Source organism: Lycium ferocissimum, unplaced genomic scaffold (assembly GCF_029784015.1).
Source record: "Lycium ferocissimum isolate CSIRO_LF1 unplaced genomic scaffold, AGI_CSIRO_Lferr_CH_V1 ctg2736, whole genome shotgun sequence".
NCBI lineage: Eukaryota > Viridiplantae > Streptophyta > Magnoliopsida > Solanales > Solanaceae > Lycium > Lycium ferocissimum.
In genome coordinates this window covers 24,704-88,092 of record NW_026723527.1, presented here as the reverse complement: position 1 = coordinate 88,092, position 63,389 = coordinate 24,704, and the positions used below count along the sequence as shown (strand labels likewise).

At 37.0% G+C, this 63,389-nt stretch overlaps 3 protein-coding genes across 8 annotated transcripts in view; all 3 read right to left on the bottom strand.

The window, feature by feature from the left end:
- Positions 1-17,750: 17,750 nt before the first annotated feature.
- Positions 17,751-54,569, bottom strand: LOC132043701 (probable plastid-lipid-associated protein 13, chloroplastic). 2 transcript variants are annotated; one of them, XM_059434166.1, is made up of 7 exons: positions 54,202-54,569; positions 42,535-42,656; positions 42,373-42,456; positions 36,918-37,014; positions 19,187-19,403; positions 18,482-18,575; positions 17,751-18,079 (listed from the first exon to the last, which is right to left on the bottom strand). In XM_059434166.1, the coding sequence occupies exons 1-6, from the start codon at positions 54,427-54,429 to the stop codon at positions 18,508-18,510; spliced, it is 816 nt and encodes a 271-aa protein (XP_059290149.1). In that variant the 5' UTR covers positions 54,430-54,569; the 3' UTR covers positions 17,751-18,079; positions 18,482-18,507. The 2 variants fall into 2 exon arrangements, with proteins under 2 accessions (XP_059290149.1, XP_059290148.1); XM_059434165.1 differs by having other exon boundaries at positions 18,482-18,534; positions 54,202-54,565.
- Positions 28,880-32,399, bottom strand: LOC132043702 (uncharacterized). Of its 2 annotated transcripts, XR_009411912.1 has the most exons (3): positions 31,482-32,399; positions 30,680-31,382; positions 28,880-30,592 (listed from the first exon to the last, which is right to left on the bottom strand). XR_009411912.1 is itself a non-coding variant. In XM_059434167.1 (2 exons), exons 1-2 carry the CDS (start codon positions 31,921-31,923, stop codon positions 31,216-31,218), a joined length of 609 nt encoding a protein of 202 aa, XP_059290150.1. In that variant the 5' UTR covers positions 31,924-32,399; the 3' UTR covers positions 28,880-31,215. The 2 variants fall into 2 exon arrangements, 1 of the variants encoding a protein (XP_059290150.1); XM_059434167.1 differs by having other exon boundaries at positions 28,880-31,382.
- An 8,809-nt stretch (positions 54,570-63,378) lies between the features above and the next one.
- Positions 63,379-63,389, bottom strand: part of LOC132043700 (nudix hydrolase 23, chloroplastic) — a 19,645-nt gene continuing 19,634 nt past the window's right edge. For all 4 annotated transcript variants that reach the window (XM_059434160.1, XM_059434161.1, XM_059434163.1 and 1 more), the window contains exon 7: positions 63,379-63,389. This exon is cut by the window's right edge and continues 242 nt beyond it. The gene's annotated coding sequence lies outside the window, so the exon portion shown is untranslated.

Genomic DNA, 63,389 nt, shown 5'->3' with positions numbered 1-63,389 from the left:
CGTTACTTATGATTTTACGGTGTGCATTTTGATTCTGTGTATCTTATGCTTCCTCCGCACATTCTCGTTCGATTTTGATTTTATTTATTACGTTCTCTTGCTTTACATATTCGGTACATTTTCCGCATCGACCCCCGCTTTCTTCGGGAGCTGCGTTTCGTGTCACGCGCGGTACGAGACCGGCCCGTGTGTGATCCGTTGCTTAGGTTATCGTCACGTTGAAGTGCTCCTTTGTCCGGAGCCCGTATTTTAGTATGACATTTTCTGCTACATATGTATGTGTTTATTCTGGGTACGGCGGGGCCCTGTCCCGTCATATGATTATGTTTTTGGCTCTGTAGAGGTCTGTAGACATGTGGTGTGGGTTCTGTATATGTTTCGTGAGATGTGAGTACGTTTAGAGTTTATCTATGTTTGTGGAGCCTTATCGGCCTTCGTGCGGCACGCCCACTTGTCCTTGTTAAATTATTATTTCTGCTTATTTGTAATATTTTGTTAATTTAGGTTAAGGTACGTACGAGTGCCCAACTAGGGCACGTGTCGCTGCCTACGGAGTTGGGTCGTGACATTTTCTACTAATTTCATCCATAGATTTATTATCATTAGTACCTACTTCGGACCCACAAGGAGTGGCCCAGGCATATCTCGACTATGATTTAAGATAAGATTGCCTCTTCAAAAAAGGTAAGGCAAGAGTCTAAAAGCAGAAAAAGTGGCCGACAAACTTTACAAAAGCGTAGTCCAACTTTTCAAAAAAGAAGATGACAAGTGGCGAGACAACTTTACAAAAGTATCCGCCCCAACTTTTCAAAAAAGCAAATGGCATCTTTAAAGATAGCTAGTCACATGTAAACATCCTAGAATGTTGATCATTTCACAGAGGCCTATAAAAGGTTCTCAAGTTGTAATTAGCAGGGCATCAGAAAATCACCCCACTTCGGAAATAGCCTTTTCTCTCCTCTCTCTCTCCCAATGTAAATTTCCACTTTAAGCTTTCAATGTTTGAATAAAAAGCTTCAAGCTTTTTGTAAGTATTTCTTTATTCCGCATTTATTTTAAGTTATTATTTTAGCCTACAAAAGATCCTTGAAATGGTATCAGAGCCAAGTATGAGTGGCTAAAGTCTCATACTATCCTAGGGTTCGGTAAAATCCTATTATAATCTTATCATGTTCTTATGAGCGTTTGTAATCTAGAACTACTGTTCATCTTCCTCAGTCTTTAATGTCTTTATTCTCCAGTGTCAAATAGTGTCAACCTTCTTCGAGTTTTAGTGTGAAGCAACCGGATAAGTACCGGCTAAGACGTTAAGTAAGCTTTCGATAGGCCGTCGTCTCTTGAGTGACGGGGAGGGCTAGAGATAAGCAGGACACGGTTTGGTGTTTCCGTCCCCAAGACCACATAGAAAGAAGAAATAGACACTAAGCACCCTAGAGGAACAGTACATTAAGAATTAAGAAAGATAAACAGTGGAGCTTAGACTCTTACCAAAGAAGAACATAAAAGATAGATAACAGTGATAAGAAGACGTTCCCAAATAGGATAGTATCCACCCAACAACTCTTTTCTGAAAAAGAATTTGTTAAAATGAAAAATCTTCCCTTTTTTCAAAGGTTATCTTTTTACAATGAAAGTCTCCGAGACTTTAGAAATCGATTCTTTAAAAAGTGATTTATATTTTAGACATAGTCTAGAGAACCCTAGAGTTCTTTACTTCTATAACAGAGGTGATGAAAGTAGAAACATCACATTAGAAGATGTGTCTGAATCAATCAAGACACTTAAGTCATTAATAGAACTAAGCAAAGAACATTTGCTAATAACGAAGATTTGCTAATAACAAAGAATAGTATTAAGTGGGTTGACAACCAACTTAGAAAATACGTGATACCTCTTATTAAGCATGAGTTTATCCTCAGATAAATTAGAGGTAATAAATAGTAATAATTTATCAGCCGTAGCTACCAAGATAGCTAAAGTAGAAAATGATTTACAGAATTGAAATATTCCTAAGGAACCATTCCGATCAATTTATAATACAGGAAAGTTTGATTTTGTAAAAAGTTACAATATCAAAACTTGTGAATCAACCATAGCAATCAATAGTTATTTAGAAACTATTAAACTATTACAAGTTCAAGATATTAAAAGATATCAAAGAAATTATAATTTCTTGCATATAGGACTTGTCCAAGTTGCGGTCAAACCTCTTTACAGATTAGGTTTAGATACGCCTTTATGTAATTACTAAGAGATGATAGATTATTAAACTTTGGAGATTCATTATTAGGAGTATTACAAAGTAACCTAGCTAATGGCCCGGTATACTTTAATTGCTATCCTAATTATTCAGTTGATATTAATGATCAAAACGTACTAGATACGTTGACTCTTACTATTAAAACAAGAAACATGAATAGCAAAGTTAATACTAAAGAAATAGCTGTAATATACAGAATATATTACAGACTAATGAAAACAACCTTAGCTCCAAAAGCTAAAATTGTAAGCCCCAAAGGAGTTACTATGCTCATGGAATCAAGCCAAGAACATAGTAGTACCTTTGTCCCTAAATTAATAAAATGGGCTGACATTTTATCAAAATATGAATGGCGATTTAACGCCATAACTCAGCCAAAAGCTGAACCAGAGAGTTTAACTATTGAGCAAGTTATTCAATACCCAGATGGATCTATAGACTTAAAGTTCCTTAGATCTAACTCGGTTGATGAATCATCTTCAGGTAGCCGAATGACTTATTCAAGACCTTCGTCAAACTAAAGAATGTCTTTTTCAAGACCTTCTTCTTCTAAACCCCCGGAGGAAGTAGGTACTAATGATAATAAATCTATGGATGAAATTAGTAGAAAACTTAAAGGAGTAGATTTTCAACAAACTATTCCTAAAGTCTATTATCATTCACAACAATCAGAAGTTAATTCTACTAGTCCAACCGCTAGTGATATGAATTTACAAGAAGAGGTAAAAGATACCTTAGATGTAATTAAAGAAGATAACTTTATACCAGATTACAAAGCTTTAGATGACGAAATGAAAAGTCATAAAAAGAAGTTTGAATGGTATAAAAGTACCCATAGTTTTGAATCCAAACTTAACCATAAGATAGAATGGTTAGATGATATAAGAAGAACCAAGAAGAATATAAAATTCTTTAGATGGTTTGAGAAAACTGGAAAAGCTTCTAATAGAAAAGAATCTTTATCCATGATAGTTAATAGATGGTATACAAGGAATAGAGGAATCATAGAATCCCCAGTTCTACCATTAGAAGAAATAATTATACCAGTAGGCAAAGAAACTGTAACAGCCTCTCCCTTTAAGAGAGAAGGAATGGATTCAAATGCCGATATCAAAACTAAGGATACCAACAAGATAATCCAACAAAATAATTATACGAATCAATTACTACATACTGTATCTAACCAAATGATAAAAGATACTAGTAAACAAGCTAACCCTATAAAAAATACAGAATCAAAATTGGAGAAACATCCAATTATCAAATTACCAGAATTTTCAAAATTCCCAACGTTAAATAAAGAATTTAATCTAGATGAAGATATTCTAGAGAAAATTAATAAACAGTTAAAAATAACCGAAACCAAATTAGCTGGTAAAGCTACTTCTAGTAATCCAAACATAGGTAATAAAACACCTAGTATGAAGAAACTAGAAGAAGAATTAAAAAGGTTAAAAGATTTAAACAAAGCTCAAGGTAAAACAACTGGAAATGTAACAACAATATCCCAAACTCCTAAAGAAGTTCAGAGGATAACCACTACTAGACACCCTGTAAAAAAGAATTATTACAAAAGACCGTCATTCCCAGACGTTCAATTTGAAAAAGATATCTATCTAAGCGGAGTATCTCACATGGATCGGTATATAAGTGAATGGAATATAGATGGTTTAGTAAAAGCCAAATCTATAAAAAAAATACATGAAATGGGTATGGCGATTACAAAGATACAAAGCTAGAAGTGCTGGTGATAGACACGCAGCAACCATGATTGTTTCTGGTTTCACGGGAACATTAAAAAATTGGTGGGATAATTATCTTACTGAAGTTAATAGAGCCCAAATCTTAGGAGCTGTGTCAGTAGAAACCACATTAAAAATGGAAGGTAATATGCAAACAGCTGTTGACGAAGCTAGAGAAGACGCTTCAGCAACGTTAATTTACAGTATTGCTAAACACTTTATTGGAGAACCAAAACTTTTCCAAGATAGGAGTTTAGAATTATTAAACAATCTTAGGTGCCCCAAATTAGATGATTTTAGGTGGTACAAAGATATGTTTTTAGAGAAAGTTATGATAAGAGAAGACTGCAATAATGATTTCTGGAAAGAAAGATTTATTAGCGGTTTACCATCCTTGTTCGCTGAAAAAGTTAGAACAAAAATCAAAGATAGATTTAATGGAAGAATTCCTTACGAGAATTTGACTTATGGAGATATAATTAGTTTTATTAATGTGACAGGATTAGATCTTTGCACAGATTTAAAACTAAAACAATCTCTTAAAAAAGATCAATATCAATCTCGAAAGGATTTAGGAAGTTTTTGTCAAGACTTCGGTTTTGAGAAGATTTCCGCCCCTTCCAAAAAATCGAGTAAAATGATAAAAGGGTCTAGTTCTTCAAAACATAGGAGAAAGAAAGATCCAGAAAAATCTTATAAAAAGAAAAGATTTAAAAGAACCCCTAAAAAGAATTTAGGTGATACATGCTGGACATGTGGCAAGAAAGGCCATAAATCTAGTGAGTGCAGAGTCAACATTAAAAAGAAAAATAAAATTAATCTTTTAGATGTTGATGATAAAGTTAAGAATGAATTATATTCAATTCTTAAAGAAAATGATAACTCTTCATCTTCTCCAGAAGAAGATAGTGATATTGAATTTGCAACAGACGATAGTTCTGCAGATAATTCTTCAGACGAAGAATGTGAATGCACAGGAACTATATGTACTTGTGGTCAAAATTCAATAAAAGTTATCACTAAAGAATCAAAAGAATTCTTATTTGATTTAATTAATCATATTAATGATGAAGACATTAAGAAAGAATATCTAATCAAATTAAAAGATATCGTTCTTAATAGTCCTAGGGATAAACCCTCAATTGAACCTTTCAACATGCAAAATGTTATGAATAGGTTTGTTTCAAAAGAACAACAACCTACAGTTCAAGATTTACAAATAGAATTAATTTCGGTAAAAAACGAAATTAAAAATATTAAATCAAGACTTAATAAAGTTGAAATGGATTACATCACGGATCAAATCATATCTCAGACAAGAAAAGAATCTCTTGCAGAAGATAATGAAAATGATGTATTCGATGAATCATCACAAGATTCCAAAAATAATGACGTCGTGAATGATGTCACGAATCACAATGATATTATCCAAACAGATAATGATAAAGCTGGTGAAGTAACAATGATTAAAGCCCAAAGCTGGCATATCTTTGTCACTTTAAGGGTAGGAAACATTGTACTCAATAAATTAGCATTAGTAGATTCGTGATTTATAAAAACTGCATCATTGAAGGACTAATACCTACTAGGTACTTAGACAAAAATACTGCTAAATTATACTCAGCTACAGGTGAAAAGCTAAAAATAAATTACAAGCTTTCCAAAGGCCACATCTGTAATGATGGAATTTGTTTATAAATGAATTCATAGTTACTAGGGATATTAATGAAGCAATAATCCTAGGAACTCCTTTTATAACTCAAATTAAGCCTTATTATGCTGGTCTAGATGCAATCTATACCACCATTTTAGGAAAGGAAATAAAATTTCCTTATTTAACAATCATTTCCCAAGAGGAAAGTGATTCAGTTAAAAATCAAACGATTTTTAAAATTAATTGTTTATCTAATCAAGTTTCATTCTTAAAAAATGAAATTAAGATTAAAAAGATAGAACAAACTTTAAAAACCCCGGGAATAACAGGGATAATTACTGAGTTTCAAGAACAACTTGAAAAAGAAGTTTGTTCTGATCTACCAAATGCTTTTTGGGAAATAAAGCGACACATAGTAGAACTCCCATATATTGATCGATTCAATGAACAGGCTATTCCTACAAAAGCAAGGCCTATTCAAATGAACCATGAGCTAATGGAAGTTTATAAAACAGAAATAAATGATCTTCTACAAAAGAAGATAATTAGACCTTCTAGATCCCCTTGGAGTTGTTCAGCCTTTTATGTAAACAAAAATCTTTGAAAAAGAAAGAGGATCCCCCAGGTTAGTTATTAATTATAAACCTCTAAACAAGGTTTTACAATGGATTAGGTACCTGATACCTAATAAAAGAGACTTATTAAAAAGAACTTACAAAGCAAATGTTTATAGTAAGTTTGATATGAAATCAGGATTTTGGCAAATTCAAATTGCTGAAAAGGATAAATATAAAACAGCATTCAATGTTCCTTTTGGACAATATGAATGGAATGTTATGCCTTTTGGGTTAAAAAATGCCCCGTCAGAATTTCAGAATATAATGAATAATATATTCAATCCTTATAGTCATATGTCTATAGTTTATATAGATGATGTTTTAATATTTTCTGAGGACATTGATTCTCATTTTAAACATTTAAATATTTTCTTTAAAATTGTTAAACACAATGGTTTAGTGGTGAGTGCTAAGAAGATTAAGTTGTTCCAAACAACAATTAGGTTCTTAGGACATGACCTCTACCAAGGTACGTATAAATCCATTTGCAGAGCCATTGAGTTCTCTTCCAAGTTTCCAGATGAGATTCCAGATAAAACGCAATTACAAAGGTTTCTAGGAAGTCTTAATTATGTTGCAGATTTTATTCCAAATGTCAGAAAAATCTGTGAGCCTCTTTATAAACGTCTCAAAAAGAATCCAGTCCCATGGAGTCAAGATCAAACAGATACAGTCAGAAAAATTAAGACCATTGTCAAAAAACTTCCATGTCTAGGTATTCCAAACCCAGATGCTTTCATGATTGTTGAAACCGATGCTTCTAATGAAGGATACGGTGAAATTCTTAAACAAAGAGTCTCTTTGAAGTCTCAAGAACAATTGGTCCGTTATACCTCAGGAATCTGGAATTCCGCACAAAAGAATTATAGTACTGTTAAAAAAGAGATTTTATCTATAGTACTATGTATTACAAAGTTTCAGGATGACTTGATAAATAAAACATTTTTATTACGAGTTGATTGTAAATCGACTAAAGAGATTTTACAAAAAGATGTTAAAAATCTTGTTTCAAACGATTTTTGCCCGGATGGCAAGCACTGTTATCCAGCTTTGATTTTGAAATCGAATTTATTAAAGGAGATTTAAATTCTTTACCAGATTTTCTTACAAGGGAATTTCTACAGGGTAATCATGAGGCCAGGAGCCCCCACATCCCCTTTCCAGAAAAAACCCTGTTACACCTCGCATTTTGCACTTTCGGATATTTCGAGACAATGGTGGAAAGTTTAGGGCAAGGTCATTTTTCGGTTTCGTTGTAATGCGTAAGTCGTTGAAAAAAAATATTATTAGTGTGGAAATGTTGAGAAAGACTGAGGGCAAAAAGGGAAATTTGCAAAAATGGTATTATGGTAATTTTATGAAAAGGTTAGGGGCAAGAAGGTAATTTCACACCAATTCTAGAAAAAAAAAAGTCATGAAGGGAGAAATGAAGAAAACTCTAGAAATGAAAAGAGAGAAAGAAAAGGAAAATTCTAGAGAGGGGCATGTGCCCCTCACATGCTTATACATATATATATATATATATATATAAGTTGTCATCTTTTTAATTAAGAGAAGGGAAAGAAAGAAAGAAAGCAAGAGAAAAAAAAAAAAAGGAAGGAGAAGCACGGCCATGGGGTCGATTTGGCGAAACCAAAATTTCCTCCAATTTGATCCCGAAAAATTTGTTTCTTTATGTTTTCATGCTAATCGGAAGGCCCTCGTCGACATGGAATGGTTGTTGGAATAAGAAGTTCCTCCGTTGTTGCTATGGACATCCTTAGCCGTGGAAGAAGTGAAAGAAGAAGGTATGAATTCAATTCTCTTTCATGTGTTATGGATGATTGTGAGTATTGTAGAGCGTAGAAAGGGATGAAATATGTGAAAATATGTGTGTATGTGAGGTGTAGCCGTGGTGTATGTAGTATGTAAAGATGGTAAATTAATCGTATTTAGTATGTTTTGTGTTGTTGTAATGTGTTGAAACTAATGAAATTCATGGAAATATTGGTGTGGTGTTGGCCGTGCATGTTGGTGTTGTAGCCGTGAGCGTGTTGTATGAAATAGGAGTAAGGAATTAAGTCTATGTAGTAATTTGATTGTTATGTTATGGATTATGTAATGTTAAAATAGATGAAATGTGTGAAGTTGTGTGAATTGTGGTGTGGCCGAATGGTGGCTGGTTGGTATGGAAAGAATGGATGAATTTATGTAGTGTGTTGTTTGTTGTTGTAATGTCAAGAAATGGATGAGAATTCATCAAAGTGTACGTGTTATGGTTGTGGTCGAAAATGATCATATTTGGTAAGTTGTGGTAAAATGGTGTGGTAAATGAAGTGTTTGAATATTGTGTGGATTGCTTGGAATGTTCTTAAATCGTGTGTGAATGGTTGCGGATTAGTAATGAATATGTGAGCATTGGAATTAAATTGAATGTAAGTAGTGTGTCATGGAATTGTAAGAAAACAATTGGGAATGTTAGAATGTATTTTGGGTTGAATATTGGCATTGTTGATGATAGTTTGGCCGGGTTGAATTCCGGATGGTTGTTGATTAAAGTTAGCCGAGTGAGAGTCTCGGGGATGTCGTATTCTGAGAGGAAATCTTTCGAAATTTCGGTAGCCTATAAGTGAACTTGTATGAAGAATTAAGGCAAACACAAGTCGATGAATCTAATGATCATATGGATCCTTTTGAATGTAGATAAGCAAGTTGGGATGAACAAGTGTAGCTAGCAAGGCGGCGTGGTATGCGAGGCTTACTTTTCTTTTATGGCATGTCCTAGAGCTAATAAGTTGTGATACAATGCGTACTTGGGGTAATTCCGCTCCCCCGATCTCTCGAGTCGTTTATGATTCGATTTATGTTATACATAAGCATGTTAGTATCACTAATTTGTGTATGTTTGGTCGATAGTAAGTACGAGGAGGTTACGTAACTAAAAGAGTTCGTAAGTACGAACACCCCTAACTTCGGTATGTTATCTTGATTTTGGTTCGAAGTGGGCCCACGATTTCCGACCCTCACTATACGTGCGTACGTATGGCACCGGTATGTTCATCGCTTGTTCCCCGAAAGTTCTGTATGACTAAACGTTCCTTGCTTCTGTAAAGGATCTCGGATTTTGCGTTTGAAAGTCAGTTTGATATGATATGCCTTGACCACCTGATATGATACGTCCTGGCGTTCGATATGATAATTGTCACGTCGGTAAGGATTGATCGAAATTTGCTTCGAGCCTCGGATATCGGTAAGAATATTCGTTTGTCGAGTCTTGATTTATATGCATATGTTTCTCGCACTACTTACTGCCGTGCAAGGCTCAATGTCTCTTCACCGCGTCCGGGCCGGGTTCGATATGTTATCGTGCGCATTACGCCGCACCGTCTGTTATGTACGCTCACCGCGTCCGGGCCGGTGCTCGTTATCGTGCACTTCTGCATTGTTCACCGCGTCCCTCGTAGGCGGGCCTGCATTTTATAATATTATATTATGATGTGATGTTATGGGGTGGTGGCAGGATGGCATTTGATCTGTCTGTTCACCGCGTCCCGTCTTAGAGGGCCGGGTTCTGTTACCGCGCCACTCACTGGAGGGCCGGGTTCTGATATATGTACGCTACGGCGTTCTGATTATATGCATTTCTGATATATGACGATCCTGCTACCGCGCCCCTCAAAGAGGGCCGGGATCTGTTATTTGCATATGGGTATGATCTGTTTCGATACTCTGTACGTCTGTATGTGTCGGTATGTGCGATACGATCTCGTCTTACGCGTATGCTCGTACGCATACGTGCCGGTCCGTACGATCCGTCTCCGCATTACCGTATTACTGCATTTCCATCCGTACGAATACGTACGAGTTGCCTCGGACATTTTGTACGTTCTGCATAATTTGTATCGGTACATAGGATCTGCGTCTGACATTACGCTCACTCTGCATTCCGCGTTCGATTCGGTTACATTTATATACCTACGTACGTACGTTCGTTTACAATCCGTCCGATATACTTCCGTACGTTTGCTCCGATTACGGGTATGCCCTGGTACGTCCGCATGCCTTCTCGTACTTCCGATTTCCTACAATTTTGTTCGTTATGCTTCGTACTTACGATGCAGACTAAGGTCTTCTCTGCTTCTGATGCCGTATTGCCGAGCGTCCGATTATGGTTCTGTCAAATCTGTTTCGTACTCTAATTTTGATTTATCTTATGTTTATAGTTTTTCCGGCTTTTTTACATACTAAAGACATTTTCCGTCACCGACCCCCCTCGTTCTTCTTGGCTGCGTTTCATGCCGCGCAGGTACCCACAGATGAGTTGAAGATGTTCCAGTATGACTGATGAGCTCCAATTCCTTCTGGAGCACTGCTGAGTCAGAGTATGTACGTTATGTCTTCTGGATGGTACTAGAGACTTTGCAGACAGTGGTGTGGGTATAGAATGTCAGTCGTGTGGGCGGCTTCATCAGCCGACATCTTGTATAGTGTTATGCATAAATTTTGTCAGATTACAGATTTTATTTGATTTAGTATGTATTATGTTCTGGTATGATTAGAAAAAAAAATTTGCGTGCGATAAAGGTCTGCGGGTTCGCTCGGCCTTAAATCGAGGTCGAGTGCCCATCACGTCCCTCGAAAATTGGGGCGTGACAAACCCAATCAAATCAGGCCCAACCAGCCAAATAGATATTCAGCCTTGGCTGAATTTCCAAACTTACCACTAAGGCCCATGAGGCCTACATTACCAGCTACCAGACCAAATTTAACCATACTCGGTTCTATTCCCAAAACAGAACCATCATCACCCTTCAAGAAGGAACAAAGTCCTTCTACCAACTCATCACGAGGAAAAATCCAAACAAGTGATTGTTACAAAATGAAGACCCCAGAGTCTTTTGCACAAGCAGTTAACCGCCTCCACAAGAAAGGAAGAAAAACAACGAGCGACTCGGAAGAATTTGCCATTATCAGCAAAACCGAGATACCAGTCTTGGCACTTGATAAACAATATGAAAATTGGAAGGTAGAAGATCTACTAAAACCTTGCTACACCAATTTTAATTATGTTGACAAAGATGATCCTATTAAAACTAGGAGATATTTTGAATTCATCCTGACAGACATAGGATCTTTAACCATTGAACATAATCTGAAAGATGATTGTGACCCAGACAGTATTGAATACTCAAAATTCACAATTAATAAGGTCATTAGTCCATTTCAATGGAATGTGGATCACCTCCACACACCCATGATTCTATCAGAACAACATAGGCCCCAGACCTATAATTATTATAACTATGAACAAGCTTGGTACAATTTCATGTATGTACGACCCATTACCCATACTTGGTTCGTAAAGTACAGCGAACAGTTTTCCAGATCCATCATCCCAAGATGGTTTTATGATTGGTGGAAAAGATTTGGAAGCAATGAGCTCACTATGCCCAGAAGTTTCCAAAAACATTATGAGACATTCCAGACGGAGCAAGGAATCTCCACTTTACCAGAGCATATTAAATTATGCAAATATTATGTTGCTAAAAGGATATCTTATATTCTCAGTTGGTCCTTCGACATAACTGAAGTTCATAGGATTAAACACTTAAGCAAAACTATAAAAATAAAAGGATGGATTCCTAAAGATAAAAAGCTAAAAGGAAAGCAACCATCCACCAGCAGCAAAACAGGATCAAAAGAATCCAAAGCAGATTTAAAGAAGAAGCTACTACAGGACCTTAGATAGCGTAGAAACAAGTCTTGAGTGGAAATACTCTTCTAGCACCAAACCCTATTTCACCTCTCTTGGGATTTTCTTGACTTAGATGACTTTAATGAGGTTTCATACACTTGATTCACTTGAATTCTTGATATTGATCTTTGATTTACTTTGTTTTCTTGTGGATAAAGAGTGGAGAATATTCTAGAGAGTTCTTGACTTGTGTGGAATGAAAATGAAATGAAAATAAAATGAGAGAGAGGTCCCTTATATTAATTCAAAATCTGCCCCGACCAGAACATACGGTCCGTACATTTTTCACTGACCGTATGTCTGGACCGTATGTTTGGTCCGGTGAAGTGAACCATTCTAGGCTGAATCTATGGCTGGACATACGGTCCGTGTATTTTATACGGCCAGTATGTCTGGCCGTATGTTGCCCAGCTAACCGAGACTTGTTTTCGTCGACTCGTTTGATCTCTGATCCTTATGGAACCTTCTTAACACTTGTTTAATCCCTCAATACCAATCTAAGGGACATCATAACTCTTTCCCAAAGCATCATTAAAACGTCATTAACTCGATACTCATAATTCTTGCCCGACATATGACTCGCTTTCCTTAGCAACTTCCTTCTCTTACCTCGAATGTCTTTGGAAATCTTAATTAGGACCATTAAAGGCTATTCTTGCTTATTAAAACATCGTATACGTCATGCCCTCTGATAGTCCATTCACTGTACGCTAACGGGGAATTTTCCGAGGTGTAACACGTCATGTCTCACCTTGAAGGAACTAGCATTATGAGGTGAGGCTATCAACAATGAATAGCATCAAGGAATCATGTAAAGATCATTAACATCACAATAGAATCATATCATTATCATGGAACATATCTCATCTCTATCTCGTAGGAAACTTTTAATACTGTTTAGCTTTCATCTTTTGGAATGTAAGAAGGTCATGGGAATTACCGGAAAGAAATCACAATATATAAGAATCATGCATTTGATGAAAGGGCTAGCCTTACATACCTTTATATCTTTTTAACTCTATTGCCTACTTGCTTGCCCTTCGAACTAGCGATTCTACCTTCAAGGGAATTTGTACTAAGATTAGACAACCGGAAACATACTTAAGCTTAAGCTAAAGCAACTAAGAGTTAATGAAAATTTGGTGACATTTCCTTTGTTTCGACAACCTCTTCCATAAAATAAGACAACCCTCAAACATCAATAAGAACACCCATAATAACACAATAAATTCTTCAAGTTGAACATTGTTTACTTTTTTAAATCCACCTTCAAAATCATCCATAACCATACCTGTAATACAACATCATATTCACTCTCATATAATACTCCTTTAACATCATTTGTATTAGTCACCACAAAATTGTACTCATAACATGTCAAGAACTATTATTCAAGTTAAGTCATCATTCGAGAATATCACTATTTCCATATTTGCTCTCCATTTTCTCCTCCCTTCCATAATCCAAGTCTTTTAACCTCTCAATATTCTTAATAACATGAATTGAACATAACACTCACCTTTGATGATGTGGGAATGGACTTTGGATGGCAATACTTCACTTGGAGAAAACCCCACTTCAATACAAAAGGACTTCTTGATCTCTATAAACCCTAGTGAGCATCCATACACTTGATTTTTACTAATTCTTGGTGTTTACTCCTTGATTTCCCTTGGATATATAATAATATGATGAGAGAAATATTCTAGAACCTTCAAGACTTAGAGAGAGAATGAAATCTGAAAATTAGGAGTATGACTTGTCTATATATAGACGAAACTGGAAAGTTCCAGAGAAGCGGTTCGACGAGCAGGTCGACGACCCGTCGACGTGTCGACGGTCCGTCGACTTGCTCCATTGACTTACGCCTGAAAATCCCTGATTGCAGAAACATGTTGACGGTTGGTGGCTGCAAGTTCCGATTTCTTTGAAACGTGTTGACGGTGCACGAGGATGCCCTCGACGGTCGATCGGTGTCTCACGAATTTCTTGAATCCGTTCAGATTACGTCGGTTCGATTTGTTCAACTTCTAACTCCGTAAATCACCAGGAATACCTGCTGGTATATTGTATTTGGGGTAAGATATTCTCTACCTTAACTTTCTCCAATAAGCTTTCTTCTCTCTCCTCAATGTCTTTGGAATCTTAATTAGAATCATTAAGTATCCCTTCTTACTTGTAGGGACATCATATACACCTAAACTTACGTTAGTCTATTCACCGCACAACGACATAAAAATTTTCGAGGTGTAACAAATCTCGTGCTGATAACGTGTTATGAAATAATATTAAAAGTACACGACACAAGAGATATAGCCAAAGAAGCTGGGAGAGAGAGAGAGAGATTTTATTGCTCTTTCAATTGATCTATAAATGAGTAAATGAACTTCCTATTTATAATAGGAAAGTCTTGATGGCCAAGTTTAGTTAACTTGGTGACCAAGAAACTTCCTTGCTCTCCAAGTTATTAATTGACATACAAAAATATTTACAACATTGCTATTCTTGTTGCTGGACATTTAGCTAAGCGAATTTTATTATTTAAGCTTTTATGGGTATGGAGTATTATTGTTGTTATAATAGTTTCAAACTGCATGGATCATACATGGAAGAAAGTTAAAGATTTTAAGAATATATATTATTCCTGGTTTTCATTAATTATACTAATAGGATACAAAAACAATTAAGTAAAGTAACAACAACAACAACAACATACCCAGTTGATTAAATAAAGTAAATAGTTATTTAACTATTTACCTAATATTTTGGACTTGAAAATCCAATGAGATTTGGTTATTAAACCTTTTCTTATTTGAATTATGTACCTAAAATTTAGGACTATAAAATCAATTAAAATTTTACGATTAAAAAGGTCAATTATTTGCAACGTTAGTACCAAATTTGTATGCCTTCTTTTCAAGTAGTTTGTATAGCAAATGGAAAGTGACATTACATATTTCAAAAATTTCAGGCGAAAAAAAAAACAAAGGAAGTCAACTAACAGAGTAATAGAATTCTAATGCAAATGACTATTCTATAACCCACCTTCAGGAATTCCATGATTGTTTACTTTTTTCATTTATTCCTTCTTAAAAAGTTTCATATTTGCGTGACATGTTTTGTGAACGTTTTATCTTCTAAAAAAGAGTTTTCATACTAAACAAAATTATGATTTAATACTTCCTAATATATAGGACTTTTAAATATTCAACTAATTTGATGTATTCATAAATTCTTCCTTATTTAAAAAGTAACACCAAAATTAGAAAAATCAAAGTAGGAGCCTTTGTGTGCCTGAAGTTCCTTTTAGGTTAAGAGTTTCTATTAATTTTGTAAAAATATATAATTATGAAAGTGACGCCAAAATTGAAAAAAAAAAAAAAAAAAAAAAAGTAAAGTAGGAAGCTTTTGCGCACCTTAGATTTTAGTAAAATTTGATTAATTTAGTAAAAAAAACAATTAAAAACATAAATTAGAAAAAGAAAAGTCCGTATTCCTTTTTTTTTTTTTTTTTTTTTTTTTGCACTAGAATTTGCACTTTTTGTAACCTTCATTTGTATTATAAGTTAAATAATTTTTTTTGAGTTATGCATTATATTAAAAGATTATTACTTTTAAATATAAGTTTGATAATAATCGCTAGCCTACACGTGTAAATCACGTACACTAGCACCAAGGGCATTAGCGAAATCTTTAAGTTAGATAAAATTATAAATTAATAATTTCACCTACTGAAGATATATTCACCAAATAATATGACCTATGTAGCTTTACAAGGTATCTAAATATATATAATGGACTTATCAACTTTGACAATATTATGGTCTTCTCATCATATGATTAAGTAAAAGCATATTTGTCTTCTATGAGCTACCATCATGTCTATCCTGGAAGTAAATTAAGGACAGTACAACTTTCGTGAATTATCATTTTTTTTTTTAATGAAGTAAGATGTTGAAAAGCATCAAGAAGATGCATAAAGATTTACAGAAGAAGGTTAAAAACTCCAGACACTGCAAAAAACAAGTAAGAGCTGGGACAACTTTCGTGAATATCTCATTATTATAGTACACAAGGATGCCACTAAAAAATAAGCATTTTTGGGGAAAAATAAGCTTGGCTAAATTGGCTATAAATTAGGAGTCCTTTTTAAAGAAAAGTTTCCATATATATTTTCGAATTCTTTCATGGTTGCTGCGAACATGATGCCTTCTCTATTTAAAGCATCTGCGTATATCGATCTCATGATTAACGGAAGGTATGTAGAATTTTCGTTGCTATTTTATGGATTAATGTTGCTTATTGTATATCATGTATAGAGAATTCAATATTTATGCTGTTTTGGCTTGTCTTTGAAAAGCATTTTTAAAAAAAAATAATCAAAATAGCCAATTTTAGAAGCTTGTCCAAATAAGTTATGAAATGTTGGCTTATCAAAATTGGCAATCTATTCTAATTTTCGTTGAACAATGGAATGCTTCACATTGGAAGTACACTCGAATTCTTTGTCCACTATTATTATTTAATCAAATTAATTTCAAAGTCATAAAAATAAGGAAATAATTAAACGATAATTTTTAAAATTTGAAATCTATCTCAAAAGGGTAAAAATTTAATTAAGATTTTGCATAAAGGATAAGGAATAGAAAAATGACATATTTATGTAATTAGTCGCATGTAAATGAAGTATTTAGAAAGAAATCATAGGAAGAATAAGATAAGGATCGAGCTAAAAATTCATAGAACGCTTAATAATTTTCGAATTCAGATGTCTGTGATTTCTAAGATATGCATAAAATAGGGATACAAGTTTTAGCACTCTTGTAAATAAGTAAAATGTGGATAAAGAATCTTTAATTGTTGGTAAACTATTAGACACAAATTTCACCAAGTGCTCATGTAAAATTCATTAACTTTTTTACCGTTCAATCAAACGCTACTCATATATATGACATTTTTGTACAACGAAGCATTAGAAGAAACTAAAGGAAGAACCACTTGAGTGAATCACACCCCTAAATATGATTAACATTTATCATTTCGGAACTTCCAAATTTTGTTAATTTGTATATACTAACGCAAACACATTTCTTTAATATTTTATATTAGTTTTATAGTTTATTCTCATTAATACGAGGGAGTATCATTAGTTTTAATATTTTGCGCGTACACTAAACTAGTTAATAACATATAATAACACTAGGCTTACAAAGCAAAAAGAAAATGATACTCCCTCCGGCCCATTTTAACTAAGTTTAGCTCTTTACACACCCATTAAGAAAAACAATAAATACAAAATATATTTACTAAGTTACCCCTATTTATTAGATACCTTTTGAGAATTGACTAGTATTAAAAGAAATAATTCTTTAATACTAAGGGTATAGTTGAAAATAATTATCAACTTTAGTTTTGAATTCTTAAAGTGACAGTCATTTTGGACATTTTTTGAGCTAAAGCAACACTTAAAATGAGAGGAAGTAGAAGTTTTTGCTCTGAAACCCAAGTCAATTGACCCCTTGAAGTCAAAACACGTTACCAGTCAAGTTGATTCACATTTCACACTTAGTCAGCAATATCAAAGATTTCTTGTTTGTGTGAGAACTAAATCTGCTAAAATATTTCACAAGTTGAGAACTTACTGAATCGTGGCCCACCATCGCTATGAGAAGATAACTTTGTCAAATTGTAGTTACATGCGAACCAAACATGTCACAAAGGAAAAAATCATACAGACGTAAGATGGAGATGTTTAACCACTTCTTTTGCGTCAAGATGACATTCACAAAACCATGGCAAGTTTTACCAATTCTTTCCACTATGGAGTGAGCTCGTGTTCATTACTCATCGATGTGGCATTACAAGGTGTTAGTTGTGTGAAATTTTGATATACAAGGTATTGCCAATGTATTATGTTACATAGAAATGTGAAGTAATGACAAAAAAAGTTGGTTTTTTCATGCAAAATGTGCCTACAGTCACTTAACTCACGTATTCAGTTATCTTTTCTGGATCAGGTGCTGCCTCCAACCTTGTTAGAACCTCAGGTTCTCCTGCAGTATTCCTTACGATCTGCGCCCAACCAGCAGATATTAGAGTATCATATAAAATTAAGGTTCAATTCATTGAACTAACTTTTCGCTATTAATAGCAGCAATGCTTGATTCATAGTTTATATGCAAACATTCAAAGGCACAACAATCTGAGCTTTATAAATAACTTACAACTTCTGCAGATTCTAGAATCAATAACCATTTTCCTTGTTTTTATAAAAGTCTAGATATATGAAGTTTGAAAATTCTATGTTATAAAAGTAATCTCAATATCAATCTAGTGAAAGCTAGAAGGTTACTTAAAACAATTACTGATGGCTGTATTCCAGTGTGCACTTGTGTGAAGATATTGTGGTGTGTTATATACTAACGGTGGATGAAAAATTTAAGTAATGGTGCCTCTTAGAAAGAAGAAGAATACCATGATCTCGTCGTCAAGGTAAGAAATCATAATAAGTCTCTGGAAGGTCCCGCCTGACATCGTAACAGCACAGAGTGAGAAGCAACATAAATGCCTAAAACAGTAGCAATGTCATAAATTTAGAAAAGTTATTTTCTTCAATCTGCTATCTTTCTTATGTACTTTAGTTTCTTCCTTGTGTTTTAAGACATTAGGATTTGCCCTAGGAACTAAAAACAAGAAGCCTTTAAAAAGTACGAGTAACCAAAATAGACGAAATACAGCAGTTCAAGAAACATCAATGTGCTGAAGTACAAACGAGTTCTTGAAAGCCAGAGGCTGATACAAATGAGAATATAAGCTGAATAAGATCAAAGAACCAAAACAACCTAAAACAAGTCTTTGCTTGGATGAAAGAGCAGGCAGAAAAATAACTTCGAATTGAGAGGCTTCAAATAGCAGCACCTCAACGAGGTTTAAAACAGAATTAGCAGACATTGAAAGTGCTACTAGGTTATCATACTAGAAAAAGGCAAGTCACTAACAGATGTTCATAGGCGTGATCACACTTCATGTAATATAGCACGTCAAACTGGATTAGCCCATTTACCAATATCTGTACATTATAGATTTAGCTGCCCTAGAAAGATGCATTATATGAATGAGCAAGAAGTATGTTTTAGTTGATAACAAAGATCAAATCCTACAGAAATACTGAAATCTCACCAAGAGGAACTTTCAACCCATTGGACACAGCATCTCTAATGGAGACAGGAAGTTGTTGCACAGTATTAACAGCCTGGCCAAAAGCACCTCTTAGTTGTTCGGGTACAGCTTCCTCATTGACCTTTGGAGATTCAAATGCCCCTTCAACGTACTCTTCTTTCATACGAAGAGGGCCCTCAACACTGTACTTGGTGGAGATGATAAATTTATTCTCAATCTGCATTTCACAAGAAGTATTTTCACTTCTTCAGATACGTATGATCAGATATACCCACTAACATTTCACAACGATCTCAACCGACAAACTGAAAGAAGCAACACCTTGAGTAAGACTCCATATCAAGATTATGACTCAACTGACATTGACCGGCCTAGAACTAATTGCCAGCCTGAAAGAATCAGGGGCCAAGCTTAAGTGATTGCGAGGCAACTGAGCATGAGCCTCTAAGTTTCAAACTGAGTTTAAATCAAGAATCAACACATGACCAGCCCAAATTCACTTCTGCTCTATTAAAAATAAGAATATTAAGTACTGTTGACCCTAACTCATTTAGATCTTCAAATCACAGCGAAGGCAAAAAACACTAGGTGATTTCTTCCTATTTTTCTAAGACTTGCTGGTGGGAGGTAGTAGGTACCTGGTGGAATAGTCGAGGTGCAATCAAGCTAGTGTTGCTAGCACCGTCATAATAAAAAATACTTTTCATTTAGAGCTTATTAAGACCTGGTATTTTGTTCATCTTCTCCTCCTTATGTTAATATATGGTAATAATGATGTTGAATTTCTTTACTTTTCTTTTGGCAACGGCTGACTATGCAAGTCTAGAATTTGAGCGTGTAGCTAAAGGAACATTCTAATTTTAAGCCCTTGAGTTTTGAATGAAATATTGCTATTGGAGCTATCCAGATACTTCACTGGCTTTGGAAAATTTTTAGGCTAGCTACACAACATTACTTCGTGAAATTCTTAATTTAGATGAAATCTGAGAACAGTTGACCTAAAATTGAAGAACTCGGCTTCTGTAAACTTTGAGATTGAACGAGCATGTTTGTGGCTTGAGAACATAATACCTAGTGAGCTCAGTTTCAGCAAAGCATGTCACCTTGGCCGCGATGCAGGCAGGTAAAAAGGGAAGAAATTTGGGGTTACCCAGCATGAGCTACTCTAAGCTGCCACTTAGAGGCCCACTGGAAGAGCAGACCGGATGCTGCTGTCTAGAGCTTCGAACAGCTTAAGCTCATAGACCTTAAAAGAATGGTAGTCCCCATAAAGCCAAGCTTTTCTGATATCATTCCCTATCACTTCTATTCCCCTTAGCTTTACTTTCTGTAGCAAAAGGATATTCAAGATACCAAGGAGACATGACTGTAGACAATAAAATTCGCATCGAGAAAATAATATCAAGATAGGAAATTATCGCAACAATCGTATTATTTGATTTCAAATATGAGTGTTACAATCTCTATGATTCCTCTGATTCTTCTTTACACATATAAATTCAAGGGCTTTTGAGCTTGATCTTGAATTTGATTTTGACTTGCACTTGAATTCAAGGGCCTTTGATCTTGATCTTGAATTTGGTAGTCTTGATCTTGAACTTGTATTTGAATTCAAGGGCCTGAAGCTTGATCCTGAATATGGATTTGATTTTGACTTGAATTGATTTGTCACAAACACTTTGATGACCGCCACGAACAATAATTCTCAGACGAACAAGTGAATTTGATCTTGAACGCCTTGGTATTTAATTTGCCTTCGTTGACTTTGATCTTGAGCGCCTTGCTATTTGATTTGCCTTCGTTCTTGATCTTCGAGTAATTGAAACTTGTAGAGGAGTGCTTGAATGCTTGCAGCTTGTAGAAAACTTGTAGCGTTTGATCCACGAGCTCCCTCTAGCTTTTTGTTCTGAATTCTGGTCCCTCCTCTGAATTATGAGACCCCTATTTATAGTTGTAGGATGGAAGAGTTGTGATAAGGACAAACCCTTTCTGACCAATCAGAATGAAGTGACATGGCCACATTTGATTGGCCGGAACATGTCACTTGTACACTAGGCATGCAGCATCATTTGGACACGTGGCATGATCCTATTTGCTCCTTTGTTTGACTTGGCGTGCCACATCATTTGACACATGGCACCAATTTGGGCCTCCCTGGATAAGATGACATTTTGAGCTTAACAAAGTGGGCTCATCATTTGTAGCCCAATTAAAATAGGCTAGCCCAATGCATTTGGACCTTTTTAAAATTAAATCCATATTTGTTGGACTTATTAATTCAATTATATTAGCCACTCATTTATTAAGACCAAAATATCTTGAATTTAATATAATCCAAATCATTTCACGGATTTGAATTTACCAAAATTTACACCCCTACAAATGCCCCCTACTTCAAGGCTTGTCGAAATTGACTTGTCAAATTTAGAGACTAGGCTTGAAGTATAACAAAAGGATAGTTGCCCCATACATAACTTAAAGTGCACCATGGATACATCATGTACTTAAAATAATTGGATTAAAATATGATTCTGGTAAGTGAGCTATCAATAGGTATGAGCTAATGTCCAATTATTTTGTCTATCTTGGAAGATTCACGTTGCTAGGCCTTTAGCAACACCGAAAACTTATGGCTAGCAGTGACCAATTAGATTAGAGAAAGAGGTGGATAAAGTCAAGTATTATTCCGCTTAGACTCATAGTAGGAAAGGAAGTGCAATCCACCTGGGAGATGGAACATCCGCCGCCTCTTAGCATCTATAAATAGCTGCATAATTTTTTCATTCTTATAGCACTGGTTTGTAAACTCTTCAAGAAAACACTTGGAGCCTGACTTGCAAAGTGCAAGGTAATATTTTTTTTTCTCTGCTTTGCATTTTCTTGTTATATTATTTCGTCTTTTTTTTTTATAGATCAAAAGGATCGGTTCTTTAACCACAACGATGGAATGTTCATATCCATGTAATATCCATCATCGATGGAATGCCTTTATAAACGGAATGTCCTTATCGATGGAGTGTCCTTATCGACGGAATGCCCACTTTGACGAGGTACCCTTATTGACAGAATGTCCATATCGACAGCTTGCCTTTACTGGCGGAATGTCCTTATTGACGGAATGCCCTTATCGATGGAATGCCCTTATGATGGAATGTTCATATCGCTGGAACTCTCATATTGACGGAATGCGTTTATCGACGGAGTACCCTTATCAACGGAATAACAAAGGATAAATTCATGGCGCCAAATTTTCATATCGATGGGACATCAAACGACAAATTCACGACGCCAAATTTCTATATCGACGGAACATCAAAGGATAAATCCACGATGCTAAATATCCATATCTTAAGGCATGGAAATTTAGAGATCCTCAGTTTGAAGACTATACTTGGCAATCTTTGAAGGCTTCAACTTGCCACGTGGTGGATTTGAGATTCCAACTTGAAGACTCGACGGATTTGAAGACTTCAACTTGCAAACATGGTGGTTTTGAAACTTCAACTTGAAGACTCGCTGGATTTTAAGACTTCAACTTGCAGAGATGGTGGATTTGAAACTTCAACTTGAAAACTTGTTGTATTTTAAGACTTGACTTGCGCATACATGGTGGATTTGAAACTTGACTTGAAGACTTGCGTATTTTAAGACTTGACTTTAGACACGATGGATTTAAAACTTCAATTTGAAGACTGACAGATTTGAAGACTTCAACTTACAAACATTGTGGATTTAAAACTTCAACTTGAAGCCTAACAGATTTGAAGACTTCAACTTGCAGACATGGTGGATTTAAAACTTCAACTTGAAGCCTGACAGATTTGAAGACTTCAACTTGCAGATGCAGTGGCTTTGGACTTCAACTTGAAGACTTGGTGGATTTGAGGCCTTCAACTTGAAAACCGGTGGATTTGCAGACTTCAACTTGCTTATTTGACCACTTGCTAAGAGAATACAGTAATCCCGTTGGAGAAACCCATTTGCCATGGAGATTTGCCCCCATCGAACCGTCAGTGTTTAGTGAAGGTCCCAATTTCAACAAAAAGATGCTTGTATATATGATTTGTATGTGTCTGGTCGCAGATTTCATTCCATCATAACAACACTTGGAGTGACGTATATTTTTAAACTTATGAGACTGAACTTAGAATAAAACTCTAAGCGCCTACGTACCTCGGTGAAGACCGCCTCTTACGAGATTTTCAACCTAGCGGATTTTTTTTTTTTGGGCCGTGCACAGTTTATACCCTTGCGGGCTAGGAGTAACATGAAGTTTATACTCGTACGTCAAGGAGCGTTTTAACTTGAAGATTTAACTCGACTTGAAGAGCTTTGCAATTTGAAGATTTAGCTCAAATTTAAGGAGCTTCGCAATTTCAAGATTAGCTCGAATTTGATGAGCTTCGTGATTTGAAATTTGGCTCCTAATTTGATGAGATTCGTGACTTGAAGATTTAACTTGAATTGAGGAGCTTCGCGATTTCAAGATTTGCCTCGAAATTTGAAGAGCTTCGTGACATGCAGTTTCAGCTCGTGCATCAAGGAGCATCGTACCTTGCAGTTTAGGCTCGTGCGATGAGGAGCATTGCAACTTGCAGTTTAGGCTCGTGCGATGAGGAGCATTTTAACTTGCAGTTTAGGCTCGTGCGATGAGGAGCATGGTAACATACAAAGACTCTTCAGTTTCATCTTCACATTCATACTTGCCCCCATTATGGAGTTGTTCTATATCTTCATCTTTGCGAGGTTCAAAGACTGGCAACCATTGATCTCCACTTGTAGCCATGCTTAATTCCATATCATGTGCGCAGGTTGCCAACTCTTCAAATGTATTGGGCTTTATTCCTTGCAAGATGTAGCGAAGACCCCAATTCATGCCTTGAATGCACATTTCAATGCTAGAAGTTTCACTAAGGCGATCTTTGAAGTTGAGGCTCAAGCTCCTCCAGCGATTGATGAAGTCAATAACTGGCTCACCTTCGTGTTGGCAGGCTCTTGTAAGTTCAATCATACTAACGATACGTCTTGTGCTATAAAAACGATTGAGGAATTCTTGCTCCAGCTGCTCCTAACTATCTATAAAACTAGGTTCAAGATCAGTGTACCAATCAAAAGCATTTTCTTTGAGAGATCGAACGAACTGCTTGACGAGATAATCATCATAAGTCCCAGCATTATTGCAAGTCTCGACAAAGTGCACTATATGTTGTTTGGGATTTCCTTTACCATCAAATTGTTGCAACTTAGGAGGTTAATAGCCATCATGCATTCAAGTTATCAATCCTTCGTGTATAGGGCTTTACATATGTGAGAGGTGATTTGGATGAGGACTCAAATTTATCTTTGATGCCCCCCATGATGAAGTTCTTCAATTGGTCAACAAGAATCAAACCTTCAGCGGAAACTTGGATCTCTTTGATCTTTGTTGTTTGCTTTACGGAAGACTCTCCTTTCTCTTGAATTTCAAGAAGCTTTATAGGTGTTTGACTCGATTCTCTCTCAGCCATACTTTCCATCTTATTTGTCAGCTTGGAAAGCTTATCATCCTGTTCTTGCACGTGCTTTGTGAAGATTTTTAGCAAGAAGAAAGGGCTTCTTGTATTTCTGAATGAATATACAATCCACAAGAATGGGTACTTATACATGAGCTCTAAGACTAAATAAGGAAAGACAATATTACACAATCAATTCCTAATCATTTACATCAATACAATATATGCCTAAAATTAAGCTATCAATCTTAATCATCAATATCAAATCAACATCTCAATCTTAATCATTAATACCAAATCAACACTCCTCAAGTTGGTGCAAAGATGTCGCACATGCCCAACTTGCAAACCGATGTATGAAAAGTCCGTTTGTTAAGGCCTTTAGTAAACACATCGGCTAGTTGTTTTTCGATGACACGTGGAATAAACTCAAGACACCACCCGTGACTTTTTCTTTGATGAAGTGTCGATCAATTTCAACGTGCTTTGTTCGGTCATCGGACCGGATTTCGAGCTATCGATTGCGGCCTTGTTGTCACAATACAAGGAAAGTTTCCTTTTTTCAAACAATCTCAATTCTTCTAGTAACTTTTGTAACCATAAAAGTTCGCAAACACCCGGGCCATAGCTCTATATTCGCCTCCGCACTTGATCTAGCAACTACACTTTGCTTCTTGCTTCTCCAAGTGACCAAGTTTCCTCCTACGAGTGTACGATAACCGGATGTAGACATAGCCGTCGTCTAAAGATCCGGCCAATCGCATCGGTAAAGGCTTCTATTTGGAGGTGACCATGTCCGGAGTAAAGTAGACCTTTTCTGGAGAGACGACCTTCAAATACCGCAAAATGTGAAAGAACGACTTGCATATGAGGATCTCGAGGATCATGCATAAAGCGACTCACTAGGCCGACCGAATAGGCTATGTACGGTCTAGTGTGAGAGAGATAAATGAGTCTTCCAACCGACCTCCGATATCTCTCTTTATCAACGACTTTCCAACTCCGCTTTGTAGTTTGTGATTGCTTTCAATGGGTGATCTTTGGTTTGCAACTTTGTCCTTTGTTTCTTTCAAGAGATCCGAATATACTTTCTTTGAGAAATAAAGATTCCTCTTTTTGATCTAGCAACTTCAATTCCCAAGAAGTCCGCAATTTTCCTAGATCCTTGTGCCAACAACTTCTTGATCGGGTCATCTCCTCTTTGTCATCTCCGTCATTACTATGTCATCAACATAAACTATGAGAAGAGTGAGTTTACCCTTTAAATGTCTTATAAAGAGGGTGTGATCCGCATTGCTTTGTTGGTAACCAAAGGAGATCATTGCTTTATAGAATCTGTCAAACCAAGCTCTAGGAGATTGCTTCAATCCGTACAAGGCTTTCTTCAGTCTGCATACCTTTCCTTGACTTTGTTCAGTACCAAAACCAGGAGGAATCTCCATGTACACCTCTTCTTCTAAGTCTCCATGAAGAAATGCATTCTTCACATCAACTTTTGCAAGTCCCGATCAAGATTAGTTGCACAAGATAGAAGAATTCTAATAGTATTCATTTTTGCAACAGGAGCAAATGTCTCTTGATAATCCACTCCATAAGTCTGAGTGAATCCTTTAGCCACCAATCTTGCTTTGAACCTTTCAATAGAACCATCAGCTTTATGTTTTACAGTGAAGACCCATTTGCAACCAACCAACTTCTTGTCTGGTAGTGATGCGACAAGTTCCCAAGTCTCATTCTTTGACAAGGCCTTCATTTCTTCCATCATAGCTTGCTTCCACTTAGAAACGCAAAAGCTTCCCTCGATTACGGGGAATAGACACGAAGAAATAGACAAGGCAAAGGCTCTATAGGAGGGCGATAAAGAATTATAGGAAACAAAGTTAGATAAAGGGTGTTTAGTGCAAGATCGACTCCTTTCCGTGAGCAATAGGCAAATCTAACTCATTAGGAAGTATAGATAACTCACCGAGAAGAAGAAGGTTCGGCTTCGGCAGGTTGCATGATGGCTTCTTCTGCTCTATTTCTCCTTGAGTAAGTTATCAAATCAGGCCTATCCAAACGCCCAACAGTCTCCCCCTGAATTCTTTCTCCAATTTCACTTTCCCTTGTGGCAGTAGTTTCAACAGTCTCCCCCTGAATTCTTTCTCCAATTTCACTTTCCCTTGTGGCAGTAGTTTTAACAATAGAACTAGGAAAAACCATCTCTTCTTCCTTATAATTCTCCCCCTGAAGAGGTGATGGTGTAATACTGAAATAGGGCTCAGATTCCCGAAAGGTAACATCCATACTGACAAAGAATCTCCTAGAAGGAGGGTGATAACATTTGTACCCTTTCTGTGTTGGAGAATACCCAATAAAGACACATTTAAGAGCTCTAGGTTCAAGTTTCCCAGAGTGCCTAGCGTGAACAAAGCAAACACACCCAAATATCTTTGGAGGAACAAAAGTATAGTCATTTTTACCCTTTAAAGCTTCTAAAGGACTCGAAAATTAAGAGTTTTAAGTGGCATTCTATTGATGAGGTAGGCGGCTACTAGAATGGCATCCCCAATAAGGCACAGATTCATGGTAAACAAAGGGATCTTGCTACTTCTAACAAATGCCTATTTTTCTTTCGGCAACCCATTTTGTGCACTAGTATAAGGACAACTAGTTTGATGGATTATCCCAAAAGTCTCCAAGTAAGCTCCAAAAGTTTTATCCATGTATTACGTGCCATTGTCGATTCGAAATATCTTTATCTTAGCCTCAAAGCGAGTACAAATCATCTTATGAAATGACTTAAAACAGGAGAAAACTTCACTTTTGGCTTTTAACGGATATACCCATGTCATTCTAGTGCAACAATCGATAAAAGTAACAAACCATCGACTACCGGACAAAGAAAGTGTTTGAGTAGGACCCGGACATCGAATGAATAGTCGAAAAGGGAATTGTGCTTTTATTGTCACTCGGAAGGATAAGAGTTTTTAGTGTGCTTGGCATATTCACATGCATCACAAGACAAAGATTCAAACTCAGTTCTAGAAAATAAACCAGGATATAACTTTTTTAAAGCAAAAAAAGATGGGTGTCCCAACCGTCATCTTGTTGTATTATTTCTCGGTTGACATCCTTATTTCCTACAAAAAAGGCCGACCGAGTCTCGAGTTCCATCGATCAAATATAAGCCATCATGCAATCTACCACCTGCCAATCTTCTTCCCCTGTATGAAGGTGTCTTCAAAAACACAATAATCAGGAAAGAATCTGACACTACAGTTTAGTTCTTTGGTGATAGCGCTAACAGATAATAGGTTAATAGGAAAATCAGGCACATGAAGAATGGATGATAAGGTAATATCAGGAGTACAAAAGATTGAACCTGTTCCAGAGACAGGGGTTAGGGAGCCATTGGCTATTCTGACATAATCCCCTTTGGGACTAGGAGAGTAATTTTGAAGGCCTTTAGAAGAGCCTGTCATGTGTCTATTCGCACCAGAATCAATAATCCAACAATTAAGCTGAGCATTAAAAGCAATACCTGACTGCACATAATTGGGGCTAGCAACACTAGAAGAGTCAAGTTTGTTCAGAAGACGGCGAAGATGTTGAACTTCATCTTGAGACAAAGTCTTTCCAGAAGTAGTGTCACCCATATTATCTGGATGGGAAAGGTTAGAATAGGCCTACGACCCGAGAACTGGAAAAAAAAATTCCAGAAAAAAATCGCTGGAAAGTTGGTACGTTACGCCGGAATCCTAATTCCGGTGATCGGAAAAAATCAAAACTGATAGGGATAGGCTCAGAATGTTCTAGCGACCCCAACAGAGAAAAATAATCCAGAAACGAACTGAACGAGAGGAGTTTTTTGTGCGGACAGCCACCAAGAGAGAGAAAAACTCGACCTCTTTGATAAAACACGGAACCCTAGTGCTGCGAGGGAGAAAACTCACCTTAAAAAGGCAGCAATGGCTCTGATACCATGAAGATTTTTAGCAAGAAGAAAGGGCTTCTTGTAATTCTGAATGAATATACAATCCACAAGAATGGGTACTTATACATGAGTTCTAAGACTAAATAAGGAAAGACAATATTACACAATCAATTCCTAATCATTTACATCAATACAATATATTCCTAAAATTAAGCTATCAATCTTAATCATCAATATCAAATCAACATCTCAATCTTAATCACTAATACCAAATCAACACTTTGTCAAGCCTTCAACTGCCTTAGTCAAACTTGCAAGTTGTTCTTCTATAGTGGATGCGTCAATCATCATTGCCTGCACGACCATCATGGAGGATGAAGAGTGATATTGATCACTACTCGAATAGAGCTTGAACTGGGGAGTGACTTGATAGGAAGTTGGAGCATATCCATCGTTTAGGGCGTCATCATCTTCTTGCAGGAAGGGGTTGTTCGACTTGCAATGGCGTTCTTGCAGTAGATTAAGTTGAGCCAAAGTTCTTTCAAGCACCTCAGCAATAGTATTCCCTTCTTCTAGCATGCATGATGAGGATATCATTCCTTTTGGAGAAGATGAACCAGAAACATGAGTTCGCTTGGACGGTACATGAAGCACTTGTTGTCCTCGCATTCCGGTTTTACTCCTTTTGATTTGTCCAATGATCTCCATGGCAACTTCCAATCCACTTTTAGGTTGACCAGTCGCAATAGCATCAGATTTGGGGTTGGTCTTCATTTGAGTCATTTTGATGTTCTTCAACTTCTAATGGAAGAGATGGGAGGTAGAGATTGTCCCACTGGGCGTGCCAGAATTTGTAGACAATAAAATTCGCGTCGAGAAAATAATAATCAAGACAGGAAAATATCGCAACAATCGTATTATTTGATTTCAAATATGAGTGTTACAATCTCTATGATTCCTCTGATTCTTCTTTATAAATATAAATTCAAGGGCTTTTGAGCTTGATCTTAAATTTGATTTTGACTTGTACTTGAATTCAAAGGCTTTTGAGCTTGATCTTGAATTTGGTACAGTGTTTAGGATTGCGAAAAGCGAGGCGTGGCGACAAGGGCTCGCCTCACGCCTCATGGCGTGGCTTGGCGAACGTCTTTTGGAGGCTAGGCGAGAATTAACCCAAAAAAAATTAAAATATTAAATATGCATATATAGATACCCAAAAACTCAAATACTCAACAAAATACTAGCAAATATTTCAATTGAAAAACTAAAAGTAGATATAAGATAGTTGATAATAAAGTCTAAAAGTCTCCAACTAGGCAACTAGATAGTTAATAAGTCATAAGGTCCCGGTCACTGTTAGCATTAACCAAATTATAACGAAGAAACATCTATTCTTCTTCAAGATCTCCAAATTCTTCAACCACAAGAGTGTTAGCATTATAGTGGCTGTCATCTTCTTCTTCCTCAGAGTCTTCATCAACTAGGGATCGACTTGAAGAAGCCACCCTTTTATCCTTGTTCATTGAACAACTCGCCCTAAGACCATAGATACTCTCCTCACATCCACTTGCCGAAGCAACAATAGCCCAAGTGAAACCACCATCTTCTAACTTTCCTCTGCAAGGTCTTCGGGTGCTCCAGTTACCCATTCATTTACATCCTCAATATTCTCCAACCTAATTGGATCAATGGTGTCGCGAGCTTTATAACGACGCTTCAATGTTCTATGTCCTAAATGTACACTAGATCATTGAGACATTTTAGCTCAAGTCTATTCCTCTTCTTGGAGTGAATCTGTGCATAAGTTGTAGAGAGTAATTAAAGAATACTAATAAAATAAGGATAATGTAATATAAAATAGAACAAATCTTGTCCTCACATGTTCATAGTCGCTCCAATTTCTTTCACATCCGGATGCGCTACAAGTTAAGCTTAGTACTTTGACAGCAAACTTTTGCAAGACTGGAACATGGTTACCATATTGCAACCACCTTTCGACTATAGAAAAAATATTTCAAAAGGCATTAAGTATAAACTATAAAGAAATCAAATAAGTTATAAAGACAACTAAAACAACTAATCTACCTGGTGACAAACAGTCTCTAGCTCAAATGGCAGATTCCTTACCAAAGGTCCCATCTGCTTGTTTGTACTTACCAAGCTCAATCGACATTCTATCTCTTAATCTAGGATCAGGGACCAACTTCTCAAGACATGAAATGTAGTCGTCCCACACTTCTCCATCTAAAGTTTCAGCAGCTGCATTCTTATAATATAACTCCGGGTTCGAATATGTCCCGCCGCATGCAAAGGTCGATGAAGTTGATCTGACCATCTTTTATCAATGATCTTAAAAACTTTGTCATACTTCCTCTCATCACCCCCAAATGCCTTTGCAATAGATTCTTTGCAAAGATCCATAGCTTCATAAAGATAGCCCATTGGTGGTTTTTTCTCCCCATCCACCAAACGAAGTACGATAATCAAAGAACTACCAACTTTAAGTGCCTTACAAACATCATTCCAAAATGATAGAGAAATAAGATTCCTCGCAACCCCTTTCCCCGCAATTTCCTTTGCATGTTTGCTCTGTTTCCATTCATTTGAAGTGACTAAGTTTCTTAAGTTTTTCTTTTGCATGTAAAAATATGCAAAGTCAAGAAAGCTGTTGCAAATCTACTCTTGCCCGGTCTCACCAAATTTCTTTCATTTGTAAACTTCCTCATCAAGTTTAATAGCAATGGCCTTTGACTGATGTAAGCATAGATTTTAGTGGCCTTGCTAAAAACTATAAAAGAAATACCAAATAGTTATTAAGTATATTGTAAAGAAAGATGCTATATTAAACACGAGTACACAAGTCACAACTATATTAAATTAAAGTTACCTGAAGCATATGGATTGATCTTGAAAATGTCACCAAATATCAAATTGATACAATGGGCAGCACATGGAGTCCAATAAATATGTGGGAATGTGCCCTGCATCATGTGACTTGCTTTTTCATTCTCACTAGCATTATCGGTAACCACTTGTATAACATTATCCTTTCCAATTGACTCAATAGTCCTCTCAAACAAGTTATACATTTTAGTCGAATCCGTAGAAGAGTGGCTAGCATCATATGATCCAAGAAACAAACTACCTTTTGGAGAGTTTACCAAAACATTGATGACCATTTTTCCATTCCGTGCGGTCCACTTATCCATCATAATAGAACATCCAAACTTGCTCCATTGCACTTTATGTTCCTCAACAATGTCGTCCACCTTCTCCACCTCTTTTTTTAGATAAGTAACTCTAACTTTGTGATAGGTTGGAGGCTTCATATTAGAGCCATATTCTCCTATATAGTCAATGACTTTTTTAAAACTTTTGGCATTGACACAATTAAAAGGGAGCCCTGCATCGTAGACCCATCTTGCAAAAGCACCTACAGCACTATCCCTTAAAAGCTTCTAGGTTCTTTCTGTACTCGAATTGTCACCTGCCCCTTCCTTTGGCTTCTGTGGATAATAAATATTCATAGGACCTTTCCTTTTTTGAGTTTTGGAGGGAGGAGGCCTCATTTCACCAACTTCATCCATATCATCGTCACTATCATCCGTATGATCAGCCACACATGTATCGAACTGCATTTGAGTTTTTACCGCATTCTTTTGTTCCATATAAGCTCTTATTTCCGCCTTAACCGATTCCGGACATCTTTTACAAACTTTAGAATTTGTTCCAATACCAAGTAAATGTTGTTTGTGCCGGGTTATTCCACCCTTGCTACTATTGTCACAAAAATTACATATAACTTCATGCTTTTTTTTTTTTTTTTTTTTTTTAAACAAACTTTGCTCTAACAGGCCAGGCCTGTTAGAACCTTTTATTCATAATTGCATAATGTAAAATATAGTCTATTACAGCATGTCTAAAATATGAACTAGCTAATATCAAAAAACTAAGAAACTGTCCTCCAGTTCTATCCTGTATGCCTAAGCTAGTATGCCCTTTGTGATCTTGATGTATCAGCCTTGATGCTAGTTCAAATCTGTGCACACACCATATGATTATCCATACATGTAGTATCATTGTTGATTGTCAAGCTGCTGAATCCTCCTTGTTCTGATCCTCAGTTGAGGAAGTTGTGATTTGTCCATGTTGAGAATTCTTCTTCCTTCTGCTGGCATGAGTAGAAAATCATGTACTTTGATCCCTGCATGATCCAAAGCTTGATTTGCTAGAAAGTCTGCCAGCTTGTTGCCTTCCCTGAAAATATGATTAATCTGCACCTGTACTGTTCTCATGTCCTGTTTGATCTCTTCAATCTGATTTCTCAGTTCCCATGGAGTGATCCATGTATCTTGTAAGATGTTTTGAAGGACAAGTGAATCAGTCTCCAGCTGAACTTGTTGAATGTTGTGTTCTTTGCAGAACTTCAGTGCCTGTTTTATGGCTTCAGCTTCAGCTTCCATGTTTGTTGCTATTCCCATTTGTTGTGCTTCTGCATACACCAAATCTCCATAGCTATCTCTGATGCAGAATCCATATGAACTGATCCCAGGATTGCCTCTGCATGCCCCATCTGTATTACATTTTAATCTCCCTGAAGGTGGCATTCTCCACAGCACCTTAGCATAATAAACTCTTGGTTTATATCTACTAAGGTGCTGATGCATATTTTCCCACTCACTAGATAAATTCTGCAACCATGGAAATCTCTTTCTTGCCAGTTGGTGTATGATGTGTTGTACTTGTTGTTTCAGTCTGTAGAGAGTAACTGATCCTCCATGCTTAATGGAATTTCTTCTCTTCCATAATGACCACATGATCACTGCTGGCATTGCTCTATAAATAGGTTGCAATTTTGGTTTTGGCTCAGCAGTCCACCATGCCATGATCATTTGATGTAGACCAACTCCATCAGTGGGAATACCTGCACAAGAAGCAAAAAACTTCCATAACTTGACAGCTATGGAAGATGTTAGAAATAAGTGAGCTACAGTTTCCTCCTTATGATCCTCACAGCACCAGCATCTTGATGGTATATTGATCATCATCCTTTTCAATATATCATCTGTAGAGATTCTTCCTTTCCACACCCTCCACATGAAAAAACTTATCTTTATTGGCAACCCTTTCTCCCACATGAGCCTTTGTTTGCTCTCTTTATGCCTGAGAAATTCCCATGCAGATTTAACTGAGAATTTGCCATTTGTTTCCAACATCCAACATGGTTCATCATCTTCTTCACCATCTGGAACTTTGATATTATCCTTGATATGCTGAGCCAATTCCTGATCTAGAGTATCTGTTAACAGTTCCATGTTCCATTGACCATTTTCCACAAACTGTCTAACCTCTATCTCTTCTTCTCTAGCAGCATCAGGAATGATATAATATAGTGCCCCAAGCCTTGTCCAATTCTCATACCAGAAACTTGAAGTTCCATTTCTCAAATACCAAAATATTTGTGGCTCAACTGCATCTCTTATGTTCACCATCTTCCTCCAAGTGTGTGATCCTCCTCTATCTACTGCCATAGTAGGGTGCCATTTCTTGCAGTATTTGTTAATCATGTAGCTACTCCATAAGCTTCTTCCACATCTGAAATTCCACCACAACTTAGCAAATAGTGCATTGGAGATATCAGTTAGTGATCTAAGACCAATCCCTCCTTCATCTTTTGGTAAGCATAATTTGTCCCATGCTACCCAATGCTTGCTTTTCACCCCCACAGTATTGCTCCAAAAGAATTTGGCAAATATCCTATGAAGTTGCTTTATCACCCCAGAAGGAGGATTCATGGCTGATAGTAGATATACTGGCATGGTTTGCAGCACATGATTAACCAGCACATATCTACCTCCAAAAGATAAAAGTCTGTTTTGCCAAGACATAATCCTTTTCATCACTTTTTTGATCAAATCCTCATAATATATCTGCTTCCTTCTTCCATAAAACACTGGACATCCTAAATATGTGAAAGGAAAGGATCCAACATAAAATATAACTTCATGCTGAGTTGGATCTTTTCTACCAAAATTCCAACCTATGTCTTTGCTGTCAGAATGGGATATTGACATGATTTGAATCTATTTATAAATTTATTGCAAAAAGTCACACAAAAATGAAAAAAAAAAAAAAATCCTGCCGGAATTGGGTCTCCGGCTGGCTGCCGGAAAGTCAGAATCTGCCTGAAAAAGGCTATTCTGCTTCCGAAAAAAGCCAGGAAGGCCGGAAAGAATAAAGAAATAAAAGAAAGAAGGAAAAAGAAGAAGAAACTTACCTGAAAGTGGCTGAAACTACTGCTGATGGAAGAAGATGAAGAAACTTTAATGATGGAATATTTTTGACCAAAGGAGACGCAGCAGCTGCTATGGAAAAAACCATATAAATGAAACCCTAGGTAAATATTTCTATTCTTTTGTAATATAGTCAGCGCCTTTTAAAAAAAAAAAAAAAATCAAAAGGCATCACCTCGCCTCGCCATTCGCCATTCTCGCCTTGTCTCACCTTCTGAAAATCGCCACGCCTTGGCTGTCTATGGCGAGAAAGGCTCGCCTCACGCCAAAAGGCGCAAGGCGAGCGCCTTTCACAACACTGATTTGGTAGTCTTGATCTTGAACTTGTATTTGAATTCAAGGACCTGAAGCTTGATCCTGAATATGAATGATTTTGACTTGACTTGATTCGTCACGAACACTTTGATGACCGCCACGAACAATAATTCTCAGACGAACAGGTGAATTTGATCTTGAACGCCTTGGTATTTAATTTGCCTTCGTTGACTTTGATCTTGAGCGCCTTGCTATTTGATTTGCCTTCGTTCTTGATCTTCGGGTAATTGAAACTTGTAGAGGAGTGCTTGAATGCTTGCACTTGTAGAAAACTTGTAGCGTTTGATCCACGAGCTTTCTCTGGCTTCTTGTTCCGAATCTCGGTCCCTCCTCTGAATTATGAGACCCCTATTTATAGTTGTAGGATGGAAGAATTGTGATAAGGACAAACCCTTTCTGATCAATCAGAATGAAGTGACATGGCCACATTTGATTGGCCGGAACATGTCACTTGTACACTAGGCATGATGCATCATTTTGACACGTGGCATGATCCTATTTGCTCCTTCGTTTGACTTGGCGTACCACGTCATTTGACACGTGGCACCAATTTGGGCCTCCCTGGATAAGATGACATTTTGAGCTTAACAAAGTGGGCTCATCATTTGTAGCCCAATTAAAATAGGATAGCCCAATGCATTTGGACCTTTTTAAAATTAAATCCATATTTGTTGGACTTATTAATTCAATTATATTAGCCACTCATTTATTTGGACCAATATATCTTGAATTTAATATAATCCAAATTATTTCACGGATTTGAATTTACTAAAATTTACACGCCTACAATGACCATACAAAATAAGTATTTGAAGGAAAAAAAAGTGATACGCAAGTGAAAAACTGTCACCACCTTGTTTGCCAGTTAATAGCCTCAATTACTAAGTTGCTGTTGTTAAGTTGTTTTTTTATGTTTCACTAAGTTGGTATTGTAATAATGTCAAAGTGTCAAGCTATGCATTGATGCACTTGTTATTTCATCCCACCTGTTTTTTCTAGGTAACAAGATCGAAACGTCACTTGCTTTCAATAAGTGTCTTTATGGTGTACCAATTATCAACGACATGTGAGGCATCAAAGAAAGCAAGATATTTGGTACTGACCAGTTATATCACATCGCGGTCGTTTGGTTGGCCACAAAAGAAACAATCATCTCGATTTCACGTAACACATAACTCTGTATTACTAATATAATCTTTGCATAACTAATATAACGTTTAGTTTCCGGTACAAAGTACAAACTATAACTAATGCAGGATTCAATTTGCAGTATTAAATACAAATACGGAAAATTTGGTTATCAGAAAAATACAAAGACGGAAAATTTTATGCAGGAATCTATAGATAATTTCATGGAGGACAGAATGTAGAATAGGGAGTGCTGTATTAGCAATACCTGGATAAAAAGTATCTACAGATAAAAATGTTGTTAAAGTAGATAATCATTGCATAAAAAACCTTATATTATTATTTATTGTATAACAGTCCATAGATTATTATTCACCGTGTGGAAATCACTACACTATGATTCCCCGCATAACAATCCCTGTGCTATTGCCCTCCATAACTAGTTTGTGAACCAAATGACTCCTTTGTTCGTAGATAACATAAACAATTTTTTTTTTTCCAACTCTCTAATTAGCAGAGTGAAGATTACTTTCTGATTACTAGAGAATGGGCTTTACATATCAAATTTCCTGACAAAGATAAATTACCGAATTTAGTAATTTGACTTGTGCGGTAGCAGTCCCACATCCATCCTTGATCAGCACATCCAATTTTGATAAATTTGCCAACGTTGGAGGAATTCTCCTGCAACAGCATGATTCCGGTAGAAATATTATAAGCTGACATTCATCGAACTAAACTAAAAGCAAAACCACGATCATTCACTTCAATGTTGAGGAGATAAAAAAGGGCAGCCCGGTGTATTAAGCATCCCAGGTTCACGTAGGGTCAGGGGAAGGGCCGCACCCCTAAAATTAGCATATTGTCTAAAAGTGAACAAGCATGCATGGTCAGGCCACTTAAGGAAGGTGCCGAATAGAACTTTTAAGACTCTACTCCCCTAAAAACAAATGCTTTGCAAACAGAGTATCAAGCCAACAGATTCTGGTTCACAGCTCATCCAGCTTACACAATTCTTTCAGCGACATTTTGTCTGTATCACCTCTTTTTTTTTCTTTTTTTTTTTTTTAATGCTAGTCTGTATCACCTCTTTGATGGATTTGTTTGAATCTTATTTTTAGTAAGAATAGATATCAACGATCTTAGCAGGAGCTTAATAGCAACATTTGTTCAAAGTCAAGATTTGTTTAAATATGGTTATTTTTATTGAATGAAGAAATTTGGATCTAGGAAAACCTCATTGACTTGATCAGTGGCTTGATAGCATTCATAGAAAACATAAGGGGGAAGGTACCTTATTGGAACACTATGCACAAACATGATCAGGAGGCTATGTCACTATATGGTTTCTTGGAGTTGTAGCGTGGGATTTTTCAACGATTTAAAATATCATCACTTATAATTTATTTGCATGCAGGGTATCATATATAGTTTTAGAGAAGTCCAGCTTTCCCTTTCACAGTTTTCAGCAATTGGGAAGATTGCAAGTACATCTAGTTCCATAAAATTTCTTCTATTTGCTTTTTTTTCTTTTTTCCCGTGGAGTACAGAAATTACCCAAGAAGGCCACCCAATATAACCTGGTATGTAAAATAGAGTTTCTTGTCTTAGGTGTTAAGCTTCAAGGGACTATATGCTACCAGTTTGTGCTACATAGTCCATGGGAACTATATGTGGCATTTAGCTAGTTTCAATCATCAGTCTTGGACCCAATGACCTCCCAGATTACTTTTTTATATACATGCACATATGCTGCCTGGATCCAATATGTCAATGCAAACAGTAGTGGACATGAAAAGGGGATTGTTTACTGGAAGCGACATCAGTTCAAATCAAACTAACAGCCCACTGGTCCAATATTTCTTCACAGGTTGGGAGGTAATAGTTCATGAGATGACAGCCATAGCCATCCCTTAGCAGTTCTTTTTGGGTTAAAAGAAAAAGCAAGGGTATTTTAATAATATGAACACCTAGAATAGAAGTTAAAGCTAGGATAACTAAAATCACCCGTACTTTATGTACTATGTGACGAAAGTCAAGCATGGCTTTCATATCCATTTCTAAGCAGTTCCTTGAAAACTAGAAAAACCTGAGCTTCCCAACACATTATTTGATAATCTGTGATTGATGATGCTATCAGATGATATGAAGGGGTATTTCAAGCCCATATCCGGGTTTCATGGTAGAATAAGCATCTAGAATAGTATATAATGGTCCACTGTTTAGGATTAGAAAGCACCATGGCTCTCAGATAGGTTTCCAAACACCTATTGAGCCTCTCAGCTTGCCCATCCGACTGTGGATGATAGGCAGTGGCCATATTCAGTTTTGTACCTAAGGATTTGAAGAGTTGTTGCCAAAAATGACTGGTAAAAATGGAGTCCCTGTCAGTGACAATACACTTAGGTAACCCATGTAGTTTGTAGACCTCTTTTAGGAATAGTTCAGCAACATCTTGAGCAGTGTAGGGGTGTTTGAGGGCTAGAAAATACCCATACTTGGTAAATCTATCCACCACCACCAGTATAGAGTTCTTGTGGTGTGATAATGGCAATCCCTCAATAAAATCCATACCAATATCCTGCCAAGGAAGATCAGGAATTGGTAAAGGCCGTAACAGCCCAGGATAGTGCATATTTTCAGTCTTAATTCTTTGACACACATCACATTCAGCCACCCAGTTAAATATGTCCTTCCTCATATTAGGCCAATAGAAAATTACCCCGATTCTTTTAAAAGTTGCTTGTTGCCCCGAGTGACCCCCCACAGGAGAGTGATGTAATGCAGCAAATATTGTCAATCTGAGATCAGTTCCCTTGCCCACATAGAGTTTCTGCTCATATCTGATGATACCTTGATGTAGTGAGTACTTGTCATGACCAGAAGGATCAGTGATCAATTCAGTTAACAACTGTAAGGCTACAGGATCATGTTCATAGCTTTTGCACACCTCTTGCATCCAAGTAGGCTCAGTCACTGTAATAGTACTCAACATAGAATCCTCTTCATTCCTCCTTGAAAGGCCATCAGCCACCCTGTTCTCAGTCCCTTTTTTATACTGCACCTCATAGTCAAGACCCAAGAGTTTAGTCAAGCCCTTTTGTTGTAGTGCTGTAGTAACCTTTTGTTCTAACAGATACTTAAGACTGTGATGATCAGTCCTAATAATGAAGTGCCCCACCATTAAGTAATGTCTCCACCTATCTTTTTTGAGTAATGTCTCCACCTATCTACAGCAGACAAAACTGCTAAGTACTCCTTTTCATAGGTTGACGGGCCCCAGTGCCTTGGTGCTAAAGTTTTGCTAAAGAATGCTATAGGTCTTCCTTCCTGCATTAGCACAGCACCAATTCCCTTTGAGCAAGCATCAGTTTCCACAATAAAAGCTTTAGTAAAGTCTGCTTTAGTAAAGTCTGCTAAAGCTAAAACTGGGGCTGATGACAGAGCCTGCTTCAAGTCTTCAAAGGCTGCTTGTGGTTCAGAACTCCATTTGAATGAGTTCTTCTTTAGTAATGCAGTCAAAGGCTTGCTAATCCACCCATAGTTCTTCACAAATCTCCTGTAGTAACCAGTGAGGCCCAAAAATCCCCTCAAAGCCTTAAGGGACTTAGGAATAGGCCAGGTTACCATGGCTTCAATCTTAGCAGGATCTGTAGAAACACCTTCCCCAGTGATTACATGCCCCAAATACTTCACCTTTTCTTGACAAAAGGAACATTTTGACCTCTTTGCATATAGTTGTTCCTTTCTCAGAATGTGCATCACCTTCTTTAAGTGCCCCAAATGCTCCTGTACTGTGGCACTATACACTAATATATCATCCACAAGTACAAACTGTCTAATGTGATCCTTGAATACATGATTCATTAAGCTCTGAAAAGTGGCTGGTGCATTAGTTAGGCCAAATGGCATGACTTTGAACTCATAATGCCCCAAGTGTGTCCTGAAGGCTGTCTTGTATATATCATCCACATTCATCCTAATTTGATGATAACCAGCCCTAAGATCAATTTTAGAAAAAATAGCAGCCCCATTTAGCTCATCTAATAGATCATCCACCAAGGGAATTGGAAATTTATCCTTGACAGTCATCTTGTTTAACTCCCTGTAATCTACACAAAACCTCCAAGTGCCATTCTTCTTCTTAACCAATAACACAGAGGAAGAGAATGGAGAATGACTACGTTGAATAACTCCATTGCTCATCATGTCTTTCACCTATTTTTCTATCTCATTTTTTTGAAAAAAATTGTACCTGTAGGGCCTTATACTAACTGGTGCTGCTTCAGGTTTCAGTGGTATGAAGTGATCATGTTGTCTCATGGGAGGGAGAGACTTGGGTTCACTGAACACATCAGCAAACAACTCCAGTGTAGCAGTGATTTCCTGAGGTAACTCCTCCACCTCTTTAACTTCGTCTGCAGTTATAGTAAATAGATGACCCCAGAACACCTTACTTTTCTTCAAGAGTTGCTTAACACTGCTATGACGCTCAGGTCACTCACAAGGGGAAAAGGGTCAGACTGAGGGGTATGCATGGGTTGTGCTTCTTCATCCAGTCACACCCCAATATCATGTCAGATGCCCCCCGATTAACGAGTCTAACACAGTCCTCAAATTCAATCCCATTAATTTTCCATTTGAACCTTGGGCAAATATGATGGCTCATAACTTGGTTGCCATCTGCTATTGTTACCCTCATTGGCTTAACTTGCCTGATTACACTTCGCATTTCTTTAGCAGTCTTCACATCCAAAAAACTATGAGTACTGCCTGAGTCTAGTAATACACTCACCAATTGTTTCTTAACTTCTCCTATAAGGCTGATAGTGTTTGGAACCTCAGTCCCTGATAATGCATGCAAACCTATGGCCTCTTCCACCAGACCTAGCTGAAGGGAAGGAATTGGCCTCCATGAATGGAAGTGTAGTTTGGTCTTTCGCGAAATTTCAAAATTCAATGTCATAAAATCAGTTGCATTCCTTAAAAAGGTTGGACCTCTTTTCTCATTCCCTTACCTTTTCTTCCGATCAGAAACATTTTCCCGGTGAGAGCAAAGATGGTTGATAGTACATCATATTAGCTTTCTCTAGTTTGGTGGACTAAAAAAGTGATTCGACCATCAAGTCATTTTGTGGGTTTTTTTTTTTTTTTTTTTTTTTTTGTGGAATAACCATAGTGTCCGCACAAGCTTGCGGGTATCTCGACTATTTCACTGGGTACCTGCATCTTCCCACTAATACAGGTATTGGATAATTCTACCCATCTTGGCTTAACTTTCTAACTACTACATAGTATACACACACACAAAACAAATCATTAATTTTATTTTTATCTTAGATAGCCAGAAGATAGCTAGCAAGCAATTTTATGGGCTAACTGTGACTTCTAGGCTTAAAAACAAGTGCATTTAAGGGGAAATAAAGGTAGTACAAATATTACGTGTCATCTGAAACGAAAGAAAGTAAAGGAAAAGATAAAGGCAGGACCCTCTAGTTGGCTGAAAGAAGCTAACGGTTTTTTTTTGTACTTTTGCCCTGACGGAAGACACTTCAGATAAAATTATTCTACCAATTTCTGACTTCTTCTAGGAAATTGTCAAGTTCAAAGATGGAAAAGATTCAAATTTCTAAGCAAAAGCTCTGGCATATAGCGTAATTATATCAAAATTCAGTAGGCGCAGTTTCCCCACTCAACTATCACCTAATTTGCCAGTGGGGCAAAGGTAAGGAGGAGAATGATTAGATTTTTGAAAAGAGGATGCACTTTAGACAGTGGAAGGCAACCATGTGATACTCATGGTTCGAACAACGTTCTCTAAATTGTTAGTCTTCAAGAAATGGCTTCCATATGATCTCCAGTATGATAATTGTTTATCAGTAGCACATGAGGGTTTCAGGAAAATGATAAACTACTCCACTTACAATAGCTTCATTCTTTGCACAGTTACCTTATTTCGTTTGCTTAGTTCATACAATAAAGAGTTGATGTAAGTTGGAACAGGAAAAATAAAAGTGTGTTATCCCGAAAAATAGAACTTACCCAAACAAAACTTTGACAAAAATGAGTACTGGGCTACCAGCTCCAAACCACTCAAAATTCCATCGACCTTCCAGATTGGGAGACCTGAGCGATAAAACCACAAATGAATACCTTGTCAAGAAGCTTGAAAATTAAGTTTGTCGGTAAGATTTAACACCTTACGTTGTGGGACGAGGCGTCGGATTGAGCCTCTCGAGACCAATGATCCTCTCATTCACATCAATACGTTGTACATCTGTTGTCCTCCCAGTGACCAAGGCCTCAAATCCACCAGCATCTTTGAACTATAACAGAGTAAATAATTCTTTTTAGTGCTTAAGGGACAAATAGAAAGTACAGAAGAGCAATTCCTTGAAAATAAACAGTGCAATGCAATCAATAATATTGGTGTTCATTGACCTAGAAAAGGCATATGATAAAGTGCTTAGGGAGGTCCTTTGGAGATGTTTGGAGTCTAGAGGTGTACCTGTTGCTTATGTTAGGTCTATTAAGGACATGTGCGATGGAGCCAAAACCCGGGTTAGGCCAGTGGAAGGTGACTCATAACACTTTCCAATCGTGATTGGGTTGCACCGGGGATAGGCCCTTAGCCCATTCCTTTTTGCCTTAGTGATGGACGAATTGACACGGCATATCCAAGGGGAGGTGTCATGTTGTATGTTATTCGCACATGACATAGTTTTGATTGACGAGACGCGCAGTAGAGTTAATGATAGGCTGAAAGTTTGGAGAAAGGCCCTAGAGTCTAAAGGTTTTAGGTTAAGCAGGACTAAGGGCTTATTTGTTTGCACTTAATGGAGGTCTGGATCTGAATAGTTCAGACCTTAGGCCATCAAGTGCATTTGTTTACATTAAAAACTAAGCACTTATTTGGTCTGAATATGTCTTAATCATTAAGATCTTGAATAAAGTCTTAATATCATTAAGAGGTATTTTTATATAAATAATTTTTACCACCACTCTTTCCACAACGACTAATTCCACCCCTACCCAACCCACCACCACTAACTACCTCCGCCATCACAACCACCCCCACCACCACTAACCAGCTTAGCCACCACAATCACCACCACCACCACCATCCACCCCACCCACCTACCCATCCCTCAACCACCACCATCAAAAACTACCTCTGCTATCACAACCACCACCGTTGCCGATCACCAGCCACCACCACTAACCACCTCTGCCATCACAACCACCACCGCCGACAACAACTACTGTTAGTCGCTACCACGCCTACCACCTCCATCATTATAATTATATCAACAGCAACCACCGACGTCGCAACCACCACCGTCACGCCGCCGCCACTACTATCAGCCACACTGCGGCCAATCCTTACTACCAACCACCTCTACCATCACAACTAGCACCGCCACCAACTACCACCAACACCATCGCCAACCACCACACATTCAACAGTCACCACCACCAAGATCGCCAATTACTAATATCAACTAACTCCACCATCACAATCACCACCACACTAACTACCACCATCGCGCCAGTCACTATAACACCAACCACCTCCACCATCACAACTATCACCACCACCACCACCAACACAAAGCATTTCCACCATCACTAACAAATACAAATATTTTATTTTCTTATCAAATAATTATTTTATTTTATTAGATTCATATTTATTTTGCAATATTTAGATACTTTTTTATTTGAATTGTATATTTATTATGTTTATATATGCACATTCAAATGTTGAAAAACAAACAATCTTGAACATTCAGTGTTCAGATTTAGGGACAACACCTTAATCATTTAGATGTGCATTGCATTCAGACGTCTTAATCTTAATGAAAACAAATAAGGCCGATAGAATATCTAGAGTGCAAGTTCAGCGGGGTGAGGCATGAGGAGGAAGTGGAAGTGAAGATCGATGCACTAGTCGAGAGAAAGCATCAAGCATCTTGGGTCCATAATTCAAGGAGATGGGGCGATCGACCATGATGCCGCAATACCGTATAGGAGCGGGGTGAGTTATATGGAGGATCGCCTCTAGGGTACTGTGCGATAAGAATGTGTCGCCAAGGCATAAAGGTAGTTCTACAGAGAGGTGGTTAGACCAACACTATTATACGGAGCAGAGTGTTGGCCAGTCAAGAATGGCCACGTTCAAAAGATGAAGGTAGCGCTGATGAGGATGCTCAAATGGATATGTGGTCATACTAGGAGAAATATGATTAAGAACAAAGTTATACGTGGCAAGGTGGGAGTCGTCTCCGTGGCGGATAAGATGAGGGAAGCGAGGCTGAGATGGTTAAGGCATGTGACGAGGAGGTGCGAGGATTCGCCAGTGAAGAGGTGTGAGAGGTTGGTTATAGCAGGAGTTAGGAGAGATAGAGGTAGGCCGTTAAAGAACTGGGGGGAGGTAATTAGACAGGACATGGCACAGCTTCAGCTGACTGAGGACATGACCACAGATAGAAAGGTATGCAGGTCGAGTATTAGGGTAGACAGTTAGTAGGTAGCTGAGTGTTGTCGTACTTTTAGTAGTATGATTTAGGTACCGCGTAATTTCTTTTCTGCAATTTGTATTAATATCTATGGCTGCACTTGTTTTGTATATTTCTAATTTGTTGTCTCATTTTTCTTACAACCCTGCGTGGTTAAATTCTTTTGGCCAAGGGTCTATTGAAAACGGGCTCTCTACCCCACAAAGGTAGGAGTAAGGTCTGCGTACAAATCCTACCCTCCTCAGACTCCACTTGTGAGATTACATTGAGTATGTTGTTGTTGTTGTAATATAATCAATAACAATGTTCTCCAAACCTCCTGGCCCCACCAAATTAACCCTCGTGCACCACTTTGTATCTCCCATGACACTTTTTCCACCATTCTTTGAGCTTTTTCTCAAATTGAAATGGGATGTATATGATCATTCAGTTTACCCAAGGCCATTTCTTTGATTGAGTCGATGATAGAAGAAACAATGAACAAAATTAATCAAAGAAAAATTATGAATTGCAGGGAAAATGTAAAGAGACAATAAGGATAAATAATCCCTCTATCTTATTTTATGTGAACCCATACACGAAATTTATAAGAGAAAGAGTTATGGAACCCGTGACCTTAAGCATGTCATGACATTTATGTGGCTATAAAATCATGTCATTAAGAGTAAAATGAGAAGTCTAAAGTTAAATGTTTTCAAAAATAGAAAGATGTCATTCTTTTTGAAACATACTAAAAAGAAATAGTCAAGTAAAATAAACAGCGGGAGTAAAATCTTTTTCCGTCAGTCAATCATTCTCGACTTTTCTTTTAGTTCTTTTGTTTCTGTACTCTTATGAACTCTCTCATTTAAGTCAATTGAAAAAATGGATGGGACATTCTAACACTCTTTAATTTGACAAAGAGATCTGAGAGTTTGTCTAACTCAATTCTAAGCTTACCTAGTAGAAGTTGGATTTACAACTACTCTTTAAGTTAAAGCAAGCAACTCAAACATAAAAATAACTACTGTTAAGAATGTCGACCTTAAGCCTAACTCAATTCAAAAAGTTAGCTCATGATGTAACGATTTTCCAAAAGCATACAAGAAGACAACAACTGTTACACCCCGTAGATTCGTACGTGAAAATTTATAAGTGTTGGACGTTCTAAGTATGGATACTGGAGTACCCTTCAAGGATATATGATATTATACGAACTAAGCCTATGGTCATGACGGTTTACGTTCATATAATAAGCTATGGGAAACTCCGGGACCAAGCAAATCGAAGAAAATAAATTTGTCAAAAATTTGGAAAAAGTTGACAGAATTTTGGACAGAATTTTGGGTCAACTTTGGAGGGGTATATCTCCTAGTATATTAAGAGTTTCAAGGTGTTTCAAAAGCCTAAAATGAAGTTCGTCGAGTTTAGTTTCCAACGCAACAAACCACTTGTCGATACGATATCGAAGTAGAGAATTATGGACGTTACAAGTTCAGCTGACAGAGCAGAAACGCGTGCTACAGTAACTGCTACAGTACTGCTACAGTGACCCGACCCGAATTTGAACTAATATAAAAGGGGCTTGCCCCCTCTTTTTTCAGCCAAGAGTTCTTCCAAATTGTTCTAAAATGCTCTAGAGAATTCCCCAACTTCCAAACCCAAATTTCAAGCCTAAATCAACGATAATTCCCGAATTCCGGTTCAGGCAACGTATAGTTGCGAGTATAGAATCGTATAGCGACGCGTGTGGTTCAAGTTTAAGGTGAAAAAAAAAAGTGAAGATATAGCGATATTATCAGGAGTAAGGTATGAATCTCCTATTATTAATGTTTATTTTGGTTTATTTACGGAGATAAAACTGTCAAATAACCGTATAATAGTTTTGTTGGTGGAAATATGGGATAAACCCCATATGGGATGTTATGGAGTATTTTGGTGTTGAGAATGTTATGATTAATGTTGGTATTGATGTTGTTGTTGTTGGTTCTTTGGATTACGATTTTGGGCTAGGCATATAAACAAGGGAGATGCTGCCGAAATTTCGGCAGATTCTAGAAAGATTTATTTGAAAGACTAAGACAAGCGTTGAGTAGTTAAAGTTAAGGCGACCAAAAAGGTATGTTAAGGCTCGTCCCTTTCTTTCAAAGGCATGATTCCTATGTTATGATTCCATAAATATTTCCATAACCTCCTTGTTTTCAAAAGCTAGAAGTTCATGACTCTTAAAGCTTCTTATGATGTTAAATGAAATATATTCTATGATGATTGCGACGATGATGATGATTCTCTTCTAGAAACTCCGAAGCTATGATTTGAGAGCATTATGAGATTATTGAGCCCTCCCATGAATTCCTTGATCTTACTTATTGTTGATGGTCTCACCTCATGTTACTCGTTCCTTCGAGGTGAGATATAGCGAAGATAATGATTCTATTTCCAGTGCTGTCTAAGTTCATGATTCTCGAGAGACTCCCATGACATCGTCGACTTCACCTTACGATAGTTGATCTTCCAAGGAATGATATGGTGATAATTGTTGATTTGTGAATATCTGATTTTATCAGATCAATTGATTATGATCAGATCTGATTTTGTAAGATCTTAATTGATCTGATAAAATCAGATCTGATATGCTATTGGATGTTTTAGGAAATTAGATCAAATAAAATCATCCCTTGATTATCAAATCTGCTAGAATCAAGGGATCAGATAGCTAGTTTGTTTGTTTGTTTCTACTATAAATTTGTACCCCTACAGATGAATAAAGTATGCAACTTTGGTACCAAAACTTTCATGGTATCAAAGCAGCTTTGTTCTTGTGTTGCTCATGACTAAAACAGCATTTACTGGGCAACGTCACCCAGCAGCATCAACAGAAGCTGAGAATTCTGTTAACAAAATTCCGACCGAGACAACTATGAACCAAGGCGGAGATTCCTCTCATTTGTCTTTTCAGCATACTTCTCACAAGCCGAATGGCAAGAATTATTTGGAATGGGCGCAAATCGTTCGTTTGGCTATTGATGGTCGAGGAAAACTTGGGCACCTAGCTGGAGAGACAAAAAGCCTGAACCAGGAGACCCAAAAATGAATGCCTGGAGATCAGAAAACTCAATGGTAATTGCTTGGCTACTAAACTCCATGGAAGCTGCCATAGGTAAACCATATTTGTTTCTTCCCATCTGCTAGGGATGTTTGGGAGGCTGTTGAGAGAGACTTATTCGACGTAGAAAATGCTTCTCAGATTTTTGAATTAAAAATTAAACCGTGGAAAGCTAGGCGGGGGGAGAGGGTGTTCCTATTTACTATAATGAGATGGTTTCCTTATGGCAAGAATTAGATCAATGCTATAATGATGAATGGGAGTGTCTAAGGATAGTGTAAAAGCAATGAAAAAAGAAGAAAATGAGAGGGTATATCTATTTCTAGCGAGATTGAACCAAGAATTTGATGAACTTCGTTCACGAATTCTTGGAAAAAACCACTGCCCACTTTGAGGGAAACTTTTTTCTGAGATTAGGCGAGAAGAAACAAGGAGGAATGTTATGCTAAAATTAGAGTCTAACGGAAGGAAAAAATATAGATTCCTCTGCTCTAGTTGCTGCGAAAAATGAAAATGACAAGAAAAAGAAGCCGTGGTGTGATCTTTGCAAAAAATACTGGCACACTCGTGAGACACGTTTGGAAAATCCATGGGAAACCGCCTAACCGGAAGAAAAAGGGTGCGTACAACCGTGGCAGCCAGGCCTTTCAGAGTTCCAGCGAAGAATCAGGGCTGCAACCTTCTCTAGAAGTGCCACCATTCACCAAGGAGCAATTAGAGCTACTGCACAAACTTCTCCAATCTCAACTCCAAACCAGTAAACCCGACCCTTCCACTCCCACTTGTTCTTTTTCCCAAACAGGTACTGTATCATCTGTTTTTTTATGAGTACAAATTCAACAGGTGTGAGTTTTGGATTATAGATTCGGGGGCTAGTGATCACATGACATGGAATTCCCATTTTTTCTCGACTTACACTCCTTCAGAAATAAAAAAGTCAAAGTTGCTGATGGTTCCTTCTCGACGAATTGCTGGAAAAGGGACAATCAAATTAACCCCTCATTTGACTCTTTTTGAAGTCCTTCATGTTCCAAAATTGTCTTGCAATCTTGTGTCCATCAGCAAATTGACTCGAAACTTTAATTGTCGTGCTATCTTTGACTCTACTTCATGTGTATTTCAGGACAAGGTCTCGGGGAGGACGATTGGCAATGCTAGAGAGTCTCGAAGGTCTCTATTTTCTTGAAGATGGTGACAAATCAGCAAATTTTAGTTCAACTTGTTTGAATTCTGTTCTAGTTGATAATAAAGTCATGTTATGGCACTATAGACTTGGTCATCCTAGTTTTCATTATTTGAAACTCTTGTTACCTCGATTATTTATGAATAAAAGTCCATCTTCTTTCCGGTGTGAATTTTGTGAAATGGCTAAACACCGATGCTCATCTTTTTCTTCCCAAAAATACCATGCCACAAAACCACTTCAAGTTAATCCATAGCGATGTTTGGGGACCTTGAGGGTAGCAACCGTAAATGGAAAAAGGTGGTTTGTGAGTTTCATAGATGATCACACTAGACTAAGTTGGGTGTACCTATTGAAAGACAAAAGGAAGTAAAACATATGTTTGAGGCTTTTTTATGTTATGGTTGAGACATAATTTAATGAGAAGATTCAAATATTTCGGAGTGATAATGGGAGAGAGTTTTTTAATGACCAGCTAGGCAATTTTTTTCACTTCCAAGGGAATAGTGCACTAAAGTTCTTGTCTGATACACCCCAAGAAATGGAATAGCCGAGAGAAAAATAGGCATCTTATGGAAGTAACCGAGCCTTATTATTCACAAGTGGAGTCCCTAAATTTCTTTGGGGAGAAGCTATTTTCGATGACCACCTATCTTATTAATAGGATGCCTTCCGTGTTCTAGATTTTAAAACCCCTTTCGGTCTGTTCAAGACATACTTTCTTGCTTCTAGATTACCGCGATCTAGCTTTGAGAGTTTTTGGGTGTAGTGTATTTGTTCATGTTCATGATCATAATAGGAGTAAACTTGATCCACGTGCTAAAAAATGTGTTTTTGTTGGCTATGCTCTAGTCAAAAGGGATACAAGTGTTATGACCCAAATTTGGAAGATCATTGTCTGATGGATGTCACTTTTTTGAATCTCAATTGTTTTTTGGAACTCATCTTCGGGGGAGAAACATAGTGAAGATTCGAGGGATAATAAGGAACCTCTTGACCTCATGTGACAAACAAAATGATCCAGGTTTTATCATAGACATTGGAAATAGTATTTTTGGTAATAACAACCATGAGAAGGTAAGAGATCACAGCTTAAATAATGAAAATGAAAAAACCGAGTCAATAGAGCCTTTTCATGATACAATTAATGATAAGAACGGGGGAACAAACAAGGGAATTATAGGTTTACTCGAGGAGAAACCGGAACCAAGAAAAAGAGATTAAAGACTCTCATCGGAACCAAACGTCCAGCCCGCAAGATCTCACCGAGATACAAGGTAATTCTCAGAACCTAACTGCGATTTACCCTTGTTACTTTAGACCTTGATCTTCCGATTGCCAAACGTAAAGGGGTAAGAAAAGCCACCAACCATCCCATGTCAAATTTTGTGTCATATAGAAACTTGTCCCCTTCCTATGTAGCTTTTCTTTCTCAATTATCTGGAATGGAGATACCGGAAATGTGCAGGGTGCTTTGAAAGTTCCCGAATGGAAGGAAGCAATTCTAGAGGAGATGAACGCTCTTGATAGAAATGAAACTTGGGAAATGGCGGAACTACCACGCGGAAAGAAAACAGTGGGCTGCAAGTGGGTGTTCACTATCAAGTTTAAATCAGATGGGTCCCTAGAGAGGTATAAGGCGCGTCAACGGTAGCAAAAGGGTTCACTCAAACCTACGGGATTGACTATCTCGAAACGTTTGCTCCAGTTGCCAAGTTGAACTCAATCAGGGTTCTTCTAACCATTCGCCAACCTTGATTGGTCACTTCAACAACTAGATGTGAAGAATGCATTCTTGAATGGAAAACTCGAAGAAGAAGTCTACATGGATCCTCCCGGTTTTGAAGAAAGGTATGGACCTAGAGTGTGCAAGCTAAAAAAATCTCTGCGGCTCAAACAATCTCCAAGAGCTTGGTTTGAGAGGTTTACTCGGTTGTGAAAAACAAGGATACACTCAAGGGCAAGCAGATCATACCATATTCATTCGACATTCACTTGAGGGAAAGACAACTATCCTAATAGTGTATGTTGATGATATCATACTTACAGGAGATGACTTGTCAGAAATGAAAAATTTTAAAAATCAGTTGGCCACGGAGTTTGAGATCAAAGATTTGGGCCAATTGAAATATTTTCTTGGCATGGAAGTAGCGAGATCAAAAGAAGGCATTATGGTGTCAAAAAGGAAGTATGTTCTAGATCTTTTGAACGAGACAGGGATGAGTGGTTGTCGTCCAGCTGAAACACCTATTGATCCGAATATAAAATTCGGATACAAAGAAGGAAATTCAATTGACCAAAGTCAATATCCGAGACTAGTGGGAAAGTTGATCTACTTGTCACACACTCGGCCCGGATATAGCTTTTGTAAGCTTAGTCGATCAATTCATGCACTCTCCAAAGGAAAGAGCACCGGGAAGCGGTCTATAGGATTCTAAGATATCGAAAAGTTCACTGGGAAAGGGTTGTTTTTCAAAAAAAAACCAACAAAGGAGCATTGAAAGCTTTACGGATGCGGATTGGGCAGGTTCTACTGCGACGGGAGGTCTACGTCCGGATATTGTACATTTATCCGGGAAATCTCGTGACTTGGAGGAGTAAAAAGCGAATGTCGTAGCCGTAGCGATGCGAAGCCGAATACCGATCTATGGCTCATGGGATCCGTGAGATGATTTGGCTGAAGATGATGGAAGATCTAAAAAAACCATTTGCTCTACCAAGTTGTCCGTGACAACAAAGCCGCCATAAGTATTGCTCACAATCCGATTCAACATGATAGAACAAAGCATGTTGAAGTGGATAGGCATTTCATAAAAGAGAAGATTGAAGAAGGAAGTGTGTGCATGCCTTTTGTCCCAACAAATAAACAGATTGCGGATGTTTTCACAAAAGGACTCTTTAAACCAAAATTTGAAATTCTTGTAAGCAACTTAGGCATGACAGATATTTACATGCCAACTTGAGGGGGAGTGTTGATTTGTGAATATCTGATTATGATCAGATCTGATTTTATCAAATCAATTGATTATGATCAGATCTGATTTTGTAAGATCTTAATTGATCTGATAAAATCAGATCTGATATGCTATTGGATGTTTTAGGAAATTAGATCAAATAAAATCATCCCTTGATTATCAAATACGCTAGAATCAAGGGATCAGATAGCTAGTTTGTTTGTTTGTTTCTACTATAAATTTGTACCCCTACAGATGAATAAAGTATGCAACTTTGGTACCAAAACTTTCAATAATGATAACGCTAATGATGATGTTGATTTCATTTATGTATTTTTTTTATGTGTGTGTATGTATGTATGCATTGCATCCCACTGATCAGTTGGGGATAACACCGAGTCCCGAAAGGGCCAGGTAAGATGACACCGAATCCCGAAAGGGCCGGATAAGATAACACCAAGTCCCGAAAGGGCCGGGTAAGATGACACCGAGTCTCGAAAGGGCCGGGTAAGATGATACCGAGCCTACATGGCCGAGTAAGATAACACCATGTAAGATGCTATATGTATATAAATATATGTATCTATATATGTATTACCGCGCCTTAACGACCGGACGAGATATTATATATGTATGGATATGTATGGAAAAATTCTTAAAAAGCTAAGCATGCACGACATTCGCCTTAAAAGGGCATTCAAAGGCACAGGTTGATCTTGTTTATATTACTTTATCCCCATACATTCATTATATTAATTTTCCATGTTCGGTATTTCTTAATAGGTTACTATTCATGTCTTACATACTCAGTACATTGCTCGTACTGACGTCCCTTCTTGTGGACGCTGCGTTCATGTCCGCAGGTGTGGATAGACAAGACAAGGATCTTTCATCGTAGGCTGCCTTCAGGTACCGGTTATGATTGGTGAGCTCCACTTCTTCCTGGAGCGTTGCCGAGTCTGGATGTATATATGTTTGTATGATTTTTGTTCAGGGCATGTCGGGGGCCCTGTCCCGACTTGTATACTTCGGTCATATTCATGAGGCTTTGCGGTTCACACACACACACACACACACACACATAGCTCTCGTTATGTCTCTTTGGCCGTTATATTGGCATCGTGGGTCCATTGGACATATATTTATACATGATATTACGTTCATAGCTAGCCTTAGCCTTATTTTGTCATTCCAGACATAGAAAATACAAGTTATAAGTTGGTTTGCTCGGTTTCCGTAAGGTGCCGGGCGCCAATCACGCCTTACCAAGGGTGGGGTGTGACAACAACTCATTCACATAACTAATGTGAGACACTCTAACACTCCCCTGAGGCTTAGGGCTGGATATGTGAAGCGTGGACAACAGAAGATGAGGGCCAAACATTGGGTAAACCAAGAACGGGGGTCGCTCTATCACCAATACCATGTTAAGAAAACGAACCTCAGCCTAACTCAACCCCAAAAGCTAACTCATAACTCATGAAATGGGGATTTCTCAAAACCATATAAGGAGACAACAACCCACTCCTTCAACAAATGTGTGACACTCCAACAGCTACATAGGTGAAGAATCTAGTATTTGCTCTATGGACTGATGTCCCACTGTGTATTCCCAAAATTAATGTGAAAATATGAAAGACGACAACCCAAAGTTGTAGAACTCAAATGTTAAAAATTCACCATCTTTTGAGGAAATTTGAACATTTTCCACAATTAAATCAGTTAGTTCTTTCTTCCGGCTAACAGTAAATCTGTCTTTGGATGATTCATCATAGTTAAACTATAGTCCATAAACTTAATGTAACGCTCCTCTTTTACCAGGGTATGGTCAAACACACACTTGAACTATCATCACCTATGTATATATGTATTAAAATATACCTAATTGATAGTTCCGGTAGAAAAAGGGAATAACTGATAGTTGGCTTAATCGGCTTCAAGGTGTGTTTTAGTATACAAACGGTGATAGTTCAGGTAGAAAAAGAGAACAATTGATAGTTGGGTGTGAAAACTCGCTAAAAAGTGACAGTTGAAGTGTGTTTTTGACCATTAACTAAAATTCACATGGAATAATTCTAATTTGGAATTATAAGATTATTTATTCGAGGAGCAAAAGAGAGGATGACTGACAGCAAGAAGGAGAGACTCCTTAGCAGAAAGCCTTTCCATATCTTTAGCGAAAGTAGAAGAAGCCCCTCCTTGTACTGTCTGCTGCTCAACCATTGCTCTACAGATTCTGAGCTTTTTTCTTACATTTCCCCGGTAAATGGCTATAGGAGATGGAAACGACGACGTATATGTATAGCTGGGACGCCCGCAACAAAATGGTGGTACCAAATATTGAAAAGAAGTAGCCATTCACAATCTGAATTGGAGAATGTGGTTGTGCTGCAAAGTGGAGAACTGATCTTGTTCTCAACAACTCAAGCTCATGTACTCTGTATTTTTTTATTTTATTTTAACTACTTTTGTGTGACAACTGAATGTCCTCTAGCACGGCTATTGTCGGGAATTCCAAGAAATTGGTCCCCACCCCGACTTTCTTGATAATTGGGTACTTTTTTTTATTAAAATATTAAAAAAAAAAAAAAAAAAACAATTGGGTGCTTATTAAGACATCATCTAAAAAAATGTCACACTTTGCTTGTGGTAAAAATCTGTTCATATTCATATATACACAAAATCAATAAAGGCATAATATATAAACAGGCCTTCAAATTTGACTTCAGCTGGTAAGTATGTCCTCCAACTTTGGGTTTGCACAAGTAGGCAACTCAACTTATATAACATTGAACACGTAAACACAAATGTTGACATTGCACTGACGTGACACATAAATTTTGAAAATGTCTAGATGATCATTTTGTACGTTGGAGTATTCAACTGACAAAGTGGAGACAAGTTGAGATTTCTACTTGTGCACACCCCAAATTGAAGGACATACTTGTCAGCTGAGGCCAGGTTTGAGACCTGTGAACATTAATAACTTTTACTTTTAGTATTTGTAATACATCATAAATATTTCAAATGCGATGGATAAAATTGTCGCAAACTCTTCTTATGCAGTTTAAAAATTAGTTAGGAAAAAAAATCAATTACACGAGAATCACACTAATTCAACACGAATAAAATGTGACATCATACAATCACAAAAAATCAAGATAGTTATAACTTCTTCAAGATGTATTTCTCTAATATTTCCCTTTTCCCAATTTATGTAGCACAGTTTGATTTGACACAAAATTTAAGAAATAAAGAAATTTTTTTAAAATTTGTGGTTTGAAATAAACTTTAGATATCTGTGTGACTATAAATTATTTCATTAAAGGCAACAGAAATTTTATTTAGTTATTTTTAATTATAAAAAAATGACATTCTTTTTGGGACAGACTAAAAATCAAAAGGTGTCACATAAATTGAAATAGCCGGAATAAGAGATAAGAGTAAATTCACAAAAAGTTACACCAAGTACAAAGAGTTGGGTGGATTATTATCATAAGAAAATGAAAAAGGGGAAAAATGAGAATACAAAGGTCAAAAAGTAACCATTTTTTTGCACGGATTGCCCTTCTTTTGGGGTGGTCTTTAAAATTCTTTTCATATTTGTGTTTTAAGTTTTGCCGCTTCCCATTTGATACTCCGAGGTTCCGGTTCGAACCCCGCTCGGGCATAAAATAAAAAAATAATTTCGTAAGACAGAATTTGGGAGAGTGTATGCGGATCCAAAGATACAATCCTTAAGGAAAAACCAAAGTTATGCGGAGGGGGGGGGGGGGGCGGACTTTGCCTTGAGACATTTTTTTTTTTTTTTTTTTTTTTTAACTTTTCAAGGCACACTTTTAGTTAAGGCATACTTTTGGTTATGCGCTTAATTAAAAGTATGCCCGTAAGCGCATAGTTCCTTAAGGAAAAATTTTGCCGCATAAGGCAAAACTAAATTATGCCTTGAGGAAAAAGTTATGCCCCGCATAACTTTAGTTTTTCCTTAAGGAAGTTATGCGGAGGTGCGACTTTGCCTTGAGACTTTTTTTTTTTTTTAACTTTTCAAGGCACACTTTTAGTTAAGGCATACTTTTGGTTATACCTTAATTAAAAGTACGCATAAGGCATAATTCCTTAAGGAAAAGTTTTGCCCAATAAGGCAAAACTAAATTATGCCTTGAGGAAAAGTTATGCCCCTCCGCATAACTTTAGTTTTTCTTAAGGAAGTTATGCCGTAGGGGCGGACTTTGCCTTGAGACATTTTTTTTTTTTAAAAAACTTTTCAAGGCACACTTTTAATTAAGGCATACTTTTGGTTATACCTTAATTAAAAGTACGCATAAGGCATAATTCCTTAAGGAAAAGTTTTGCCCCATACGGCAAAACTAAATTATGCCTTGAGGAAAAGTTATGCCCCCTCCGGCATAAATTTAGTTTTTCCTTAAGGAAGTTAGGCCGGAGGGCGAGACTTTGCCTTGAGACTTTTTTTTTTTAAAACTTTTCAAGGCACACTTTTAGTTAAGGCATACTTTTGGTTATGCCTTAATTAAAAATCGCCATAGCGCATAGTTCTTAAGGAAAAGTTTTGCTCCATAAGGCATAACTAAACTATGTCTTGAGGAAAAGTTATGCCCCCTCGGCATAACTTTAGTTTTTCCTTAAGGAAGTTATCGGAGGGGCGGACACCTCCACTCCCCCGCCTTACGAAATTATTTCTTTATTTTATGCTTGAGCGGGGGTTCGAACCCAAAACCTCGGTATCCAAGCTAGGGGCAAAACTTAAAGACCACGAATATGAGGGCAAAATTTAAAGACCGCAAATATGAGGGGCAAAATTTAAAGACCACCCCGAAGAAGAAGGCAGTTGGGAATTGCCCAAAAGTAACATGCAGGTGGAGCAGCTTGATAGGACCAAATGATAATGTGAGGACGACAAATCCTTCCGATTGCCGCTTATATATAATACTAGTTATGTGAGGCCCGTGCTAAGCCCGGGCCCAAACTCAAGATATAAAAGCAGATATTTTAACTAAAGAAATATAATTTGTGTTAGTACGAGTGTACAACAACAACAACAACAACAACCATATACCCATTGTAGTCCCTTAGTGGGTAGTTATATAAAAGCAAAATTTTCATTCCACTCCTTTAATATTTTAACTTCCATTTTGATGAAATTATAACTTATGTATCTAATTTTAAAGTTATTTAGTTCTAAATAAATAATCTATACATAGTTAATGAACTTTTAAGACAAATACATAATTTAACTTGTGACTAAATGGAGGCTCCTCTCTTAATTAGGGATTAGGGGTTCGAACATGGACATGGAAAAAAATCTTTAGAGGAAGCGCTCCCCCGAATAGGTGCGATGCGATGCGAATTATACGGATTAATTGAGGCTCAAATGCGGATATCGAGCACCAATCGAAAAATCAAAGAACGTGAAAAGTGAGGTAGGAGGTTTGATAGCTTTTGAAAAGTAAACTTTAAAAACAAAAACAAAAAAATTGACATAAATAAATAAGATTAGGACCTAAAAGTAATTAATTAAAAAGTTTTAAAAAAATTTGAAAATTATTGTAAGGACTACAAAAGTCAGCCGATACTTTTGAAAAGTAGACTTTAAAAAAAAACAAAAAAATTGACTTAAATAAATAAAATTAGGACATAAAAGTAATTAATAAAAAAGTTTTTAAAAATTTGGGAAATTATTGTGAGGACTACAAAAGTCCTCACATTCCCTCTTATATATAATAGTAATATAAGTAATAATCAATTAATACTTGATATGCAGTTTTAACTTATCACTTAACCAAAATAACTAGTACGACTTGAGTAAACACTAGTTGAATAAAATTTATCATCTAGGCACATATCCCACCTAACCTTTTAATGTAGTAATCTATAAATGAATATTTGTTTAAACTGGGTTTCTATAAGTAATACGCAGAATTGGAGTTAAATTAATGAGAAAATACATAAATAACCCCCCAACGTATCTTTCGGATTAATTATGACGCACTCAATCTTTGCGGGCGATCTATTACCCCCGGCCTTATTTTTTCTGTATTTTTGTACCCCTTTTTGGCTGACGTAACACAATCAAAATTTAATGCCCAGTTGCACAGTGGAGAGTGTTGCACACTCTCCGCCACATTGGCGCCACGTCAGTGCCACGTCACTGCCATGTCTTCTTCTTCTTCTTCTTCATTTCAAGAAATTAATCAACCCATTTTTCTCCATTAATACACACACATCCAATTTCATCATCAATCATAAAAAGCTAATTTTCAAGAAATCAACCAACCATATTCTTCCTCCATTAACATACACATTCAATCCATTTTCTTCCTCCATTAACACACACACATTGTTAATTTTTCTAGCTCAAAGTTGAGGCTCTCTGATCCATGTTGCCCCTTAATTGTTGTATTACCTTGTCCAATGGCAGGCAGGAAGTAATGGACTTGGTCAATAAAAGTGGGAAGTTTGAGAAAAAATTCGAGGGTTTCACTGGTAACTGACTTTTGTTAAAATCCTTTAGCCATTGGTTTATAGAAAATCATGCTACAGCAGTCATTTATTCCTTCTTTCAGGAACTAGTGGCCCTCTCGGGAAGAAGTTAAACAATTCAAAGACTCGTGCTGAACTGGGATGGGAGCCCAAATATCCAAGCTTCGCTCAGTTCCTTGGAGTTTCAGATTAAATTGCTGAAAGAGCTCTCATTCTTTCGAATTATTGAAGAAATGCAGGAGAACTGTTTTCACAGAGTTCTCATAAAGTAAAATGCTCCTAGGAAAGACATAATGTGTGTGTGTTAATGGAGGAAAAAAATGAGTTGAATGTGTGTGTGTGTTAATAGAGGAAGAAAATGGGTTGAATGTGTGTGTGTTAATGGAGGAAGAATATGGGTTGGTTGATTTCTTGAAAATTAACTTTTTATGATTGATGATGAAATTGACTGTGTGTGTGTTAATGGAGGAAAATGGGTTGATTAATTTCTTGAATGAAGAAGAAGAAGAAGAAGAAGACGACGTGGCGCCAATGTGACGGAGAGTGTGCAACACTCTCCACTGTGCAATTGGGCATCAAATTTTGATTGTGCCACGTCAGCCAAAAAGGTGTACAAAAATACATAAAAAATAAGACCAGGGGGGTAATAGGTCGCCTGTAAAGGTTGGGTGCGTCATAATTAATCCGAGTATACGTTGGGGGTATTTATGTATTTTGTAATCTAATTGTCTGTATCTGAAATCTGGCTAGCTACCGGATCACACATTACTTATCATCAATCCACCTAAATGCACCCTCCCTTATTTTTATATCACATATATGTTCTATATCTACAATTAGAGTTAATTAATTGAATTGTTCTTTTAATGTCAAGTGTAGAAGGGCTAACATACTAACAAGAAGTTTGTAGTATGATGTATACTTTTCGATATTCCGAGAAATTTGAGCATCTAAATGGATGCACGCGTGGAAAAGAAAAGTTTTTAGCTTCAAAAGTTAACCAAATTTGACTAATTAACAGGTGAAATAGTTGTGTTTTCTTTCCTCTTTTCATATGATGGAATAATATAAGAATATGAAAAGATTGATAGCAAATTAACTTGAAGGAACTGAGGAGCAGCATAAGACACGTATTGTTGTACTTTGCTAAAATAAATCTTTATTTTTTCTCCACCACTACAAAATTCATCTCTTTACGAAAAAAAAAAAAAAAGAACTACAAAATACATACATTTCTATAAAATATCGAATGCATACTTTGTAGAGTTGCAATCCAAGAGGCCACCCACTTTAATAAGCAAAGAGAAAACCAGTTATAGCTTTATTTAGGCAGTCATGAAAAGAGTTACTTGCTAAATTCTTTCCTCATCTCAGTTTGACTTGAGGCATAATTGCTGTTGTTCTATATTACTACTATATATAAGGGCAAACTTAGGGACTTTTGTAGTCCTCACAAGAATTTTCAATTTTTTTTTAACATTTTAATTAATTACTTTTAGGTCCTAATCTTATTTATTTAAGTCAAATTTATTTATTTTTGTTTTCAAGGTCTACTTTTCAAAAGCTATCGAACCTCCTACCTCATTTTTCATGTTCTTTGGTTTTTTGTTTGGTGCTCAATATCCGTTGGCCAATTAATCAGATAATTCGTATCGTATCGCGCCTATTCGGGGAAAGCGCTCCCTCCAAAGATTTTTTCCATATCCATGTTCGAACCCCTAATCTCTAATTAAGGGAGGAGCAGCTTCATCCGCTACACAAGTTAAATTATGTATTTGTCTTAAAAGTTCATTAACTATGTATAGATTATTTATTTAGAACTAAATAACCTTAAAAAATTAGGATACATAACTTATAAAAGTCAAATTCTGGATCCGCATTTGAAGTAAATAATTTCATCAAAATGAAAGTTAAAATATTAAAGGAGTGGAATGAAAGTTTTGCTTTCATATATTGAAAATATACTTATATGAAATTTAATTATTACTAACGTAATTACCCACTTGTGGGACTACAATGGGTATATGGTTATTGTTGTTGTACACTTGTACTAACACAAATTATATTTCTTTAATTAAAATATCTACTTTTATATCTTGAGTTTGGGCCCGAGCTTAGCACGGACCTCATATGATTAGTTTTTTTAATAGGTTCTTTTGTTTTTACTTTGTTGTATTTTTCATCTAGGATTTCTGGACATTACCCAGCCCAAAAGTGATCACTAGTCACATCTGAGACGGATCGCATTAAATTGGTTAGAGAAAAGACATCATTTCCCCCTGGAACTTGGCAGCAAAACTCACTTTAGCAACTAAACTTAACTGGTAATTATTTACCCCCCTAAACAACTTAACTGATAATTATTTACCCCCCTTAACGGGTGACGTGGCAAGAAAGTGTACTCAATCTCTTAAAAGCGCGTGGGAGGAAAAAATAAACACTAAAAGTGATCCCAACCGTACGTATGTCATCTTCTAATTGGATGATATATTAAGATTTTCTTAATATTTTATTTTCTATTTTAAATTAACTTTTTCCTTTTCTTTCTTATTCTTTCCCTTCTCTTCGCGTTCTACTTCAACAGATTCCCACTATTTTTTTTCTTCTTTGTTTCTTTGTATATAGATTTAATTTATGGGTTTGATTTGACACAAATAAAGAGATTAAATTTGTTGAGTTAACAAACCCGGCTCAAATTCGCCCACCGTGGAAACGCTCATTCAAATGCATAAAGTTGACATTTGCATAAAATTGACATTTGCTTTGTTCTTTGTGTTGGTTTCTCTCTCTAGTGTTGTTCGGGTTTTGTTATTAAGCTCTAGTTACTTTAATTTCTTATTACATATTCAAGGAACAATCTTGTTCGAAATTACAATTCTTGTCTTCCAGCAAAATATTATTGTTATCAATCGAATGCACCCACTGCCTCAAGAGGGGGACGGGGAAATTTCTTTACTATTGTTATTTGTGTTAACAATAACAATGACAATTGTTATTGTTATTCAAACGGGATTTGGAATTATGGGTTGCATTGTCTCAAGCTGAATTCATACTTATGTTAATTGTTGTTAATTTGTAGAACCGAGATTAAGCATGTGAGTTGGAACATTATCCGCATAAGAAGATTAAAATCTCGATCCGAGGCATACTTTCTTAGAAATGCAAGCCGAATATATGCAGTACTTTTAGTTATATTTAGTTATGCCGGATCGGCAGACTTTGTGTGTTTAACTAAAAGTCCGTGGGAAGTGGCGGCGAATTTTTTTATGTTTTAGTTATGCCGGTCCGTGACTTTTAGTGTGTTTAACTAAAAGTGTCCGTAGGGAAAGACTTAGTTATGTTTAGTTATACCGTCCGTTCTCATATCGTTTCTTATATTCGTATTGTCTCGGTTATTAGTATTAGGAAAACTTAATACATTGATCCGTGTGGTGATTTTCAGGTTCAAGAGGTTGAGTATTTTGGAAAGGAAAGCATCACGATAGAGGAAATAACAAAAGAAAATATGAAAATGGGGAGTTAGCCGATATCCTTGAATGCTTATTGTTTGAGCTCCTTCTACTTGAAAGTTAATTATTTATTAGATTAGCTCATTGGTGGAGGAGAAATGAATCTACTCACTCCCCCTATACTTCCTAAAGAACAAATGTAATGGAAGCTGTACAATGAAACGTGCTTTCACCACAAGGATAGTTGTATTTCTGTTCTTTCAGCTGTTTATGGCATTGCTAAAGAAGACAGTTAATGTACTTGCCTCTGATATCCTAATGAAATTGTGTGTATATGAAGGCTTCAACCTAATCAATTTCTTGTTTGACACCTTAAGCAGTGAAGTTCCTGTGATGTAATACAGTGGACTTCGACTTCAATATGGTGGTGGTGATGTTCTTCAATAATGAAGAAATCACAATGCAGCTGGGGTGGGGGTGGAGGGGCGGAAGAAGGTGGGGCGGCGGCGGTGTTGGTGGCGGGGCGGCGGTGTTGGTGAGAATGAGGAGAAAGTAGAAGAAAGAGAAAAATAATAAAAGAAAAATAAAAATGAAGAGTTGGTAATTTTTGACGTGGTGCACGACCTGGCAATGATGTGGCAACGACGTGGCGCGAGTGTAATACACTCAATGTCCAGCCGCTAAGCGGGGGGTAAATAATTATCGCTTAAGTTGTTTAGGGGGGTAAATAATTACCATGTTAAGTTTAGTTATTTAAGTCGAGCTTTCTTTGCCAAGTTCCAGGGGGAAATGATGTCTTTTCTCAATTGGTTATAGCAATAAAGGACTATTTGGTTGGATGTTTTACTAAGAATAATATGTGTTGGATCGTGTTATAAAAAAATAAAAAAAAGAGGCTCAAATGTGTCATCGAACTATCGGAAATGACTCATTTATGCCACTCGTCAATACTTTGGCTCATTTATGCCACCGCCTCAATAATTTGACTTATTTATGCCATCGTCGTTACCAAAATGACTCATCCATGCCATTTTTCATTAACACTGATTTTACAATACCAGATATGATACGTGACTTCCAATTAGAGGTCCACATCGTTTGAGTAAGCCAGCACAAATTAAATTCTAAATTAAACTAAAACCCGATGAAAAATGACATGGATGAGCCATTTTGGTAACGACGATGACATAAATGAGCCAAACTATTGAGGTAATGGCATAAATGAGCCAAACTATTGACGAGTAGCATAAATGAGCCATTTCCGATAGTTCGATGGCATATTTGAGCCTTTTCCGTAAAAAAAATGGTTATAAGCTTCAGTCTGCAGCCATCATAATTCAACTGACCAAAGACAACTTCGAACAACTCAAA

Coding starts and splice junctions, on each gene's coding strand:
- LOC132043702 (XM_059434167.1), bottom strand. CDS start 31,923: ATGAAGCCTCCAACCTATCACAAAGTTAGAGTTACTTATCTAAAAAAA. Junction 31,383..31,481: donor GATCAATCCATATGCTTCAG/GTAACTTTAATT, acceptor TTTCTTTTATAG/TTTTTAGCAAGGCCACTAAA.
- LOC132043701 (XM_059434165.1), bottom strand. CDS start 54,429: ATGGCTACTTCTTTTCAATATTTGGTACCACCATTTTGTTGCGGGCGT. Junction 42,457..42,534: donor CCGACGCCTCGTCCCACAAC/GTAAGGTGTTAA, acceptor TTTATCGCTCAG/GTCTCCCAATCTGGAAGGTC. Junction 19,404..36,917: donor AAGTCAAATTACTAAATTCG/GTAATTTATCTT, acceptor TGTGAAATGCAG/ATTGAGAATAAATTTATCAT.